Source organism: Talpa occidentalis, unplaced genomic scaffold, assembly GCF_014898055.3.
Source record: "Talpa occidentalis isolate TD23 unplaced genomic scaffold, MPIMG_talOcc4v2.1 talOcc4.8, whole genome shotgun sequence".
Lineage (NCBI taxonomy): Eukaryota > Metazoa > Chordata > Mammalia > Eulipotyphla > Talpidae > Talpa > Talpa occidentalis.
The window spans coordinates 70,492,258-70,556,164 of NW_023605194.1; the positions used below are offsets into that span (position 1 = coordinate 70,492,258).

The window sequence follows — 63,907 nt, forward strand, 5'->3', positions numbered from 1 at the left end:
GGACTGGAGAGCCCTCTTCAGAGACCCCAGCCTAGAGGGGGCAAGAGGACGAGCCAGCTACCCACACAGGCCTGGCAACCAGGTACTCGTTACAGACCCTCAGTCGGGGCCCAGGCTGGGCACTCTGTGCAGTGGGACCCAGGCCGGGTGCTCTGTGCAGTCGGACCCAGGCTGGGCTCTCTGTGCAGTGGGACCCAAGCTGGGTGTGCAGGTGCTGGAAGGCCGGTGCAAGGGCTGTGCTGGCCACAGATCTGCGTCCCCAGACAAGCCAGACCCAGCCGGGCCTGAGCCCGGGTTTGCGGTAGAAGCAGCTCCATCTGTCCCACTCCGACGGCTCCTCCTCTGTGGTAGCCTTGCTGTCCTCCCTGTCCATGCCCTCCCATCTCACACTCCACAGCCCAGGGTCCTACCTCAGGCGACACAGAGTAGAGATCGGAGCTGACAGCACACAGGGGGCCTAAGTGGGAGCCGCAGGTGTATGGGGGGCCTGAGCTCACAGGCTGGCTCTGTCTCCCTCCCTCATGTCCCTTGACATGCCACCGCCCTGAATCCCACTCCCCCAGACCTGCCTATGCGGGCTGCTCGGCCTGCGTGATGCCCCCGGCAGGGGAGAGAGAGGGCAGGGCTCGTGTATAACTCTGCTCTGGCTGGAGACACTAGGAGGGTGGGCAACTTGGCTGGTGAAATATGGGATGAAGATGGGAGCTACTGAGGTGCTGGTTATGGAATCACAGGGCTGTACCCCAGATGGGGAGCCAACAGAGGGGCCATGGGGGCCTCAGAAATTCTAAGGGTGAATGTAATCTTATCAGAAAGGAGAACCAGGTCCTCTGAGAAAAGAACCGGACATGGACCCAGAGGCCAGTGATGTCAGATGGCCCGTGTGGCTGGAGATGGGGGAGTCCGAGGGGGTGGGCACAACGCAGGGTGTCTGGGGGGCCTCTGAAACATCTCCTCAGAAAAACAAATCTAGAAAATAATGGACTTGGCTTCAGTGTCTCCTTTTCTTCTCAGATGTGTTGCTTCACGGTTTGCTGGAAAGTGGCCTGTTTGCTCTAATTATAGGCCTTTACAAATGAAAGTGTCCACTGGCCGGGCCAGGCTCAGGGCTGAGAGGAGGAATTCCACGGCAGCCACACCCGCTGATGTGACCCCTGGCTGCTGGAACCCAGGCCACAGGCCTTTGGCCCAGCCCCTCCAGCACGGCAGGGCTCACTGCACAGGTGATTTGGATCTGAGCTGCAAGGAAGGTCAGGGCTGGTGTGAAGACCGTCTCGGACCGACCCTCAGTTGGAATGCTCAGGCAGACTCTAAGCTAGTGCGTGAGCAGGCGTGAGGCCACCGGCTGGAGAGGCTGTGATGGATGTAGGGTCACCTGACCACCGCAATCCTCTGGAAGACAGTGTCTCCAGGGACATTCACCTTACACCTCCAGTCTTTCCCACTGGCTGGCACCAACTGTAGTCCGTGGGCACTGGGCCAGCACCCAGTTGTGGGGGAGGGGTGTCAAATGGTTCTGGAGCCTGTAAAGGAAGGTGCCTCTGAGTGTGGCCTTCAGGGCTTGGGGTCTCCGAGCCCAAGGTGAGTCCTTAGGGGCTGCCCTCTCTCCTGGCTGTGCCCCTCCCTGGGGCAAGACGCTCACCAGGGCCCCAGGTCCTATGGCAGAGACCATGCCCCTCTAGTTCCCCCCAAAGTCTTGATGCTGAGCATGCTGGGTTGCTGCATCCAGGGGGCCAGGTTGATAGGCACTGCCGCGAGGTAAGGGGTGGACATGAGAGAGGACAGTGCTGGAAACCTGAGGATCCAGCTGCTGTTCTGGCCTCATCCAGGACCTCAGCGGGTCCCCTCCCCCGCCACACAGGAACAGGGCATGCGCGGCCTACCGGGTATCGTCACTGTGAGGCCTGGCTGCTCACGGCAGTGCCCTTTGACCTGCAGGCAAGTGATGCCAGGGGCGATGTCAAGTGACCCCCCTGGACTGCATGACCAGGGAATTCAGGGCTCTCTGGCCCTTGGAGTCAGGAGGCTGGGATTTCTGCTTGCCTCCCCCACCTCCCAGTAGAATGGGGGGCACTCCCAGGAGCTAGAGGTTCTCACCCCAAAGCAGGAGACTGCCTCGGGTGCCAGGAGCCTCCCCAGGCCCTGCGTGAGGGGGAGGCCTGGAGTTGTGCCGGGAGGGAACAACGTGGCTGCTTGGGTGGTTTGAGCCTCTTATCCACTACGGCTCTGACCTTCTCCAGACAAACTTGGGGCAGGGGTGGTAGAGCTGGGCCTGGCAAGCCTCATCATTAGGTTCATGAAACACAATGAAATCAAGAGCCCCACCAGGGGCTTCACCCAGCCACAGCAGACCCCGGCCTCACCCATCTCTGTGGCGAGTCCCTGGAGCCAGCTGCCCAGAGCCTGCCCTCCATCCCGCTGACCTTGGCTCCCTGAATGCCAGTGACCTTGGCTTGAGGGCCACTTTTGGAAGGTGCCCAGGTCCAGGGGGTAGGGGGGCTTAGAGGAAGGCCGACCCCCCCCCCACTCACTCCCAGCTAGCCCAAGGACACACCCTATTGACTGTGAGCAGCAGTGGGGGAGCACTTGGGGGCAAAGGATGCTGGTGGGTGGGGAGATGCCTCCTGGGGAGGTCCAGCTGGGGTGACTCAGCACCAGGCACCCCAGTTGTCCCGTGAACCTGGTGGCTAATTATTAACTTCTTCTCCCAGCACAGAGAGAACACCCTGCAGGAGGCAGAGGGGCAGGAGTGGCAGGCGTCCTCTGCATGCCTCCAGGCTGGCCCCATGTGCCGAGTGGCCGCGAGTGACCGCCTCCTGCGCCAGGGCCCGCAGGCTGCTGTCCCAGAAATGACCTGTTTTCTCTGCCCCGTTTTCCAGATGAATAAACACAGAATCTTGGGGCTCACAGCTTGGGAGAGTTTAGAGTGGAACCCACGCCCAGACACGGGCCAGCACTGTTTCACTGCCCACAGTCCAGTCGCCAACTCAGGAGCCGAAGGTGCCCCCAGAGTCCCCAGGTCACAGATACTTGGGTTGAGGAACTAGGGGTGGTTCTCCCCAAGCCTGCGGGCCCCCTACCTTCACCCGCACCGGCCATTCCCACAGCCGGATCACAGAAAATCCTGCCCAGCGCTGATGCCCAGTCCCCAGGGACAGTGGGGCACCCGCCCCAGGAGTCAGGCCCCTAACTGGGGGAGACTCTGCTCCTGGGGCTGAGGCCCCAGGTCATGGTCCCGGGACAGGGCAGGTGCTCATCACCAGAGCGAGGATGAAAGGATCCTGAAATACAGCTGGAAGTTCTGAGACCGGATCTGCTCCTGCAGGGTAGGGCGAGGCAGGCAGGCCCAGCGGGCTCCGGGCAGGGCAGGGCCTGTGGAGTCCACCTGGTGGCAGGGCAGAGCCTGGCCAGCCGGCACCTCCTGAGCCCTGGGACCTGAGGGCGGTGGTCACCCACGCAAGCACCCCTCCTCACCACCAGGTGTCGCTGCTGCTCACGATTAGAGGCCCCTGGCGCGCGACCCGCAAGGCCTCGAAGCCCGAGCTTCGCTCCAGGGGTTCTGACGCCTGCGCGGTGCCGCTGACCCAGTCCCGCTGACCCGGTCATCCTGTGAGCCCTGCTGCCCCGAGCCGGCGGGCGGAGTAGCCCTGTCTGTCTCCCACCTGGAGAGCTCCCTGCTGACCGACTGACTGGTCAGGGCCCAGGATCTCCAAGCTTCAACTTTCTCTACTGCAGAAGCGGGATAACAGCACCCCCGGCAGGGCCGTTGAGGGAGGCGTCTGCAGACGCACCTGCGGGAGGGGAGCTGGCTGCAGGTGTGCCTGCCTCTGCTTCCTTGGCTCCCGTGGGACCAACTCTGGGCAGGGCAGGGTGGGTTGCAGTGAGGTTCCATCTCCTCCCCCCACCTCGTGCCTCTCCCCACCCCAGCCCTGGTCACGGAGGAGGAGCTGCACCAGCTCCTGCTTCCCTGCACCCACCCCAGAGCAGAGCTTTCTGGGTGTTGTTTTATTTGGTCCTCATATCACCCGCTGCCAGGTGCCACACAGCCTGCTGGTAAGGACGCAAGGGTGCAGACATGCTAAGTGGTTCCCCCAACATGCAGCTGGCAGGCCTGGGCCTGGGGTGGACTCCTCAGCCAAGACAGGACTCATGTCCAGCTCGCAGCCCCGAAGCTCACTGCCCAGGACCCTGTGGGCCAGAAGCTCCAGAGCTACAAGGCCGCTATGAGCTGGCTGTGTGCTGGGGGCGCCCAAGGCAGAGCAGGTGGGGGGCTCCAAGCCCATGGGGTGTCTGGCAGGGAAGGCACGCCCAGCCACCTCTCCCTGGGCCTCTGCCCCCTCTGTGCTGCTGTCACGGGAGCAGCTTCACTGTACAGAGTTAAGTCTCTCACTGGGCCCCTGCGTGTGCAACCCACATGCCAGGCAGGGCTCCCCACTCCCAGCACCCCCAGCCGCCATCCTCTGGTCCAAGTACTTCGGTCTGTTTCGTTTTGTCTGTTCTCTGCCTTCCACAGGTGAGTCCTTCTACTCCATCTGCCTTTCATGGAACGTCAGCCCCTGCGGGTCCACCACGTGGCCCCAGTGGTCAAGCTTTTTCACTGTGAAAATCTGCACTGTGAGCCGTGGTGCACATGCACCACACATTCACCCTGGCCGCCCATGGGTGCTCAGGCTATTCCTGGCACGGCCGCCATGCTGATGCTCCAGGGAGCTCGGGTGGTTGGTGTCTCGTGCCTGCAAGGACTTGGTGCACCCAGCATGCCCAGCGGCCTCCTCGCTGCCCCTTGTCGGCTCGGATGAGACAAAGGGGGTTCTGAGAGCCAGAGATGCAGAACTCAGGCCCCCGTCTGCTGCATGGCCCTGAAGGGCACATCCAGGCTGGAGCGAGGACCAGGCACAGGCTCCCACCCACCTCTGCTGCTGACACCCAGGGCACTCGCCTGCTGCCCAGGGGTCACCAGCATTGGTGCCCGTCTGCCCCCGAGGGTTGCCGGCATTGGTGCCTGCCTGCCACCCAGGGGTCACCAACATTGGTATCCACCTGCTGCCTGCACAGAGGCTCTAAGCTACCCGAAGCCATCCAGGAGATGTGGTGCTGGTGGGGTCTGCCATGCCCGGAAAATGGTTACCACACGCCCCAGAGGATTGGGGTCTATGTGCTTGTGCTTGGGCCCGCCCTAAGGATTCTTTCCCGGTTCCCAGTGCTGTGGAGAGCGAGTCCTGACCCCTGCTGTGGCTTCCATGCCAGGCTGGGCTGGACAGAGTGGGACTCTGCCCCATGCGGGATGTGCCAGGGTGTGAGCTCTTCCTCCAGAAAGCCACCCCAAGTGAGGGGTGCACTGGTTCAGGGCCTGGCTTGGGTGTGGATGGGGCCTTCAGATGCCAGGGCCACCCTGGGGGGGACGGGGCCCCAGGAGGAGCCATGTCAGGCCCCTTAGGAGTCCTTGGTCGCTTTGGGGCATGTCCTACCAGACCTGGAAGCAGCCTTCTCCAAGAAGCCCTTGTTCATTTTAGGGGTAAGTGGCATTTCCAGATCACAGCCTGGCTCTCGGCACCCATTTTGCATGTCATTTGATCTTATGTTGCATTTTTAAAATATTTAAGTGTTTTGTCAGCTTCGCCATTGCATGAGTCACACAGGCATCTTCTGGAAGACAGTGGATTATAAACAAGCATAATTTGATGGCATCAAATTTCAGGACCCCGAGATGTGGGGGAGCCATCCTGGGGCACTCGTGTCCCTGTGGCCAGTGGCAGGATGCTGGGTGTCCCGGCTGAGCCCAGAGTGCCCATCTCAGGACCTGTGCGGGGTGAGGAGGCATCTGGGCAGGTGGCTGGTTGTCATGTTTACAGCTCGGTGGCCCTGGGGACAGCGGGCTCTCTGTGTGCCTCCGTGACATCTGGCTTCCAAACAAACAGGCGGGGGTCCCCAGGGCCTGGGAGTGCTGGGTTGACCCGTGTGCCTGCCCATCACATAGGGCACCAAGGGTGACATGAGGGTGAGGGCACCCACAGAGGCAGGTCTGTGGACGGAGCAGTTTGGTCTCAGGGTTGGGGTGCAGGGTGAGGCGTGCCCAATGTGAGTCCGTTTCTCAGCAGTCTTGGGGACTGCCGACCCTGCAGCCACAGACGGGCCAGGTGACAGCTTGGCCTGGCCTTCGGGGCCTGTCACTTGGTGCCACGACCTTTTCCAACTGCTCCCTTGAACTCGGGTTTCTCCCCAGCAGAGTGGCGACCGTGAGCCCCATTGGGAGCCTGCTGGGAGCCAGACAGGCTGCGGTATCCAGGCTGGGGCCGCTTTGTGGTGAGACCAGCCCCTTTTCCTGTCATGGTGTCAAGAGAGACCCTCTGCCCCGGTCTCTGTGCAGGGTGTGAGCACAGGCACTTCCAGGGGTCCATGTGCGTGTGCATGTGTGTGCCTGTGTGAACATGTATGTGCATGTATATGCATGCATGTGTGCATTGTGTATGTGTGTGTCTGTGTGTGCATGTACATGTGTGTGTGTGCATGTGTGTGTGTGCTGAGATGCCTCCAGCTCTAAGGTGATGAGCAGGGACAATATGGGGTGCCCAAAGTCCCTGCTGTTTTGCCGCAGCATGTGGAACCTGGACTTTCACAAGCAAACCAGAGCCGGGTGACAGTCACCCCCAAATCCAGGGAGGACCATGAGGGTGAGCCCAGCTTCTCCCTGTGCCCCGCACCAGGTGGGTCTCCAAGTTCATGGCTTCTCCAGACCCATGCACCTGTCGTTATGGCTTTGAGGTGTGTCTGGTGTCTGCGGGCCTTTGGGGTGCATGCCCATGTGCCTGTCTCGTGCGGTCGCCCCTGATATAGCAGTAGGCAGGACCACGGTTTGGGAGAAAGCGCATGGGTGGTCTGGCTAATAACTCCTCGCCTTCGGGCACATGGTCCCCCCATCCATAGCAGGCAGGGACAGGCTTCAGGCCTGCCCTGGCGTCTGGGCCCTCAGGTGAGCAGGGTGGGGCGGAGGCAAGGGAGCCCAGCGGGGCTGCTCTGCAGGGTGGCTCTGATCCTGAAGACCCTCATCTCTGCCCACAGCCCGGCCCTCCGCTGGAGCTGGGGTCCTGTGGGCACAGATGGAGACCTCTCCATTTCTGCGCTGGCACCCAGGACACTCTGGGGGAGCCGGAGTGGCGGGCCTTCAGGGAGGGCGGAGGCAGTGAGGGAAAAGTGAGCACTTGGGGTTCCTGGGCGCGTGGGAAGTCTGTCAGAGAACATGGGGTGCGGAGCTCCTGAAGGAACTGCGCTCAGCTCCTCAGCTGCAGCAACCACCCACCCTGGTGGGGAGGATGCAGGGACCAGCCGTCCTGTCCCTGAACTTTTCTCCTCACAAACAGCAGGCAATAGGGACGGGGACCCTCCAACCCCATCTTCTCTTTGCCCCCAGCCCTCAGGCAGACGCTGCCAGCTGCAGGCCCCCAGACCCACAGGCTCCCAGACCCCCAGGCCCCCCACCCATAGGTCGCCAGGCCCCCAGACTCAGACCCCAAGACTCACAGGTCCCCAGACCCCCAGGTCCCCAGACCCCCAGGCTCCCAGGCCCCCAGGCTCCCAGGCCCCCATGCCCCTTGATCCCAATGCCCCTAGACCCCCATGACCCCAGACCCACAGGCCCCCAGGACCCTAGGGCCCCAGGACCCCAGGCCCTCAGATCCCCAGGCCCCCAGGCTCCCAGAAGCCCCAGGCCTCCAGGCCCCTAAGCCCCCAGACCCACAGTCCCCAGGCCCTAGACCCCCAGGTCCTTAAACCCGCAGAGCCCCAGAGCCTCAGGCCCCCAGACTCCCAAGCCTCCAGGCCCCCAGGCCCCCACACCCCCAGGCCGGCCGTGGCCATGCCACCTCCCTATTGCTGGGGACTCTCAGCATCATTGCACTTGACCTCTTGGTGGCATTTGCCACCACAGACCACCCCTTTGTTCTCTGAATCAGAGCGGGGTGCTAACAGTGGAGACATGGATGCCTGGGCTTGGGAGGTGATCCAGCAAGTGGAGAGGAGAAGGGGGGACCAGGCTCAGGTGTAACCAGGGTCACTGCCGATGCCCAGGACACGGCCCCTGGGGAGTCCTGGGACTTGGAGCAGCGTAACTTCAGATGGTCCACAGGATAAACGGAGGTCCTGGGGGCGTGATGGGGTCCTGAGGCCCCGCTTCACCCCACCACCCTTCCTCAGTCTCAGGGAGAGCTGACCCTGCTCAGGGCCCGCTGACCTCCATGTCAGAGCCCTGGGGAGACCATCAGGCCAGGAGACTCCCTTCTCCCCCGATCCCTGAGCTTGGGCCTTGGCAGGAAGCATCGAAGGAGCCCGTGGGCCTTGCCTCTTCCCAGCCTGTGTCGTGCCTGCTCTCCCCTCTTCTGGGCCTGTGGGATCTGGATTTGCCTATCTGGGCTCCAGTTGCCCTCTGTCCAGACCCTGAGCACCCAGATCTGTCTTGAGCCAAACCTGCTCACCCCTTCCAGGAGCTGTGACAGCCCCTCACCCCCACACAGCCAGCGCCACACCATCTACCCTGCCCTGATATCCCAACCCCACCCGCCCGGCATCCCAGTTAGACTCCCAGGCAAGCGCCCCCTCTCCATCCCCTCCCCATCCAGGCCTGTCCCTGCCACTGGGGCTGTGGCCAGTTCTCTGCGTGCCTGCCAGCCCCCGCGGGAACTGCCCTCATGTCCTATTAAGAGCCACACGCCACGTTCGAGTCCACTGGGGAAACTGGTTTCACCCACATGGTCTGACCTGCCCCTGCCTGTTCCCCCAACACCCTGCTCTAGACCAAAGCAGAGGAGACCACCTCCCTCCCTGGGCAGGTGGCCTGGAGTGGGAGTTGGCCCTGCTAATGAAGCAGACAAATGAGCAGTCTCACAAACTCCAGCCTCTTTGAGCTATGGGATCCAGAGAGCAGGTGGGGCAGGAGGGTCCCTCTCCTGACCACAGACATCCTTGGAAAATGCATGGGCAGCCATGTGCAGGAGCAGCTGTGTGCAGGGAACAGCCGTGTGAGCAAGGGGCAGCTGTGTGTGCAGGGGACAGCCATGTGTGGGGGGGACAGCCGTGTGTGGGGGCAGCCGTGTGCAATAGGGCAGCCGTGTGCAGGGGGTGCAGCTGTGTGCATGGGGGCAGCCATGTGCAGGGGGCAACCCTATGCAGGGGGCTGACGTGTGCATCGGGGCAGCCATGTGCGGGGGCAGCCATGTGCAGGGGGCAGCCATGTGTGCAGTAGGACAGCCGTGTGCAGGGGGGACAGCTGTGTGCATGGGGGCAGGCATGTGCAGGTGGCAGCCGTGTGCAGGGACAGGTGTGTACAGGGGCAGCTGTGTGTGCTGGGGGCAGCTGCGTATGCAGGAGACATTCGAGAAGCTGGGTTCTCACCTGAAGGTTGAGGTCTGATGTATAATGTTCTTGCCACTCAGTGCCATTAAGACCTTTGGGTGGGGCCTCCCCGGTGGCGCAGCGGTTGAGCGCTGGGTTGCGAAGCTGCCCGCAGCCTCTGCAGCGCCGGTTCGATTCCCGGCTGCTCCCCGGCCACCGGAGGAGGGTCCCACATGGCGTGCAGACCTCTCCTGCCGCCCGCTGCTCCCCTCAGCAGTGTACTTCGGTCCTTCTGCCTGCTCTGCTCCCCGCTCTGGCTCTGGTGAATTCTCTCACCCTCCCGCGCTTCTGACTGTACCCAGTGCATGTATAAACAAAACAAACGAACAAACAAACAAATAAATAAATAAAACATGCCTCTATAAAAAGAAAAAATAAATAAAAAAAAAAAAAAAAAAAAAAAAAGACCTTTGGGTGACTCAGAACATGGGCCTCAGGACGGCACTGACGTGTGTGTGTGTGTGTGTGTGTGTGTGTGTGTTGAGGGTGACTCAAGCATGGCAGTGGGAACGTGGTGAATTTCTTCCTTTGGACAGTGGTCAGCACAAGGCCAGGCTGCACTGCGGGAAGGTGGACACGCCTCTGAAGCCCACCTGTCCTGTTTCCCACTCTCCTGCAAGGCCCAGCTGCTCCTGCCCCACCCTCAGGGCTCACCAGGAGTCCTGGGAGCCAAGAGAGCCGGGCCCCAGCCCAGCCCTCCTCCCGGCCCGCACAGCTGCTGCCTGGGACACAGTGCTGCGTGACAGGCTGCTGGTTCACTACTTGCGGTGACTTCCTTAGAGGGGGCGACCCCACCCACCGTGGATGCGTTTGGGGTATATGCCCTGGGGGCGTGTCAGGACGGTGATAGAGGTGGGGGCTCTGGCAAGAACCCCCACTTCCTTGATCCGGGCGCTCTTGGCCTTGCCTGGCCCTGGATGGAGCCCACGGGGTGTGGCCGGTCAGAGGTCAGCTCCCCAAATGTGGGGGTCTCCATCCCTTTGGGACCAACCACTGTGACGTTCAAGAGAAGCCTCTGACTGCTCTTGACCTGGCCCCTGCTTGGAGGGGGACCAACAGCCACAGACGAGCAGGGCAGGCCCAGTAACGGAGCCAGCACGGAATGGGCCAGGTGGGGAACAGGGCTTGGGCATCTGGGCTGGAGAGGGCAAGGCCTGGACGGGCACATGGGTTGCTGGGGACGGGAAGGGGGCTCTCCTCCAGCACCTCACGACCAGTGACTCCTTCCTGCTCTGCTCCCCAGCCCAGCTCCCCCAGAGGCATATCACAGGCCAGGAGGACAGGCCCCCCCTCAGCCCTCTGGGCCTCCCTCCCCTGCTGAGTTTGTGAGGGACAGCCCAGAGGGGCATCTGGCCAAGGGCTGGTGAGGGAAACAGGCCCTGCGCCCCGGCCAGCATCGCCCCATAGGGCGGGGAGCGCCATCTGGACCAGATCAGCTCAGGTGGAAGAGGCTTAGGTGAGTCTCCAGGGCAACAGAGCACAGCTCCCTTCCAGCCTCTGGGGGACTCGGGGCCCAGGGGAGCCCTGCCCTGGCCAGCGCTGAGCTGTTTGCTCTAGGCACACTTCTCAGAGACAGACAAACAGACGCCAGGACAGCTGAGGCAGCTGCGCCAGAGGAGGAACAGAAGTGGTCCTCTGGGCGAGATGGTCCCTCAGTCCTGCTGCCGACACGTTACTTGGCCCTGAAAAGATTCAAGCACCTGCTCCCGGCCTGGGGACAGAAGCAGGACCTCATGTGCACCCCTCTTACCTCAGGTGGCCAGGTAAGAGGGTCATCTTCCCAGGAAACAGTGGCTCCCCACCTGCACCCTGAGAGCAGGGTGCCTAGTGTGAGGCCACAGCTAGGGGCGGCAGGCAGGGACAGTGGAGGCAGTGGGTGAGTGATGGCTGGGGAGCCTGAAGTCACCTGCCCCAAGGCTGGGGACTCTGCAGAGCGCCGGGCCACCTGGGCCTGCTTTGTGACTCGGGGCCAGGGCCTTGGTCCCTGAGGAGCATCGAGCCTCTCTGGGCGGCCCAACCCAGTTTGTCTCTCCTTTCATGGGAACACATAGCAGGGGGAGCAGGACCCCAGGTCAGAGAGGAGAAGGCACAGGGCCACCACTGGGACACGAGTGCAGAGCCCAGGACAGGCAGGGGATGCGGGTCTGGGCCCAGGCCTTGGAGGTGTCTGGGTCCCCGCTCGCCCCAGTGCTCTGGTCTGGATGAGCAGCAGGGGTGGGGGAAGGGTGGAGCTGGGGAGGGACATAGGAACCGCCTGGGGGGCCAGGGGGGCTTCTGGGGAACCAGCCCCTCTCATGGTGGTCAGTCCGACCCCTATACCTACCCCTCCTGGTCTCTCTTCTACCTGGGAATGAAGCCTGGCATTCACTCATGCATCCATTTGTTCATTCACTCATTCAGGAAGCACTTCTCTGGCACCTACTTCATGCCAGCAGCTTCTGCCAAAAGCTCTCGCCTCCCTGTGCTCACAGCCAGGTGTGGGGAGAGAAAAAGCCGAAGCAGAAAACCCGTTTGTTGCAAAGGCTGGGACGGAGCGGCCAGGGGGCTGGATGTGGGCAGGCCTGTGGCCACCCCCTCAGTGGGGCACAGGCTGCAGAGGTGACCGTGAGTTCTGGAGAGCTGAGCTGGTGTTGGTCAGGTGGATGGGGATCCCCAGGTGAGGCCAAGTCACACCAGGTTCGATGAATTTTTTTCCATGATGACAAAGACAAAGAAGGCCCATCTAGGGGCTGCGGTGCTGGCTGGGCTGGAGGGGGCACTGCTCTCTGTACCCCTATGAGGCATCTCCCCCATGCCAGGTGCCTCCCTGCCTGCCCTGAAGCTGCAGGTGCTCTGGGACAGGGATGCATAGACCCGCCCTGGGGCATCAGCCTTCCCCGCCCTGCCAGTCACCCCAGCTCTGCTGTTAGAGCCTCAACAGAGAGGGGACTGGGAGGGGGTCCCCAAGACAGCTCCTGGCTGGGACTGAGATGTCCCTTCCTTCCTGGGAGGCTGGGTGCTAGCAGGAACAGATGGACCCTCCCCCTATCTGCAGGATCAGGGCCCTGCCCCCCAGTGCCCCCTGGCTCTCCTGCTGCTGGGACAGCCCCCCCCATCCCTGACCTCCTGCGTGCGGTTGTTCTAGCTTCTCTAACGAGTCACAGTGGGGGGTGGTGTCCACCGGGATCCCCAGCTTGGTGCTGACCCTGGGGATGCTCACAAATAGGCTGCAGGGAGGCCCTGAGAGGCGGGTGAGAGGAGGGCAGAGGGAGCACAGGGGATGGGTGAGGACAGACCAGTGGTGACATGAGGGCACAGGGGGACCCGGCTGGGTGTTTCCATGGAGACTGGCAGTGGGGACCCCTTCCCCTGATCTCCCCACTCCTCCCCCAAGCTTTCTTGCCCGGGGCCCTCAGCTGTCCCAAAAGCCAGGCTGCGGCAAAGTCAGGAGCAGACTTGGGGTCCAGGCAGCATCAAACCAGGGACTGCTTCACTTTGGGGGCCGCAGGCTGCTCAGGGGCCTGTGAGGCCCCTGGGTCTGTTCTCAGCAAAACGTCTCTAAATGCAGTGAGTCCCTCTCGTGGGAGCAGGAGCCTGCGTCTGTGTGGCCACCACTGGGGCTTGTTCACAGGACGGTCTGGCACGAAAATCATAAAGCCGAGTGCAGCCCTCTGGAACCCCGGGTCCACAGTGGACACAAGTGTCCAAGGATGATTTGAGAACAGCACTTGTGTGGGAAGCTGCCTGGAGCTCACCAGAGTTGCAGGGGCGGGATCGAGGGGTTGGGGGCAGGATCGGGGGTTGGTCTGCCTGCACAGCCGATGGAGACAGGACCTTCCAGGTCAAGTTCATGGAAATATAGACTCGCTAGAGCTGGCCCAGCTCTGGGTCGCCCCCTGGGCTCCAGGGAAGAATCCCGGCACGGCAAGCAGCGGCAGGTCCAGACCCAGACAAAGCCACTTTCTCCTTAGCTTGTGGGGTGCACAAGCATCTCACCCCATCTTACAGTTGGGGACACTGAGGCTTGAAGGATACAGCTTCTCTGGTGCCTGAGGCAGGAGGGGAGGACCCATAGCTGCTTCCTCTGTCAGACGGAGCAAGGGGACAGGGGCACAGCCTGGAGTCCCTGCATTGGCAGTACAGGGGTGCCCTCCACGCAGGGCTGGCCCAGGGCTGCCCAGACTGTGTCCCTCCCTTTCCTGCACGTGGTGTGGGGAGGCCTCCAGGGCTCTGGTCCTGGCTCCCAGGCCCCCAGCCTTGGTCCGTCTGGGAGCGCAGGAAGACTAATACAGGTGTGGCGGAGAGGGAGAAAGACGTCCGTGGTGGGTGGGGTGACAGGAAGGCGAGCTTTGACTTGGGGTCCCTGCTTTCAAGTGATGACTGTGACCGAACAGGCAGACAGTGCAGCCGAGCAAGGCGGTAAAGAAAGTGACGGTGAAGGCTTCCCTGGATTTGTGTCTATGGGGGTCTATAGGCCCCCACCTGTCTTGCCCCCCCATACCTGGGGCCTCGGCTGTGTTGGCGCCCAGGTCTGTGGAGGTGTTTATAGTCCAGGTGACTATCACGGGGACACCCGCCATTTGTTGTCATGACTTGCTTTGCTGGTGGTGACCATTTTGCAGGCTTTGCCGTGTGTGTGTGTGTGTGTGTGTGTGTGTGCACGCGCACATGTGTGTGTGACATTTCTGAACAACTCGTGTGATGTGGTGGCAGGAATACTCCGCGCCGCCCCCTCTGGGCCACTTGTCCATGACCCGTGACGGTAACACTGTCTCCACCCTCAGCTCGTGGGCAGGATCCCCAGGTGTCCTACTTTTTCTCAGATGAGAATTCAGTCATGATCACACACTGCAGGTCGAGGCAGGTGTTATTGACTAACTGGGGAGCAGAGACACTCGGTGGTAAGCTTCCAGAGTCCCCCCAGCCACGGGGTCAATCCAAAGCTAAACCTTCCGGCCGTCTTTGTGAGACGGCACCTGTAGGGGCCCCTCCCCAGGCCAGCAGCTCTGGTGCCCTGGGATAAGCCTCTGCGCCGCTCTGTGCCACTCTCCTTCACAGTAAGACCTTAATCAGGCCTGCTGCAGGCCCCAAGAGAAGGGCGGGTCAGAGCCTGAAATAGCTGCTGCAGGAGCCAGTTTCTGTCAGAGCCTGTAGTCTGGGGGGGTGATGGGGAGCGGTGGAGAGGGGTGAGAAAACCCAGAGCTCCCTCTTGCCCCTCAGTCACTGCCACTTAGGCCAGAGAGCTCAGACATCCAAGAACTCAGGTGGAAATCCTTCCCGCCCCCGCCCTAAGCCCTGCCCTCTGACTTGGGGGGAACACCTGTCTCGGATGATGACTCAGGCCCAGACTACATGCATCAGGCCTACTCTGCTTGCTTCTGTCTCGCCCACCTTAGCAAGGAGGCTGGCATCAAGCCTCATCCACCATCCATCCACCCACCAGTCCGTCCATCCGTCCATCCACTCATGAAGCCATCCATTCATCCCCCTAGTCAGTCATCAAACTGTGTAGAGCAGGACCCTTGGTGGAAGTAAGACAATGAGTTGGGGTCCCTGCTCTTGACCCGATGCTCCTTGTACACATCTCTCCATGTACCCTGGCTAAGTCACCCACCCGCGACACCATCCCCATCAGTCCCTGTGCCTGAGCCTGCTCTCGCCATCAGCCACTCTCACCCACACCCCTCTCCTTATCTGGAGGCCTCCCACTCATGCCCCACCAGCGCTGGCTCTGGTGTGGCGCACTGTCCTGTCTCTGCTCAATGCACTCTCCCAGCTGTGCTCCTCCGCAGATGTGAGCAAAGTGCTGGCTTAATGCTTCTGAGCGAATGAATGGATGGGGGGGGGGGTGTCTTTTGCAGGATGGTGTCAATCCTGCTTCCCACAGCAAGTGCCCCGCCATTTAGAAACTTGGTGTGCTTTCCTGTTAAGTCAGCATGGGTTTTAGACACCTGTAGTGTGACTACAGGTATAGTCACACAGAGTATTTCCTACAATGCTGGCGTCAGAGGATCCAGGAGGCAGTTTCTTGGGGCTCAGGCATTTGAATGCATCTCGGCTGCACTGACCAAGAGCACCTCTCATGGGGACCTGGCTCCTGGTGCAACCCAGGTTTGCACACAACTGTTCTCTCTCGTCTTGCAGCACCAGAGATGAGTGCTCAGAGAGGCTGAGTTGCTTCCCGGAGCCACCCAGCAGTGCGGGAGGAACGCCTCTCACCTCCCCTCCTCTCATACGGAGAACCACAGGTCCCCACGCCACCCATGTCCCTCACCCCGTGGTTCCGCTGGAACGAGGCCCTGCCCCGGCTGTCGTCCCGGAGTCCGGCTGAGATGGTGCTGGAGACGCTGATGATGGAGCTGGCGGGGCAGATGCGGGAGGTGGAGCGGCAGCAGCGGGCGCGCACCCACGCGGTCAGGAAGGTCCGCACCGGGGCGGACTATAGCTGGCTGGCCAGCGCGCCCCGGCCCAGCTATGACCTGAGCCCCGGCGAGCGGCTACAACTGGAAGACGTCTGTGCCAAGATCCACCCCTCCTACTGCGGGCCTGCCATCCTCAGGTAACCACCTGCACGAACCATGTCGGCTGTGGGCCCAGGAGGGGTGGGGATGATAGGGGCCCCAGGCCCCAGGACTCGAGCCAGCAGGCCTGGGTGACCCATGAGCACCAGGAGAGCAGGGCAGGGGATCTGAAAGAGGCCAAGAGCAGGCTAGCCAGGGTTATTGGGGATGGTGGCCGCAGGCAGGGGTCACGGCACAGACATCCTCCAGTTGCAGCCGCTTCCTGGGCTCAGGTGCTCCCAGGGGGGGCCGGCGCAGGCCAGGGGCACCTGAGCTCTGACAGGGAGCATCTGGGAGCTTCCTACTGACCTTGTGTGGGTGCTATTACCCCAGATGTTAACACGGCAACTCCTTCTTCAGAAGTGGCGGGTCTGGATTCGAACTGGAGCAGCAGGGAGGGGTGGTTGCTGGCTCCTTGGGGGTGGGGGCTGGGGCTTTCCGGGTGGGGCTGGGAGGCCAGGGCAGCCCCAGGTCTCCCCCCTCCCCTGCGGAGCCCCTGCTGAGCCCAGCCCCTGCGCCCAGGTTCCGGCAGCTGCTGGCTGAGCGGGAGCCTGAGGTGCAGGAGGTGGCGCGGCTCTTCCGCTCCGTGCTGCAGGAGGTGCTGGAGCTCATGCGGCAGGAGGAGGAGGCCCTCAAGCTAACAAGCCAGTGGCCCCGCGCTGGGCCCGCGCTGGCCGCCTTTCGACCCCGCGCCCGCATCGCGCCCTTCGCCAGCGACATCCCCACCATCTCAGAGGATGTGGAGCGGGTGGCGCCGCCGCCCCCGCGCACCTGGAGTATGCCCGAGTTCCGGGCACCCCACCAGGACTGACGGGCAGGGCCATCACGGGAGAGCATGACAGGCGGGCCTCCTGCCCATTCTAGACCCTCCCCCCCGCCGCCCTCTCCGCTGGCCACTGTCCAGAACCAAGGCCGAGGCTGCCCTGGCCCCCAGAGCTGCCACTTGGCTGGAGCAGCCCTGTCCCCGCAGGGACCAGGGTATGAGCACACAAACCAGCCCCAGCTTCCAGTCCCACTCTGTCAGGATGCGGGAGAGCTGACCAGCCTTGCGGCCAAGACCTGCCTTCTCCCCCAACTGCAGGCTGTCCACTCACCCCTCTCTGGATGCAAGAGGGATGGTTGGGGCGTCCACTCTGCTGGGGACTGGCTGGTCTCACCACTGTGAGTAGGTTGCAGCCTCACGAGTGGGCAAATCTGAAGGCGCCTCAGATGAAGGGGCCTCGGAGTCCCTAGTCCTGGAGGAGCAAGTGGGGAAACTGAGGCTCAGGCCACCTCTGTCTTCCTCACAACCAGATCCCGTGGGCTTGCTCCTACACAGTCTCCGACCTGAGTCCTTGAGTCCTGGGCCTTGCAGGGACAAAGGTCACTCTCCTCCTGCCTGCCAGTGATGACCCGTCCCTCCCTGGGCACTGGATGGGGTCTGAGGTGGTCAGCTTGGGGTGTGGGCAGTCCCCAGCAGCTCCTTCCTGAGGTGATGCAAGCCCTGGGCTGCGTGCTCTGGAGAGCCCAGGCCTCCCCACCCCAGGCTCCTCCCGCATCTTTCAAACCTCCAACTGGCCTGGAGACACCTGAGTGAATTCAAACCTCCAGCTGTGAATTCAAACCTCCAACTGGCCTGGATGCACCTGAGTTTGACCTAGAAGCGCCTCCCCGTAGGCCCACTGTCGCTCCACGCCGGGCAGTGGGCATGGAATATCCGATGTGGGGGTCATGGGACAAGTGGGAAGGCCAGACAGCCCCGCACTGGGAGGCAGTGGTGGGGGTGGGGGCAGGAGGGGAGTGTCTGCCCCCGGAGCACACAGAGCTGCAGTGGGTCCACACTCTTTCCTATAAAACCCTGGGGGGACAGGCCAAGAAGGGACAGCCACGTGGCCCCTGACCAAGCTCGCTGGAAAACAGTTCAATGATCCAGTTATTTTCATTAGAATCCGGTCAGGGATGGTGGCACTGCACCAGGCCCCACTGAAGAGGGATTGGCTATAATTAGACTCAAATAACAATGTGCCCTTAAACAGCTTCTTTATTTTATTTGAAGTCATAAAAAGCTCATTCAAGGTTTCCAAGCTTGTAATGTAGGCCCAGCCCATCTTCCCTTTATGGTGACATCTGCGGGGCCCACACTTGCATTTTATTGGCTCACGTGGATTTTTGTCAAAGCCATGAGGACCAGCACCGGTGAGCTTGGAAACAGGCAGAAGAGGCGCTTGGTAAGTGCACGCTTGGCCCGGTAGAGGGCGAGGTGAAAGGGCAAAGGGTCCCCAGATGTGAGCTTTCCGAGCACTCTGGCTGGGGGTCTCCAGGGATGGGGCTGTGGGGCTGACCTGGTGGGGGCCTCAGAGAAGCCTGTTTAAGAGTGTCTGCTGTTTACCACACCCCCCCCCCCCCGTCGCACCTACCTAGTCATCCAAAAGGGAAGGACTCTGAGGACTCAGCCACGTGTTTTTTACTGAGTCTGAGAACCAGCAGCCAGGAAAACCCTCCCTGCCCACCTCCCTCGGGACAGAAAGAGCCCACCCACCTCACACTCCAGAGGTCCTAATATGGGGATCCCAAAGGGGCCAGAAGATGATCTCCTAGAGTCAGATCCTTCCAGGGAGCAATGACATCTGCCTCAATTTCTAGTTTTAAAACAGCAATAACAGTAAATAAAAGAGCAAAACTGTTGGAGAATCTCCTGGCAACAGTGTGATCTCTGTTGAGGGCCTGGCGGGGGTGGGGGACATGAGGGGTGAGCAGATCTAGGCCTTAGGGGAACCATCCTTTCTGCGCAGAGCCCAGCACCCCTGGGGGCTGGATCTCGCCTTGTTCATTCTCTATTTTACTTTGTGGTTGTTTTTGTTTGTCTTTCCTTGCCGTGGACCAGCACAGCAGTGAGCGATGAGGCCGTCTCAGGGTTGAGAGACTGCGCAGGGTGGTCAGGGATTCGGTTAAAGAAATGACAAACAGACACACTTCAAGAGTGAAAATCTGAGTGTAATTTTATTTGAGTTGGTGACCAGTATATATATGTTTTCTAAAAGCATAGGAATGGCGAACATCAGTGAAGAAATCAGCTTGCTTATAGGTTTAGCTTATCATTGACAGGGCAGTGATTTACATCTGGACCCAGGCGCATTCCTAACTAGTTAGGCTATTAATTTTTCTTTTTGTTTTATGTGAATACTTTTTGTTTTAACTACTCACTATTACTATTAATTAACACGGGTGAATTTTATTTTTCACAATGTAATATTTTTATCATTTAGATTAATACAAACAAGGCTAAGTATACAACGGAGAAATTATTAAGCTAGCAGTTCAATTAATACACAGAGTTTAGTAACGTTTCATTTGAATCAGCCTAGTTATTAGATTTCGTATGTTCTTTTTTAATCGGCAAACCAATGACCTTTTAAACAGAGAAAGAGAAAAGATTTTAGAGAGACAGTTGTATTAGAATGAAGTTTGTGGGTCTAGAGAAGGTGAGATAAGTTTCCGTGCGGACAGCGTTCCTGTAGTGGCTCCTGGTGGTCGTTATCTTTCAACAGGCTTCCGTCTTATCTATGTCTTCAGGCGGTTTTTGCTGTTCTCCTCCTGCGCGCTGGTTGCCCAGCCGGACCCAGGGATTCCTAGAGGTCACTGCAGGAGGAGGTGCAGCAAGTATATCTTCAGGGGGTTTTGCTGTTCTCCCCCTGCGCGCTGGTTGCCCAGCCGGACCTAGGGACCGTGGCGCAAGCCATTAGCCCTAAGGGTCACTGCAGGGAGAGGTGCCAGCATTTCCTTATTATTGTGAGCATTTCCAAACATGCAGAAAAGTAGAGAAAGAAGTATGAGCAGGCCCATCGCCAAGGTCTAACAGTCATTAACAGTTAGCCATATCTGCTTTGTCCTACTTTTTGTGTGAAATGTTTGAAGAGAAATCCAGCCACTAGGGATACTTTAGGGTATGGGAGCAATGCCTTTTCCTGTGGATTGCACCACCCACAGCTCTCCCAGCAGTGACCTTGCCTATCCCCTCAGACCTGGCCCCTCTCCAGATTCCTGACTTCTTTCAACGAAGGACTTTTGCAGGTTCTTTCCTTGAGTGAGGATCAACCCAGCCCGGCTCACTGGCAAGGAAGCTGCGCCTTGTTTTATACCTGATCATATTTCCTAAACACACAATGCTTAGGAGCAGTGGTGTCAACATTTAATAAATGACGACATGTAAATGGTAATAATTCTGCCAATCAGCCTGAACACACTCATTCCTCAAATCCTGATCATGTACATCTGATTAGATTCTTCCACAGCAACCAATGGTCTCTAACAACTTGAAAAGCGGTGAGAAAAATTGGACTTTTCACTTGATGAAAATCCTCATTCATGTGGAGAAATTTTAGTTTGGGAAATGCTTGCAAGCAGCAAACTAAAACGATCTACCCTCATCTTGCTGTGTGGAAACACAACATTAAAATTTATCAAAATAACTCAGGGACAATTTTGAGAATCCCATTAGTAGGTAATGAAAAAGTTCATCTATTTTTGATGTCACCAAATACCACACAGTGATATTTCAGCCTGTTTTAACATGCATATGGCTTCCCAACAAAACACCATGTTATTTAAAAATTTATTCACTGACAAATCATTTTTGGACAGTTATTTTAAATTAATTTAACACCTTGCATCATCATGTTAAATGGGGAAATTATCATCTGTTGCTTTTTATGAGTATTATTACATATTGAATGAAATTGGCATTATTATGTTACAGGACAGAGAGGGGGCACCCCAGAACCCCCAAACTTGCCCACTCTAAATGGGTTCTGCCATCCACCACATCAAGACAAAACATACTCTAATGCGTAAGACCTATAATGGAAAGGAACTTTAATACAATTAGTGTGTTATACAGAAAAGAGGAAGAATAAAGTTCCCAAATCAAGCACCCAAAGTCACCCCTCCCCTTGTGGGTAAATGTCCAGCCCAACAGGGGTGGCCCAAAGCAGGCCTCTGAGGCCCAAAAACCTGCTGCATGTGTAAAGCACCTCCTGGTGAGGACCCACAGGAAAGGGGCAGAAACAGCCAGACAAAGAGGGAAAAACAAAACCAAAATCAAGATCAATGCTGCCATTGTCACCTCCCCATGGTCTCACCCATGTCTGTTCCAACCCGTCCAGGGCCAGGAAGCAGGTGCAGCTTCATCTCCTGTCTCTGCCCCCTGCACCTCCTCCAGGTCTCCTCCTGCTCCCCATCCTCTCCCTTCCTTCCCCAGGGTCCTCTCCAGCTTCTCCTCTCCCTGCTCTGCTCCATCCTGCCTTGGGTAGGGCAGGGAGCCTGGCACCTCCCATTTTCCTGGGGACCCCCCTGTTATAATTATATTCAGTGAGGGGCTCATCCAAAAATGAAAACATGGACTGCAAATCATGACTACCGTATTCGAGTCAAAAATGGGGCTTCCCTGGTGGCGGAAGGGGTTAAGCCCCGCAATGTAAAACTATCCACAGCCTCTGCATCAGGAGTTCAAGCCCCAGCCAGGAAACTGACCCACATGGTACAACAGACCTCTCCTGTCTTGCCCACTGCTCCCCTTCGTCAGTCTGCATGTTCTGTTCCCTACTCTGTCTCTGGGGAATCCTCTTACCCCCGCACATCTGGCTTGTACCCTAGTTCTTGTATGCATAAATAAATAAATCTTTTTTAAAAAAAAATAAGAAAATGATTCGTGGAAGTCTGTGAGGCAGGCAAGAGCACCTGCCTACCCGAGACCAGCGTCGAGAGGGTCCTGGCAATTCAGCGGCTGAATGTGCTCTCTCACCTGAGCAGGGTCCCTGCCAGAAACAGCCTCCGGAGAGAAAAGGAGGAGGGGTGTGGAGGGGTGGGGGGGGGAGTTGGGGGTTGTGGGGATGAGTTACCCCAGGCCTGTGTGGCCGGAGGGCTGTGTCGCGGCCTGGCAGCCTGCCCACCACACTGATCATGAGGCCCCGTGATGGACAGAGCTCCAGGTCCTGCCCAACGACCATCTCAAGGTACCGGAGGGAGAAGGCCCAGAGCACGCGCAGGTGACTAGGACGCACTGCGCATGCCCGGGAGCGCCGCCCCAGCTCCAGCTTGGAGGTCGCTCCCTACCCTCGAATATCACTCGGTGCCCCCTGGAGTTGCTGCGCAGGTCTCCTTTTTCCCGCTGCGCCTTCATGCCCAGGTCTGATAAAGCCTTGCTTGGTTCACTGCACCCCTTGTTCTCTGGTAAATTATTCCCCAGAGGGCAGAGGACCTGCTCTGTGCGGTGGGAGTTTATAGGCCACAGGTTGGGGTTCGGCTGGGACTGAAAGTCCCCAAGCTCTAATCAGGATTAGGTCACTGGCAGCAGCTTCTAGAAGTGATTACGTTAAATAACAGAGACCTTTACCTCCCTCCGCAGGCAAGTCCAAGGGTCCTGGGGCACAGCCTTAAAAGTCCCATAATTGTTCTTTGGAAATCGGAAGAGCTGAATATTCAGACACCTTTCCTCTTACTGCTGTAACCTCATCTTAGTCCTTAAGAACCTCCAACATCACAGCGAGGTCAGTCACTCCCTCTGCTCTTGCTTCAGGGCCATGTCGAAGGCTCTAGCGGGAGATCTCTGGTGGAGAATGCCAGGAGGTTCAGGGATCCAAGCTCTGCTGCCCCGTCCGCCTCTGGCACTGACACGGGAGTACAGGGGGGTGCAGGGCAGGTGGGAAGACACAGCCTCGCAGCTGCTCGGGTCTCTGGATGAAGCCACCCCCCACTCCACTCACTGCTCCACGACAGTCATTTCCTTTGCAGCTCCTCGTTTTCTGAAAAGTCTGCCTGTCTTTCCCCAGGGAGGGACGCTGCTGCCTCGGGGAGATTATACTGTGAGGACTTTGCAAGGCTGGAAATTCTGGGTGGTGGGTCTTACACATAGTTCCCCTTCCTGTTCCTCCTGGTCAGACACGCGATTATGTGCCTCCCCCACCTGGGTGTGTGGGGAAGTTAAAATAGGACCAAATGCAGTGCACCCACAGAGGGACACGGCGGCGTCACTGCTGACGGCTAGCTGGGGCGGTCTTCCCTGGGCGCCTAGCATGTGGGTGCACGAGGGGCTCAGCACTCCTCCTCCCAGGGTGCAGCCCAGAGCTTGAATCACTGCACGGTGATTTGGTGAGACAGTGGGTCTCCAGCAGGCTCGTCTGCACATCAGATCATGGGGGAGTTTGCACCCTGAGGTGAGATGGGGCCCAGGGGTGTTGTTTTAAAACCTGCAGTGACTCCCCTGTGTGGTCAAGTGTGGGTCCACCAGACTTAAGCGGCCCGTTCGGCCACCACTTTTTGTAACCTGCGGTTCTGCGCTCCTGTACAAGGTCAGAACTGCCCAGTCATTCAGTCAGAGCCAAACCTCACAACATGCCTTTCTTTTTAAAAAAAAAATTATTTATTTATGTATACAAGAGCTGGGTTGTAGGCCATAGGTGCGGGGGTGAGAGGATTCACCAGAGACAGAGTGGGGAGCAGAACAGGCGGATCTACTGAAATCCACTGCTGAGGGGAGCAGGACCTGCTCTTTGGGGTGGGAGTTTATAGGCCAAGGTTGGGGCTCGGAGAGGTTTGCTGTGACGTGGGGGGTCAGCTCCCTGGCCGGGGATGGAACTTGTGCTGCAGTGGCTGCGGATAGCTTCATAGTGCTGTGTCTTAATCCCTTGCACCACCAGGGAAGCTCCGCAAGTTGCCTTTCAAATCAACCAAGAGCAGGAAGCTGGATCACCCAGGGAAGGGCATGACTAGGAATGCCCAGGGGCTGAGGACTGATGCATAAATGTACTCCTGACTCATACATCAAGAGGTATGACCGGGAACACCTGGGGAGCCACAGGGAGAGAACCCCAGAAGCTGATCAGTGGAATGCCTTGTTGATAAGATTGGATCCATGGCAGGGGTCTGGGGGCTGGTTCCGATGACAATACTTGGTCGTCAAGCAGATAAGGATTATCTGTTCAGCAGACTCATGCCCCCCCGAAGCCCTAGATGACAAAACCACATTCTTTAGTATCACCCATCTTCTTCTCCTTATCCTCCTACTCCACGTGACTGATGCTGGATGATTGTCAGTAAAAAGGCCAGGATCTTACTTGTTCAGCAGTGTCCTGCCCTGTGCAGCCGGCTCCACGCCGTCCATTTAGCTGTGCGGTGTTGCTGACACAGCAGTCAAGGCCTCTGCCTGTGATGCTCGCTCCGGGTGCTCAGCTCGGGATGTTCCTTGGTGTCCTCTGAGTCTGCCTGACCCAGTCTGGCCCACACAACCTCATCTCTAAGCAGAATGAAACTGGGAGCTATGACAATGTTGTGCCAGCTTCTGGGGGGTGACATCATCCCAGGGCATTGGTCACAGAGAAGCCTACTATCTCCGCTGGGGGGTTCCTCATGCAGTAGGAGACGAGGAGGGTCTCCAGTAAAGACCAGAAACACCATTGTCAGTAGCTGGGAAAGCAGTGAGCGTAGTGGTTCTCAGCTATTTCTCATAAACCTGCAAGAACACGACTGCACAGGATGACAACGACCAGCGTCTAGTGTACAAACGCTCATGAGGCACCATGTGTGTGTTGGGGGGGTGCGCGTGCATGTGTGTGGGGTGTGCATGTGAGGGGCTGAGCATATGTGTGGTTATGTGTGTGCATGTCTGTGGGGTGTGCATATGGGTGGGCACATGTTTGTGTGCATGTCTGTGTGGTGTGCATATCTGTGAGCATGCATGTGTGTGGTTATGTGTGCACATGTCTGTGGGTGTGCATGCATGTGGGCATGTGTGTGGTGTATATGTGGGTATGCGTGCATGTGCGTGTGTGCACACACATGTGTGGGCATGCATTCGGGGGCGATGGGCCAAGGACACACAACTTGGAAAGGATGGTCTCTTCAATGAACGGTGCTGAGGAAACTGGACCCCCTACATGCCGAAGAACGGAACTGGACTCATCTTCCACAAAACACAAAAATCAACTCAACATGGATTAAAAACTTTAATGTAAGGCCTGGAACCTTAAAAGTCTTACCAGAAAGCATATGATAAGATCCTTGACATTGTGCTGATGATAACTTTTTGGATTTGACACAAAAAGCTCATGCGCTGTGGGAACATAGATAGGTGTCACCATTATGGAAAAGGGTCCGGGGGGGTCCCCAAGAAATCACAAAACTATCATGTGCTCCCATAATCCCACTGCCAGAGAGAGACCTCAGCCAACACAAGAGCATGCATCCATGCTCGTGGCTGCATTATTCGCAATGGCCAAGAAATGGACAACTACACATGTGCATACACATGCACTCACATACACAGAATATCTGCCTGTCTATTATTTTTTTAAGATTTATTTTATTTATTTATGCATACAAGAGCTGGGGTGCAGGTCTGAGGTATGAGGGGTGAGAGGATTCACCAGAGACAGAGTGGGGAGCAGAACAGATGGATCCACTGAAATCCACTGCTGAGGGGAGCCTCAGGGAGATGGGAGAGGTCTGCTGAGCCATGGGGGTCAGCTCCCTGGCCAGGGATCGAACTCAGGCCACAGCAGTGACAGCCTGAGACTCAACTGCTAGACCCCCAGGGAAGCCCCAAAGGTTTTGTCTCATTGTTCCACATCCAGAACGAATCTGAGGGACATGTGTACAGGCACCTTTCCTCCCCCCAGTACTTAGGTACTCCTGGGTGATGTTACCACCAAGTCCCTTCCTGTGCACCCATCAAAGCTCCCTGCCCAGCCCCGAATTCTCATGGAGGATTAAGACCAGTGTCTCTGCCCTGTGTCCTGTGTGTTAGGGGGAAAGGATGTCCTGAGCAAGCTCCACACAGGTTTTGTGGACTCCACCCCCAACTCCATCAAGACACTGGGAACTACAAATCCCATGATAACCAAAAGGAGGGTTGTGAGGACCTGAGGGTGGAGTTAAGCAGCAATATTTTTGTTTGGATATTTAACCAGCCTTGTGAGCTGGGGTCGCTCTCTTGGCCTCACGGTGCTTGGCTTTTTGCCAGCTCTCAGCGGGTCATTGGGATTCCAAGTCAGCAGAATGGGTAGGATGCATTCATGAATTAATATCCCTCTTTTTCTCCCTGAGTTGTTCATTTCTTCATTTCCCCTTCTCTTGTAAATAAACCTTTTATTAACCTTTTGTGTGTGTCTGCAGTTTAGCATGTGGGTGAGGACCCACAGTCATGCAACCTGTTTCATATTGGGGTTGTCCTGTAACATAACCAGCCAGTTCCTGAGAGAAAAGAGTGGTGGTGTGAAAGGGTCTGGGCCTGCCTGCTCACCTTCCCTGCATGTGCACCTGGCCGCAGCTGGCCCCCGCTTCTCAGAAACCACCAGATTGGAGTTCAGGGGTCAGACTTAAGACCTGTCAATATGCACTAACATGCACTCCGCCTCCCACAGCTCTAATCCTACAAGTACTTGTCTCAGGACTTTAATTCCTCTCCATGCCTAGTACATGGTATTCTTTTCATCGGGGACCAGAATCAGACCAAGATGGAAACAACAATTTAAGTCTTTTTTGACAGAGAATAAAAATAACCATTTATATCATAAAGAGGAAAAATAGTTTACCTGGATGCGCTTCTGTAAAACAAAATTCTCAGCTCTTCCACTGTGAGAAAGGAGTGTCTTTACTCTAGAATATCCTGTTGTGATCAGTTCCCAGGATGAACTCTGAACTCAGAAACAAACCAGGATGTGCTTTATACTTTTTAGGCAGAGAAGCCAGTTAAAATACAAAATCAATATTTTGATAAATGTGTTTCACAATAGCCACTTAAAACTAGTTACAAAAGTATTATCTTTGGGGCCTCCCTGATGGTGCAGGGGTTAGTCTCAGTGATATCAAGCTATTATCTGCCACTGTGGCATGAGTTCGATCCCCAGCTGGCCAGGGAGCTGACTGGCAGGGTGCAGCAGACCTCTCCTATCTCCCCGCTGCTCCCCTTAGCAGTGGATTTCAGTTGATCCACCTGTTTTGCTCCCCACTCCGTTTCTGGGGAGTCCTCTCATGCCCCACCTCTGTCCTACACCCCAGTTCTTGTATGTAGAAATAAATAAATAAATCTTTTTTTTTTTTTTTTTTAAAGTATCATCTCCCAGGAGTGCAAGGGGGACTTTGGACTTGATTGAAGACACTCGCAGAACCGTGTGGCTCCAGCTGCGTGTCGGAGGCACTTCCTGAGCACGTTAGGGTGGGCTGGGGTGCACTGCCCGGAGCCCACCACCACTGGGATGGGGTTCTCAGTGCTTTTCTACTGGAACTGCTTCCTTCGAATGTTCCCCTTGGGGGAATCCCTGCAGTGTGAGACTCTGGCTCCCTGATAATTTCGCAGAAGTGACTAGTGTGAATGGTGCTTTTCCTGTGGGGTTACTGTGTGGGAACTGCAGGACGCAGGGCAGCAACCTGGGGAGCCCACCCAGGCCCTCGTCCCTGTGTGATGAGGGAGCTGTGACCGGGGGCCAGAGTGCGGGCGGTGACTCAGGCCCAGGAGCACGGCTGCCATTCTAAGCTCAGGCTTATCAAGAGGAGGGACTCGTCTCGACTTGTATGAACACCTGCGGCCCAAAGAGACACGTGTGCGAACATGGTCATTTCTGGTTTTCAAGAAGTGCCCAAACTCCAACAAGATGTGTCACGAGTTCACAGAAATGGCCATGTTCGCACCAGGAATGGACCGGCCGTCAGGACAGTGAGGCCAGCGACCAGTTTGGGATGGGGGGGTGCTTCTGATGCTAGTGGGCAGCTGTGGGGTAGGGCTGGGCTTTAACTACCTTTTGTGCATTTATGGCACGTTCTCCATCCCATACCAAACCCCACCTCTCCTCACGGCAATCTGCTCTTACCACTGTTCCATTAACCCGCCGACACTTAGGTGCCTGACGCTGGACCTTATGAAGCCGCTACTTCTGACCTCAGAAGAACCTTTCACGTTGTTGCACCTAAAGCCTTGGCTGTGGCTGGGGCCTCCTCCACATCGTCCCAGCAGCCCTTCCTGCTTCACGCAGGAGGGAGGGTGACCATATCCACCCCGGCCCTATTTCCACGGGCCCTGCCACCCCGAGCTTGCCACTGCTGGTGAACCCTGTCAAAAACAGCTGGAGGTTTAGTCACTTCCATGAATTTAGTATTTAACCAAATAAGTCTGGTCCAAATGCACAGATGGTCTTTGTAACCACTCCCCCCATCTACCCGCTGGCACAGCTGCCCTCCAAGATGGTTTTGCTGGCGTAGACCCAGGTCTGGAATCAACAGGGCAGAGAATAAAATAGCAAAGTACTCTGAATGGGGAATCCAGCAGGGTGGCCTGGGTCACTCACTCACCTGGCACCGTGCCCGAGCCCCAGGCTCAGCGCCCGCCAGGCCCTGCTTCCAAGAATCGTACCATCTTCAAAAGGCTCAAAAATATAAATAAGAAGAAGGGAGTTTAAGTGTTTATGGTGTCACACTGGGACCGAGCAGAGTGTGGAAAGCGGCGAGCACTTCAGAAGGTGTATAGTGACTTTAGACACCTGTGGGCAAAGAACCCAAGGCCAGTGATCTGTGGCCAGTCACCCCATGACAGCTGGGCCTCCTCCGCAGCCTGGGTCCCAGTGCCCTGTTACTGCCCAGAAATAGCCTAGAGGTCCTCCAGGTCATTCAAGTCCACAGCCACCTTCAGGAACAGGGTGTCCTCTCTGATGTAGATGTTCTTGGCGCTCTCCAGAGTGGCATGGGCCACAAAGCGGGGACAGCCGGAGGCAATGTTCATCTCCCCGTCCGGTCTTTTGAAGCTGCTGCTGTTGGGGTCAGCCTTGAACATCTCCGTGATGTGGTTCTTCTTGCCGCTCTGGTCCAGAAGCATGAGTGTCACCCGCTGCCGGAAGGGCCACTGCAGCAGTGAGTCAAACTCGCCGCGCATCACCACAAAGTAGAGCGACAGGTGCGTGCCCTTGCCCGCGCCGTCCCCATTCAGGTAGGCCCGGGCGCACAGCCGGTAGCCGCAGCGGCTGGTGTAGAAGGGCTGGCTGAAGATGGATACCGTGTGCCCGTCCACCGCCTCCCGCTTCTTGGCCGCGTAGTCCGTGACCTTCCAGATGAGCTTGCCACTGTAGCAGGCACCCTCCAGTAGCCGGAACCGCTCCTCATTCTTGTTTAGCTGTGCCTTGTGGATGTTAATGTGGGCATCATGCTTGTGGGTCTCTCCTTCCAAAACCACTGTGGAGGGAAAAAGATGCGTGGCCCCCCACTGCCTGCAGAAGCCACCCGAGAGGACTCTAGCTCTCTGGGGGCACCAACAGTGCTCAGACACCCTAGAGGTGAGCTGAGTCAATGTCCCCAGAGGGCCACTTGCATTAAAACTGACTCAGGGAGTCCAGGCTCACGCCTGGGGCAGAGGAGCAAACTGCAGTGCCTCTGGCTGGAGCTCACGTGCATCTAGCAGATGGGCCAGCTGGCACGCTCATTTAATTTCTTTTCTAAATTTAACTTAAATGGCAGGATCACCGCCTGATGACATTATGTAAGTTTCAGGGGTGTGGCCTGGGGCAGACCTTTTAAACTGCGCCTACTTTTATATATTGTTTCTACTTAGAACTGACCACATCTCTCCCTTTGCTTTCTCATTGTTTTCCACTCTCCTGAGAGCCGTCATCCCTGTTCTTGATCTACTTGCCAATTCCCGCCTCGCAGCCATTTTTGCCCTCGTGGCCAAAATGTCCTTTCTGACGAACACCAGGCTGAAGCACTGTTTGCCTGCACAGCTCTTCCCTCCCCCTGCCAGGGCCACGAGCCTCCCAGGTCAGTGGGGGAGTACCTAGTTTGTGGCCATTGGTTTCCAGCAGGGCCACTTTGTGCTCCAATGCGTCAACCGCTTCCCTCAGAGACCTCAGGTCGTGTTTAGTTGGCTGCTGGTTGACCGTCTGTGACAGCTGGCGCATTTGAGCCTCCAGCCACACTGACCTGTCCATGTGGTTGGCCAGCACCTGTCAATACAAAGTGATCGTAATGTCAGAAACATTAGTGGAGAGTTCAGTAACATTGACTGTTGACATTAGATTTTTTTTCGACTCATACATTTCACATTTAACCAATCAATGAGAGGAAAGTGGGTCTCCCCAGTGGCGCAGCGGTTGAGCGCTGGGTTGCGCTGGGTTGCGAAGCTGCCCGCGGCCTCTGCAGCGCCAGTTCAATCCCCGGCTGCTCCCCGGCCACCAGAGGAGGGTCCCACATGGCGCGCAGACCTCTCCTGCCACCCGCTGCTCCCCTCAGCAGTGTACTTCGGTCCTTCTTCCTGTTCTACTCCCCGCTCTAGCTCTGGTGAATTCTCTCACCCTCCCGCGCTTCTGACTGTACCCAGTGCTTGTATAAACAAACAAACAAATAAATAAATAACTCTTTAAAAAAAAAGAAAAGAAATTTAAAAAAAAAAAATGAGAGGAAAGTGACACTGTCCAGAAGGAGACTCTGTGGGAGGAGGAGCTGCCTGGGTTCTCCCCACCCCTCCAGCTCCTGCTCCAAATCCCTGAGGCCCTTTTCTGGTTCCCACACCCCCTGTTTCTCTGCAGTCAGTTTTCTTTTCTTATTTTTTTAATTTTTTATGCATACAAGAACTGGGGTACAGGCCAGAGGTATGGGGAGGGTGAGAGGATTCACCAGAGACAGAGTGGGGAGCAGAACAGGAAGATCCACTGAGATCCACTGCTGAGGGGAGCAGCGGGGAGACAGGAGAGGTTTGCTGCATCCTGTGCGTAGCTCCCTGGCGGGGATTGAACTCGTGCTGCAGTGGCTGTGGACAGCTTCAGAGGTTGAGTCTTAACCCCTGCGCCACCAGGGAGGCCCCTACAGCAGGTTCCTACCCCTACCTCTACCTCATGTCATCGCTCCCCTTATACAACCTTCTCTTCTCAGGAGCCTTTCTCCACAAGGAAGTGGGGAACATGCTGGAAACTGGCCCACCTGCTCTGGCCTGAGCAGCACAGCTGCTACAGAGGGGCCCAGAGGGGAGGCCTGGACGCAGCTCGTTCTCCTCAGATGGAAGAGATTAGAGAAAATGACAGCTATATTTCTCCCCCTTCTTGCCCTCAAGTGCCTTTACTCTGGTCACTGTATTAGAAAAAGGCAGGAACGAGATGGTAAGATATGATGGGTCTCCTTTGTATACACACAGAGGCCTGTATACTCACATACACATAGGGTTGCACATGAACACACACATGAACAATGTACATGCACATGTGCGCACACATTACACACACAGAAAATGAGGCACGGGAGACAAACGTTGACAATGAGTGTGTCTGGATGGAGAATACACAGACGTTCTTTGCAATTTCTTATTCCTACAGTTTTTCTGTACATTAAAAATTGCATCCATTTAACAGGTGAAAAGAAAACCTCATGTCAGTTGCAAGCTAAACTTGGCCTTAACAGGAAGGCCACTCTCACCTGTGCGCTGGAGAGGTAGCTTCCGTTTCTGCCAAATAACGATGCAAACTGCTTGAATTCCTTTGCAAATTTCTGTACCGTTTCTTCCAGCTGCTGTATTTTGCTTTCTTTCTGCTCCAGGCTCTTATGTAAATCTGAAATCTAATAACAGGAATGTGGATGAGGTTATTCAGGTACTTACACAGAAGTTAAGTGTGTAAGTTCTAGGAAAATACTTGCCTGAAAGAAAGTGTTTCTAGGAAATACATGAATATACATTTCTAGAAAAATATTTACAGGATGACTCCTATATCAATATAGGTAATTGGGGCAAAATGAGATCCACAGATTTCTTATCAACCTTCTTCCTCCCTGACCTCTTGGTTCGCAAAACAACTGTGCTTCGCTGGTCTGGACTTACTGAGGCTCTCTGCACTCAGGGGCTCGGACCAATGGCCAAGCAGGAGAGACTCCATGCAGAGAAGCAGCAGAAATAGCTGACGTGCACCAAATGTCTATCACCCCCTGTATTCATTAGCCCTTTTAATCCTCAGAGAACCCCATGAGTTGCTTCAAATATCAGCTCCATTTCACAGATGAAAAAAAAACAGAGGCCAAGAGTTAGCTGTAACAAGTGAGAGACGATGTGTGCTACCTTTAGAATTGTCATCTGCTTGCGAGAGAAAACAAAGAGCCCAAGAGTGATCTCAGACAACTCTTGTCATTCTCACAGCCATTCAACCAGCAATGCTTGGCATCATAGATGCCAACAAACACCTGTTACAGTCTCTTCTCATCTCATCTCACCTCTTCCAGGCTTCCTTATTTCCTACCCAGGCTGCTACAACAGCGTCCTGTGTGTCCTACATAGTGCTCCCACCTAGCCCCCTACATGCACCAGAAAGGGAGCTCCACAGGGTCTGGGGTCCACTGCAAAGCCAGAATTTGACCTGGTGCCTGGTACCAGGAGGAGCTTGATAAATGTTTGTTGAATGAGTGGATGGGTGGACGGAGGGAGGGAAGAAATGAGAGAGGACTTGCTGGCTGGTTGGATGGATGGAGTGATGGGGTGAGGGATGGATGGATGGATGAATGGGTGGGTGGGTAGATGGATGGATGGATGGATGAGTAAGTGGATGTATGTATGGACGGGTGGATGGATAGGTGGGTGGATGGATGGATGGAGGATGGGTGAATGGATAGGTAAGTAGATGTATGTATGGACGGGTGGGTGGATGGATGGGCAGATGGAATGATGGATGGATGGATGGATGGATGGATGAATGGATGGATGGAGAGAGGGATGAATGGATGGGTGGATGAGGCAACTGATACAGAATACTTTCCAGGCAGCATGATCTGTACCAAAAATCCATTTAGTCATGCTTTCTAAAGTTCACCAAGATCTGACCCTGGACCTCACCCACCTACTGTAGCTAGAAATCAGACATAATCAAATAATCTGCAGCGGTAAAATTCAGCTCTCTCTGCACATGAAGAGGCCTTGGTGCGTCCGGCCTCTGAGATAATTTACCAATATAGTTAACTTTTGGTGATGGTTACTCACAGAGTCAGCATTTATTGAGGTCCGCTGACTACCCCAGGGTGTTCACATCATTTTATGCGACAGTCGCAGCTCAGTGAATCAGAATGTAGGTCTGCACTTACCAGGCTGCAAAGCTCCCCAAAGGCAGAAGTAAAAGCTTATTACAAAATATATAATCCCTCAGGTCTAGAGCAGATAGTCCACTATCTGCTGCTGATTTAATTTAAAATGTATCAGGTGCCAGATAGGAACCCAAAGGCACGGGCAGGCTGCAGAGAGGTTGTAGGGCACACCTCAGAAACATGCTGGACTAGGAATCAGGGGCCATGGTCTTGCGATTGAATTCTGCCACTTATAAGTGAAAATCTGGTGATTTCTTTGAGCCTGGACCCTTCATTTGGTGACTGGACAGGTTGGCCCAAAGACCTCCAGGCACTTTGTAATTTTAATGTTCTATAACCCTGGGTGGGGAGTGGGGGGTGGTCTGGCTGGTTGCTCAGCAGAAAAAAACTACCTCCAGTCGACTTAGAAATAGGAGAATATACAGCACCGAGCATGGCAAAGCCTAGCCGTCCTGCCCCACCCTTTGCAATTGAGCCCTTGAATAGTTACCTGCTCTTCTAACTGGAGGTTCTTGTCCAAAACCAGAATCATGTGGTCCCGGAGGGCTGAGTGCTCGTGTTCCCGTAGGTTCCCCAGCTTGTCCTTCCATGTGGAGAGAACAGTAAAGCAAAGGTGTTGGTGGGGCGGGTGGCGGTGGCGGGGGAGAGGTGTCTGTGAACTGAACCTTGACTGTGCTGCTGACCTTTCACACAAGCACCTGGCTCGGGGCGGGTGGCAGTAAAGGTGACCCCTCTGCTTCCTCATCCCAGCTTTAGGACTCTCCCCCTAGCCAAGGAGACTGCTCCTAAACACAGAGACCAGGAATCGGACCTCGATTCAAAGTCTCAGAGTTGATGACGATTTCCTTCCTTGCCTGAGAGCAGAGAACTGTGGGTCAAGTGCATGATCAGCTTCTCTCAGCTCTTCTCTTCGAGTCCCATCTCCCCCTGGGGCCTCCGCAGGTCAGGCTTCACCCCTGCGAATCCCCCCGCTTCCACACACAATGCTGCCTCCACCACGGTCCTGCTGGCCCCACAGAGCAGGTAACCTCGTTGTCATCTCCACCCACGCAAATGCTCTGCCCTCAAGTGACATATGTGCAAGAACAAAATGGCTACTTCCTCCCTGATTATTAAAGTATTCCATTGCAAACTGCCTCATTCCTGGTAAAAGCAAATGTTGGGTGTTTGGAGTATCTGTGGGCTCTACCTTTGCCATTAGGTCCCCTTGTGTTTAGGGCTGGGCCCTCCTGCAGAAAGCAGCCCCTGCACCCCTGCTCTGGTACTGAGGTAAGTTCCAGAATGCAACCCAATTGCAATTTTGGGCCTAACTGTAAAAAGAATCCCTTTCAGGGCTGAAAGGAGATCTGGATTTGTGCACTAATGAGATAAAGCCAAGAACACTGCTGGTTTGATACGTGGCAAAGGTATGTAGTCCTCCTGGATTTTATTTTAAAGTCTCCTCATAATACACATTTTCCAAATAGTCTTTTAAGTAAGTTGTTTGATTATGCCAAACAACATAGTGAGAAGCAGAAGGATAGTAAAAATTCCTAGTCTGGTTCATTAGTCAGCAAAGCTACGTGCACATTTTTAACACCATGAGACTAGACTATATTTAATTTAAAAATACACCCTTTTCATTCTTCTGATCAGATGCATAGTATTTCAAAATATGAATACATAATTATATAGTTGGAACTTTAGTGATGGACTTATAGGTTGTTTTTAGTTTGGTGGTTTTAGTTTTAGGTTTTTTTTTTTGCTAAATAAACATTTAGCAAAATGTGTGTGTGTGTGTGTGTGTGTGAAAGAGAGCTGCACACTCATGAGAGGATATCTTTGAGATAAATTCCCAGTGGCAGAATTGCAAGGTCAATGTGTGGGTTCACTTTTAATTTTCATAAATATAACAAAACTATCCTCAAAAAAAAAGTTGGGTGTTATAAATTGTTTAAATCTTTGTCAACTTAATGGTAAAAATGATTTCTTGTTATAATTTACACTTATTTCGGGTGAGACTGAGCATCTTTTCTTGCATCTACCAGCCAGCCAAATTTCCCTGATGTGGCCATATGCTCATTTACTTATTTTTCCATTAAGTTTCTATTTTTCTATTAAGTACCTTTTTGTCTGATCACTATATTTACCTCCAGTTTTCAGTTTGCCATTTTGACTTTACGTGCAACACTTTTTTAAAAATCCTATCAATTTTTTAGAAGTTTTAAATATTTGTGGTTAAACTTATCAAAATTATGGCTTCTGGCTCGGTGTTAGTCATCTAAGGAAGGCCTTCTTTCTTTCAAGGATAAAAAGAAAATTCCATTGTCTTCTCTTCTAATATCTTTATTTTTTTTTTAAATCAGGTCTTTTGGAGTGATTTTAGATTTATAGAAAATAAACGGTAACACAAAGTAATAATACCGAATAATGAAAATATATAATGAAATATGTAATGCCTAATAATAGCAATACAGAATAACCAGAGTATGATATATTTTGAAGTCTAAAACTTTGATTCATCTGCAATCTATTTGAAAACAGTGTGGGTCAATCTTTCTAGTTTACTTCATACATTAAATTAATACTTTTAAAGATATATAAAGGGTAAAATACATTTCAAACCATGATGTCATACCACTTCAGTTTCAAATACGTGGTGACAGGTGAGAGCACCCGAATCATCAGAGGAGCCACTGGTTTGGGTGCGGCCCAAACCTGGGAGAGGCAGCGGGGCAGTCTGAGATCATTACCTGATGTTCCCTTTGTGTCACCTCAGCCAGGCTGGGGCCCAGGTGCTTGTCTACACCAGATGTTGCTGTGAAGGTCTCTGTGCATGTGACCAACATCTACAGTCTGTTGGCATGAGTAAGCACCCCCCTCCCATCACTTGATGGTCTTAAGAGCAAAGCCTAAGGTCTCCTGAAGAAGCAGTACTTTTCAAGACTGCAGCCCAGAGGCTCCACCCGCTGTCCAGGGGCCCCTTGCCCTGCACATTGCACATTTGCTGCAGTTGAGTGAGCCAACTCCTTGAAATAAATACTCTCTCCTCTGTCTCTCTCATTGAGATGGATGGATAGATGAACGGACGTACAGATATAGAGAGGTGGAGAGATGGACAGGGATAAGTGGAGACAGATAGATGATGGATGACAGACAGATGGACGACGGATGGATGGCTAGACCCCTAGCTCTCCTATTGGTTCTGCAGCTCTGAGGAACCCGGACTAAGATAACTAAGAACCCGGACTAAGAAAACTAAGACTAAGAACTAAAGTTCTCCAACTTGAGCATCCTTCGAATCCTGAGAGGAATCAAGCACAGCGATGCTCCCAAGTGACGGGCACAGCGGATGTGGGGACAGATCCCGGAGTCCCTACCTTCACAGGGCAGCCGTAGCTCCTGAAAGGGCAGTCCTGCTCTGCCTCGGGACACACAGCCAGGTGCTGCTCCACCTGCAGACAGGAATTCCTCAGCGCCCCTCGGGCTGCGGGCGCCGCTGCGGCAGGACAGGGGGCTTGGGAGGCGGTGGGACCCAAGGGGAGCCGCCAAGGCGGGGCGCGCAGGGGGGCGCTCCCGGAGGCTGGCGAGGGCCGGACACAGGGCGCACAGCATCCAGGGCGCAGCCGGGCAGCATGCCCTGCCTACAATGGGGTTCCATGACACACACACCCCAGGAATACGGAGCTCTACTCACAGAAACTCCACGGAGAGGGCTATTTCCAGTTACCTCGGTTCTCGGAATAACCTGCAGACACTTGTTGGGACAGGACACCGGGTACTCCGGACACAGGTTCTCCTCATGACTCTGCGACAGAGCAGGTGGTGAGCCAGAGCCCCGCCCCGCGCGCTCGCCCCGCCCCGCGCTCGCCCCGCCCCCGCACGCTCCCAGCGCCCCGCGCTCCCCTCCCTGCCTCCCGCGCGGCCTCCAGAGCCCTCCCCCCCCCCCGTCCCGCCCCCTTCCCACCCCACCTCCCCAGAGTTCACACCGAGGCCTGGGGTGCGCGTGTTCTGTGGCTCCCCCTCCGGGAAGCATGGCCTGCTTCCAAAAAGGGTAGTCGAGGGCTGCTTGCGTGGGATAAATGGATTCAGGCCAATCTTCTCATTATCCCAGGAGCAGGTAAGAGGCAGCGGCCCCTGAAGCTGCTGCTCTGGCCGCCCTGGCGCGGGTCAGGGGAGGCCCTTCCAGGGTCACCAGGTCCTTCCCCTGCGCCGTCCGGCACCCAGAGGCTGTGCGGTCCCGCGGACCCCCGCGCACCCGCACGCAGAGGGGCTCAGGCGATAGGCCGGGTCCTAGCCACAAAAAGGTTTTTCATGTTTTACAGGACTTCTCTCCGTGAAGTTATTGCCTGTTTCTGTAGAAGAATCTGTCCAGTGACTGCTGGGGCTTCCCGTGACTCACGTGGCCTCGCAGGCCAAATTGAGCATCCCAGGAAGGTTGAGTTTCTGTTGGCTTTTTACCTGGAGATTGATGACAGTCACATCCTTTTTGCAGTAGAGGCATTTTTCCTCTCGGTACTGGCAGTGTGCACTCAGATGCTCTGTCAGATCCTTCCGAAGCACTGGCTCCCGGCAGCTGTCATTAGGACACGGCACAGCTTGAAATGAGCACTGCTGGAGATGCTCCTGAAACAGACACAGGACTTGACTGGCCCCTGAAAGGGGGAGCACCGCTGAGGGTACTCCTGTAACAGGCACATTCCTTGATGGGTGGCTAGGAGGGGAGAGCACAGCTGAGGGTGCTCCTGTAACAGACACAGGCCTTGACCAGCCCCTGGGAAGGTGGAGTACCGCTAAGGGTGCTCAGAGCACCCTCAGCGGTGCTCTTGTAACAGAGACAGGACTTGGGCCTTCCCGGTGGCGCAGCGGTTGAGCGCTGGGTTGCGAAGCTGCCTGCAGCCTCTGCAGTGCCGGTTCGATCCCCAGCTGCTCCCCGGCCACCGGAGGAGGGTACAACATGGCAAGCAGACCTCTCCTGCCGCCCGCTGCTCCCCTCAGCAGTGTACTTTGGTCCTTCTGCCTGCTCTGTTCTCCGCTCTGGCTCTGGTGAATTCTCTCACCCTCCCGCGCTTCTGACTCTACCCAGTGCTTGTATGTATAAATAAATAAATAAATCTTTAAAAAAACAAAACAAAACAGAGACAGGACTTGACCAGCCGCCGGGAGGGCAGGAGCACCACCGAGGGTGCTCCTGTAACAGATACAGGCCTTGACGGGCCGCCGGGAGGGCAGAGCACCACTGAGAGTGCTCCTGTAACAGATACCGGGAAGGCGAAACAGTGCTGAGGGTGCTCCTGTAACAGACACAGGCAGGCCTTGACCGGCTGCGGGGAGGGCAGAACACCGCTAAGGGTGCTCCTGTAACAGACACAGGCCTTGACAGGCCTCCAGGAGGGTGGAGCACTGCTGAGGGTGTTCCTGCAATAGACACATGGCCAGGAGGGACTGCTGGGAGGGCAGGCGTGCAAGCCAGCTGTGCACAGGAGTCAGCAGGTCAGGGGATGATGGATAAAGGAGGGGTCAGCCCGATTTGCTTTAGATTATCTATTGCCGGCTTACATTCTCATCTTTGTTCTTAACAATTTCCCTTAGGCTTGCCACTTATTCTACCAGTTCTTCAAGGAGATTTTTTATTTCTTTTGGTCACCCTCTAACTCTGCCCCCAGCACTGAAGTATCACCCCTGCACAGCAGGAGGCAGAAGCCTGGTGTCTGAGTTAAGAGAGGAGAGGGCAAATCCTAACTAGAGGAATAAAGGAAGGGAGAGGACCACAGGAAGAAAAGGGACGGAGAGGAATGTTCCAGAAGTAGTAAAGAAAAGGAGTGGCAGGAGACTCAGGATCACAGGCCCAGAGAAGCTGAGAAAGGCCAACCTATAGAGCTAGGGAATGGTCTCACCAGAACACGAGCAGGTGACTGGACAGTGACTGTCTCATCACAGATCTGCTACACAGCCTGACTGAATAAAGCCTGTGGGTCACTGCACAAAGCTGTGCTGCTGACAATCAGCCCTGTTGGCCAAACCTGGACCAGTATTTGCTTTTGTGAATAAAGTTTTACTGGCAAACAGCCACAACAATGTGTTCGCTTCTGGTGGGGCAGCCATAGCAGAGCCTGAAGGGGTTGCTGCCTGGCTCTTGAAGAAGAGTTTGCTGCCCCTTCTCTGAAGGAAAGAGGGGTGTCTCTGTGGGGTGTAGAGCAACACCAGGACGAGTTTCCTCCAGCTCCACTAGAGAAAACACGTGCTACTGCCCCTCACTCACCACAAGAGTCTCGACTCATGAGATCCTCCACCTGTGCAGCCCCCCTCCTGGCCAGGGGACAGAGAATGAGGGTAAATCACAGAAATGGGTGAGCCAAACAGCCTCCATTGTGCAGAAACTGGGGGGTGGTCACTGTGCCGGTTTGGGGGTCTGTGAGCCCCACCCCCCTGTCCAGGCTTAGCGGCCCTTCTAAGGTGGCGAGGGCAGCATGAGGAAGACACAAGCAGCTCCATGAGCCTCAGATGACACCCCTGGGTGAAGGAGGAAATTGTTCCCACTCACAGATGCTCCACGCCTGGGGGAGGGGTTGGAGGCGGATGGAGAAAGACTGAATCACCTGAAATGTTTCCACAAATGTCAGGAGGCACAAAGCTGCTCCAGGCAATTCCCTGGAAGTCGGGGGTGACTGAGCCTTGCCTAGGTGTTCCACTGGCAGAGAGAGCAGGGCAGCTTCCAGAAAAAGGAGCAGGGCTGTCCTAGGCCCTGTTCTTGGCACCTCACACTAGTGTCTCACCTTTAAACTACTGATACATCCCTGAGCTCTGCTGACACCTGTCCACCATCTGCCGGGAGACACATCCCAGCACCTGCAAATGCCTTTGGCAAGAACCCCTCGCAGGTGTCCTTCTGCAGTTCCACCCTGGGGACCCCAGGCCCTCCACGCTGCCCCCAAATAACATGTCCTAGTGGGAGGAGGTCCTCACCACTTAGATCCTTGGTATGCCCCCCCGCATCCCCCTTCCCCCAAGGAACCTTCTAGCTCACACACACATCGCGCAGGGCACAGCACTACCTCGCCTGTCCTGCCAAATGGGAATTTCTAAGGGCAGCTCAGTGAATTCCCCGGTGCTCTCAGCTCAGGAACTGTCACATAAAGCTGATCATGCCACATCGCCAGACTGATGACAAAGGGGACTGTGGTTAGTAAGAAACACCAACCTGGTATCGTCCCAGAATGACCTTGGTGCTGCACCCAGGCACGTTCCTGCAGTACACGTAGAGGTTGAGCACCTCCCTCCTGCAGCAGTTGTCTCTGAACACCTGAAAGACACACGAGAGGGCTTGCCCGTGCCCAACTTCAGAACAAAGCGCAGGAAGCTATTATTAATTTGGTCTTCAGGTTAATCTCAGAAAAGGGGTGGAAACTTCCAGATGGGGGTTGGCATGGAAATATGAGACTCACCACCGCACTAGAGAGACAGACACCGCTCACAGCCACCAAGCACACAACTCCTGCTGACTTCAGGCCAGCGCAGGAGCTGCAGCTATGAAAATCTCATGGTGGACTTGACCTCACCTCCTCAAAGGTCAGGAGGTGGGGCTGTGGAGGAGGGTGATGCCTTTGGCTTCCTGTCCCAGGGTGAACGTTTGTATTAGTTACCCAGTGGTGTCACCAAAGCTGCACTGACAGCTACTCAGCACTAGCCGGGGTTGGCAAACTTTCCCCACAGTCAGATGGCAAATATTTTTGGTTTTTCAGGCCACACTGCCCCCGTTTCCGCCATTCCCAATACCCAAATGTCAGGGAGCACTGTGTTCCAATGAAATGTTGGTTATACACCCTGACATCTGAATTTCATATAATTCTCATATCATTAAACATTCTACTTTGGAGTTTTAATAGATATTTATCTTCAAATAGTTTAAGAGTCACGAGGAGTTGCAAAAGTAGCAGAATTTCTGCTTGCCTTCTTTTGAATTTTTTCAATGATTTAAAAATATAAAAACCAGGCTTAGCTCCCAGGCCATTCAGAAGCAGGAGGCGGGCTGGATTTCTGCCATGATTGAAGTATGCTCACACCTGGCCTTGTGGGTCAGGCAGACACAGTATAGCACTGTCTTCTGCCACATGTTTATAAAACACCCCACAAGAGCAGAGAGCAGGTATGTGTGCATCAGAGGAGGTGCTGGGGACCTTCCTGGAGGAGGTGAGATTGGGCAGCCCACGACAGAAATTTAAAGGGAGAAAAATGGGTTTAAATGGAAGTTATAAGGAAGAAAACCTTCCTGGCCATGGATTAGGTAATGATTTCTTAGATACAACACTAAAGAAACAAATGATTGAGACAAACAAAAAATAAATAAGATTTCATCAAAATGCAACTTTTGTGCTTCAAAGGACACAATCAAGAAAGCAAGAAGACAAACCACAGAATTGCAGAAAAATTGTGCCAATTGTGTATCTGGTAAGAGACTTCACCTAGACTATGTAAAAGATAATTGCAACACATCAAGGAGAGACAAACACTCCGCTTTAAGCATGGACAAAGGGACAGAACAGGCATTTCCACAAATAGCCGTTGTGTACGTGGCAAGGCGCCTAATGTCATTGGCTACTAGAGAAATGCAGATCAAAACCAGGAGACCCACTTCACACCCGTGGGGAAGGCTATGCTCTGAATGATGGGCAAGAACACTCTCAGGCAAGGATCTGGAGCAACGGAACTCCCGTGCTATGTGCTGGGAGAACATAAACTGAGCGGCTGCCAAGGAGCAGTCTGGCAGAGCCCCAGACGGGGAAGCACAGAGCTACCTATGACTCAGCAATTCTGTGCCAAGGTATAGAGCCAAGCGCAGGGAAGACCAAGTCACATCCGCCTGCAGCCCCAAAGTAGAAACCACCCAAAAGCCCATCCGTGAATAAATGGGTAAACATAGCGCGGCTGAGCAAGGAGGTTTGGGGCGGCGTGCTACAACAGGGAGGGGCCTGAGAAGGAGCAGGCACAAGAAGCCACAGGTTGTCTGACTCCAGTTCTACGAAATATCCAGAACAGGCAAATCCACAGAAACAGAAACTAGGTTCGTGGTTGCTAAGGGCTGGAAGAAGGACTGAGGCGTTATGACCCATCAACACCACCCACATCTTGGGTGGTGACAATGTTCTGGGATTTGGTAGTAGTTATGGCCACATGATTCAGTGGCGGCAGCCTCAGAAGGCGGGTGCTGAGGGATGTGCATTCTAGCTCAGTAAAGTGGTTCTTAACCCTAATGCTAATCAAAGGAGCATTAGAGATTAACCAGAGTAGAAAGAATTCCTTGAAACTGGGCATCTCATTCCCAGCAGCTCAGTGGAATTGGCGTGGAGGACGCAGGGGAGGAGGAAGCTGAGGAAACCAGACCAGATCAATAAAGACGTGAAATGGCCTCTCTGACCTGACCCCAAGACAAAGGATTACACTCCAAGGGGACCCCTCCTGCTCCAACCCCAGGTCCAGTCAGGACACTGCTTTCCCACCACCCCCCCAAGGAGCTGAACCAAAGTGGTACTTTTCTTACCTCCTGAGACTTGATAACCTCCTTGTCTACGGGGCAGAGGGCTACAGTGTTTAATTCTCTGCAGAGAGAAGTAAAACAGAGGCAGGGTGAAGTCTTGACCTCAACGCTGCTTCTAAGAGCAACGCAGCACTCGGTCACACTCAACCCCTTGAATTCCCCAACCAGACCATCCTTGCCTTTGCTCGTGCTGTTCCTTCCTCACAGAGGCCCCCCCCCCCACACCCAATTTTCAGCACCTACCCAGCCTGCCTAAAAATCTCCCATTCAGGGCCTCCGTGGTGGCGCAAAGGCTTATGCACCGCACTATGAAGCTGTCCGCAGCCTCTGCAGCACAAGTTCACTTCCGGCCGGCCAGGGAGAAACCCACATGGTGCAGCAAACCTCTCCTGTCTCGCCCGCTGCTTCCCCTCAGCAGTGGATTTCAGTGGATCTGCCTGTTCTGCTCCCCTCTCTGTCTCTGGTGAATCCTCTCACCCCCCGCATCTCTGGCCTGTACCCCAGCTCTTGTATGCATAAATAAATAAATCTTTTTTAAAAAATCTCCCATTCATCCTCCAGGGTGCAAGTCAAAGAGCAGGTCCCCCAGGCAGAGCTGAATGCCCCTGGCAGGACCTTGCTCAAGAGCTGTGCCACACCCTGTCTTCATCACTGGACTGGAAGGTTCTAGAGGGCAGAGAGTGGGCCCTGCTCCATGATGGGACCTCTAGCTCTTCATACAGGAGAGCTTCGTTTAGTAAGGGGTGTGGAACACACAGCAACACGTGGGCAAACCCACAAAGGGATGTGAATGTATTAAAAGAACACTTAGCCCTCTCCCCCAGGCCTGGCAGGTGCGACTTCCTTACTGGCCCTCAGTAAGACCCCACACTCTTCTGGCATCCCCCCTAGAATGCATCACCTCAGATTTACAGCTGCCCATGTGGACACAAGGGACGTCACCCTGGCAGGGAGCCCTGTCTGGATGCTGTCACACCCCCTTCTCCTCTAGGCAAAAATGGGGTGACTGTAGCCAAGACCCCTATGGAAAACAGGTCCTGCCAGCCTGGAATGTGCTTCTGGGTTTGCCCTTGCAAGCAAAACAGGTGTCTTGGTATGGTAAGAAAAGGTGATGATGACGATGAGAATGGCCCAGGCGCTCACAGAAGGACCCGGGAGCGACCCTGCCACCCCGGGTTCTGTGGTCCCAGGCGCCCAGCAGCCCCTCGGCGTGGTGTGGGCGCTGGGAGCTGGCCCCACCTGAGCGCCAGGATGCAGCGCTGGCAGAAGCGGTGGCCGCAGCCTGTCTGGTGCGGGTTGTGCAGGACAGCACGGCAGCGCGCGCACTTGTAGCGCTCCTGCAGCACCTCCACGAAGTGGTACTCCGCCTCGGGCTCGAAGTCCAAGGACAGGGAATTGCCCGAGTTCTGGCGTGTGAAGCCACAGGTGCCGCCTCCGCGAGCCTCGGCGGAAGCCATCCTGGGGGCAGGAAAAGAGAAGGTTCCTAATTTGACAATGTCGGGTGATGACTTTAAACACCCCCAGGACCTGGGGCTCCCAAGTGGGGAGATGTGTTTGGGCCTCCCAGGAGGCTGGGCCAGAAACATCCGGAGACTTCGGCCCTCAGTCCAGCAACCTTCCACAGAAGTCTGGGTCACCCTGTTGGTTTGGCCACACGCTGGGACCAAAAAAAATCACCATGTGTTGGGCCTCCCTGGTGGTGCAGGGGTTAAGTCAGTGCTAGCAAACTATCCCCAGCCAGGGAGGTGACCCATAGGGTGCAGCAGACCTCTCCTGTCTCCCCGCTGTTCCCCTCAGCAGTGTATTTCAGTAGATCCATCTGTTCTGGTCCCCACTCTGTCTCTGGCGAATCCTCTTACCTCTACCCCTCTGGTACCCCTCTAGCCTGCACCCTGGTTCTTCTATGCAAAAATGAATAAATCTTAAAAAAAAAAATCACCAGGTGTTAACTGCATCCTAGGCAAACTCTTGTTGGGGATTTTCCATCTGCTCTTTTGAGAGAACTAAAATGAATGTCTTCAACATTTTTCAGAAGCAAGACCCTTGTCCGCCAGGACGTTTCTACGATATACACCTGTGTCACCACCACCTGTGAGCAGCATCTTGACCTGAACTAAATAAGAGCCCAGAGTCCATTCTCCATGCTAGAGCTAGTTAGGGTGACAGTCTCAAAGCCCAAATATGATTGAAGGTTATCTCCCCTCATGCTTCAGTGGTTCCCCTGGCTCTGAGAGAAAAGTCGAGAAAGCCAGGCAGGCAACAGGCCTGTACCTTCCCAGCCAGGAGAATCTGGACTGCCTTCCCCTTGCTTTCTGCACTTGGCCACATGACCTTCCTCCTGTCCTACTAATACATCACGCTGCCTCCTGTCACAGGGCCTTTGCACAAGCCGTCACCTCTGGAGTGCCCCTGCCAGTGCTTTCCACTTAGTTAACTCACACTCGTGCCTCAGTTTTCATTCCAAGCGCCTTAGGTAAGCTTTCGCTCCTGTTCTCAGAGCACGATGCCTGTTCACCAATCTGTGTAACTTGCAAGGCTTCCAGGGAGCGGCTAAATCATAAGATGGGGGAGACTTTTCACTGTGTAATCCTTTTGAAGCTTTGAACATGGATGCATTGCCTCTTCAAAAATAGATAAGCATACAAAACAAAAACTAAGCCTCCCCTGCTAGATCCATCACAGAACCAGGCTCCTTTCGTTCAGAGCAATACTCGATGAAAATGGACACATGTTTGTGGGATTATCGGGTTTGTATCCATGCCACCCAGTGGTGCACAGACAGCACATGCTCTTGCTCAGCGTGGCCTGCCGGTCCCTAGCCCTGAGGCGGGTGTGGAAAGTAACTCAGCTATTTGTGGAATTGATATCACTGATGGGCTTTTTGAAAAACCCTCAGCTGGGCAGCTGTAACTCATGTTGGCCTCTGCTTCTTGACCCCCAATGTCCTCCTGCCTTTGAAAATTTGATGAAAACTCTTGACCTCCCTATAAAATGGCACATGATGTCTGGGGCTCTAAGGACTCCCATACCCACCTGAGGCGCCGGGCTAGGAGCAGCGCTGCCTCCCAACAGGATGCTGCTACTTTTACAGCATGTCTGGCAGACACTGAAGGACAGAGGCTGTCAGGGGGGTTCCTGGGGGTGGCCTCCTGTCCACAGACAGGGTACATGAAGGTGGCCCGTCAGCCTCGCTTGCTCTGACTCCTGGGAGCACCTCATGAGTTGTTGTACTTGATGGGGTCAACTGGGCCTGAGGCAGCTCCAAGGTCTGACATCGGAGGGGAGATTGGTGTCCCCTTCATGGCTCAGCTCTGCTCCTGTCAGCCACTGGCCTCTCTTCAGCCAGGTGCTCAGAGCCTGATGCTGGAGCCGAGAAAGCAACTAGCCTCTGTCACAAGTGAAGCTTTCTGAGAAGCCCAGTAGCCTAGAGATGTTTTTTATCTTGAGGTTTGAAACCAAAGCCACCCCGCCTTTTCCTCTCTGCATGTGCTTCCTGCACTCTTCAAGGGCAGAAGCTGAGCCATACAAGCTGTGACAGTTCCCCTTTTTTAACGTGGTTCATGCTTGAGATTTAACACAAGTTTTAATTATAAAGGTGAAGAGGCAGAACTCGTGATCTCCACATGCGACCCTAAAATCCAAAACTCTCTTCTGTCTCAGAGAAGCGAAAGAACCAAGTCCAGGCCCTTACCCGCCTATTGTTCTCTAGTCTGCCAGGGATTGACAATCCATGTGCTATACCTCTCGAAAATTCTCTCCCCAGACCAGGCTCCTATCTGTGTCACACAGTATCTAAATTTGGAGTCTCAGAGACATACCACAGAGCAACAAGCTTATTCAACCCCAGAAAGGCAGTGGGAAGCATAAAATTCTCCTCAGATTTCTCTGAGACATTCTATCCTCTTTCCTAACACAAGAATCTATTGCACTCATCTGTGTGTCTGTCCCTCTTTCTTTACAACAGCAATTCTCACACTTTTGGTCTCAGAACTGCCCACACTGTCCATGCTTAACATTTGAGGACTAAAGACCCAAAATAGCCGACACAATATTGAAGAAGTGGGGAAAAATTGGAGGAGTGACACTATTCAAATTCAAGGCTTACTATAAACCTACAGTAATCAAGACAGAGTGTTGGTATACTGAAAGAACAGAAAAATAGACCAATGGAACAGAATAGAGAACCCAGAAATAGATCCACACAAATACAGTCAACATGCTCTTTGACAAACATGCAAAGGGCAATATGGTGGTGCAGAGAGTCTGTTCAAGAAATGGTCCTGGAACAACTGAACACATATATGGGGGGAAAAAGCATGTAGACACAAGACTGGTACTCTTTACAAAAATTAATTCAAAGTGGACCATGGGTTTCAATGTAATATGCAAAACTATTAAACTCTAACAAAGTAATAGGAAAATCTAGATGAGATTGAGTTTGGTGATAATGTCTTAGATATAATACCAAAGGCACAATCCATGAAAGGAACAATTTATTAGACTTTATTGAATTTATTAGACTTGAAAATTTTCTGCTTGATGAAAGACACTGTCCAGAGCCCACATCCCCCCTCCCCATCTCCTGACGTAGATAGAGCCCGAATTCTAAGCCACCTTGAGGAATTACTACCTTTCCCTGGGTTCTTTCATGAAACATGAGGTATATATATCAACAAACTTGTTTGTTTTTCTCTTGTTAACCTTTTTTTACAGAGTCTCAGCTAAGAACTCAAGAGAGGGTAGCAGGGCAATTATTTTTCCTGCCCTAGACAATGTAGGTTCATCAATGATAACAAATGTACCACTGTGGTGGGGGAGGGGGTGTGGATAATGGGAAAGGTTGTGGAGTGGGCAGGGGGTACCTGGGAAATTTTTCTGCCTTCCTCTCAATTTTCCTGTGAACCTAAAATCACTCTAAAAATGGTCTATTTTAAAAAATTGAGGACCCTGGGTTTATGAGGGTTCTGGACATTGATATTTACCATATCTGAGATTAAAATTGAGCAATTAAAAGTGTTCGTTATTAATTCACTTTAATAATAAGGCAATTAGAGGTTAACATAAATAGTGTTTTTAAGAAATATAACCATTCTCCAAAACAAAATCTGTGGGAGAAGGGGCACTGTTGACATTCTTGTAGGTCTCTGCCTCAGGAGAGGACCTGCACTCAGTCTTTGCTACATCAGTCGCATAGCTTCTGGAAAGTAACAGCAAGCACTCATGGAAGGGGAGAGTAAAAATGGTGAATGCAATCTTAGTATCCTCGTGAAGATAATTTTGCCTGTTGATCACTTGAAGGTGCCCAGGGGAACCCCAGGCAGTGGTATAGGGGTAAATGTTTATAATCTGCTCTCCTAGGGAAAAAGCTCTGATATGCAAAATTTCACAGTTTCTGCATCTGAACTTTGCTGAACTCATTAAGAGCCATCAGGAAGGACAGGTTCCAGCACCCCAGGGCCCCTGATGACCACTTGGGGACCCCTGCTCCCTCAGGCCTCTGGGTGGACTGCCCCTTGTCAGTCTTTTCCACAGCAGTGCCACTATGAGGGTGGCCCTCACAGACATCCCCTTTGCTCTGTTGCTCAACAACAACAGAGTCCTGACGGCAGGGTGCCCTCCCCCCACCATGTAGGCCTTGCCTTGTGTTCTGCTGACCTCATTCACTCTCACTGGGCTGTTGTCTTAGCCAGCATTTGTTTTCAAGAAAATGAGTTTTTCGTCTCATTGTGCATTTGAAAATCTAAGCCCTTGTCTGCAGCTAGACGATCTGGACTGGGTATCAGGGAGGTGCTCGTGCACAGAAGCCAGCCGTGAAGCCCCCAGAGCAGGTCTGCCTCCTTCCTCTGAAGCCTCTTCAGATCTCTGCCCTGCTCCAAAAATGGAACCAAGCCACACTGCTCCTGCCATGAGAGTGCCCCAATAATAGAACTAAAAGGGCTGACATTTCTTTGCCTAAGAAACACATGTCTCTAATTAATTCACATTTCCAGCTGTGCGCTCGCACCCCACGCAGTATTAGTAGCAATGAGTAAGGCTTCCTTTTTATTAAAATCATCCCCTTGGGGTATAATAGCTTACACAACAGGAACAGCAAAGACTTTGGTTCTGCAAATCAGGAAAACAAAATCAAAATTACTGAGAGTGGTTGTGTATCTCCTCCCTGAAGTCACCAGCCTTGTCTGCACCATCCACGTGTGTACACACAGGGTGTCAGTGACTCAAGAAAGATCAATCCCACCCGCCCCCTCCCCAGAGCCTCTTCCTGCCTCCTCACTTCCATGCTGGCCCTTCATAAATCCATGCATCTTTCCCTGAGACTTTTCTGGAATGCCCCGGGAAACCTGTGGCTGCCATGATTAAAATCCTCTGCCTCTATATTTCCTTGGATCTATTAGGGGGGACACATTATAAATAGTCAAATATTCTGAAGCAGCATGAATATCACTCTCAGTAACAAGAAAAAGTACAAAAATTAGGCAGGACACAGCCTCGGGTTTAACAACTGGAGGTGGGTGCTTGGGGGCTCCTCTCTGCTTGCCCAGCCCCGGGTCTAGAACACACGGGAGGGCTTTAATACTGCCCTGGGCCTTGCAGCTTGCAGACATGCACCCAGGAGCTGTCTCGAGTGACAAGCGACAAGTGCCCCAAAGAGCCCCAAACAGGGATTTAAACAGAACCGTGGCGCCCAGATGGGGGAAGCCAGCATTTCCTGGGGTATCTGTGCACACTTCACAGGGAAGAAAGCACCTTGGCTGGTCTTGCAGAAGAGGGAGGCATTTTCTAGATGAAAGCGTAGCATTCCCCAGGGGCAGCTGGAGGCTCTGGGCGGTTACAATGACCCAGTGAGGGGGAGTCAGGGACCCAGCAGCACTGACCCTTGGCTCTCACGACCACCCTCATCTGGCTGTGGCCCAAGCCAAGCTGCCGGCCACGAGGGCTGCCCCCCAACTCTGACCCCCTCTCTGGGCTTTCCCTGAGAGCACGGCCCCACAGGAGGCCGGGGTCCCGGGGCCCCCTGTCCAGGGCTTCCCCAGCTCCTGTCACCACCAAATGCCGATCCCTGTGACCTCACTCCCCAGAGCCACTGCACCAGGTTCTGAAAGCACCAGCCCCTCCCCTGTGCCTCAGCCCAGGCCGGACCTACCCTGGGCCCTGAGGCGCTCCTGAGAGGAGATGCATGGACAGACATGACGGTGGCAGGTGGGGGCCGGGGATCTCGGGGCCACACCAGGTTCCACCTGGAACACGTGGTGGCAGACTGCGGGAAGGGAGAGGACGGAGGGGAGCCAAGGCCTCGGGAGGGCACCTCCGCCTTGGGGTGCTCTGGGGAAGAGGGGGTGCTCTGGGGACACCTAAGCCCCCTCCTGGGTGAATTTTGGACCCAGCAAGGCATGCATCCTGTCTTCGGTGGCTATTCTGAGCCTGGGAGGTTTTACCCTGAGGGCCATCTTTGGGAGGCAGCTCCTGCCATGGTGGCTGCACGCTCTGCAGAGACTAGGCCTGGGGTGAGCAGCCCCCAGAGACAGCGGGGACGAGGGAGCCAGAGAGGGTTTGCAGCGGCCTTGCCCTCGCGCCCCGGGGCCAGCAGCACAGAGCTCCCTGCTGGGGTCCTGTCGGGGCCCCTCAGGCTAAGGGCGCCTGAGGGCACACTGCTCACTGTGCCGCAGGACTGCAGCGCACCCCCCACCCCCGCAGGCGAGAGCATGGCAGGACAGGCTCCCCCAACATCCTGAGCCCCGGAAGAGGGGCAGTGAGTTTCCAGCCAGACAGAGGTGGCCCCCTCAGGAGCACCACCTGGTCTGGGGAGCTTCCCAGGGGGCGGCCCAGCCCCCTCGTCCTGGGCCCGCGGGGCAGAGGCCAGCCGGCCAGGGGCTGGTGGGCTGGAAGGCGGATGCCCGCAATTTTATACTTGGGCCTGGTCGGTGTTTGTTTGTTTGTTTGTTTGTTTTTTTGTCTAAGTGATGATTGGACCATTTTAGGACCAATCAGTTCACTTGGCGCCGAATAATTATGAATGAGCCAGTAAACACGATGGGCTCATTATCCCGGCCTCGTTGGCCCACGCTCGCCCACGCCCGGCTGAAAAGAGGCTGCGCCCCGTCCTCCCCTCAGCCCCGAGTAGCCGCTCTGGGGGCGGCGGGCTGGGGCTCCGGCTCGGCTCGGCTTCTCCGAAGGCTCCTTCCCGCGCACAGCCGCGACGGGCAAGGGCGGTCCTGCCGCGCTCGCGTGCCGAGGGCCGGGTGCCAACTGCGTTGGCAGAAGCCATCGCGTTCAGGCGGTCGGCAGAGGCCCCGCCGTGCGGGACGGTGAGGACCTGGGAGCGGCCGCCTCAGGGCTCCTTTGGGGGGTGCTGAGCGCGCCAAGGCCTCGGCGTCCCTGCAGGGAGGGGAGCGTGTGGTCAGCGGGGAGACGGCGGCATGTGCACTTGGCCCGGAAGCCCAGGGTGAGGGGACGCGTGGGGCAAGCTGGAAGGGCCGCTGGTCCGTGGCTGCCTCTGCCCCGTGCGCTGCCCTGACGGGAGGGGCGGCCTGGCCGGCAGCTGCTGCGCCCTCGCTCCCTGCGGCGACGCTCACGGACGTGCAGGAGGACGGAGTCCAGGCCCTTGAGCCCGCGGGAGGAGAGGCTGCAGGGTTGTGGGAGGAGAGCGCGCAGCAGGAGAGGCCACGGGGTGCGCAGGAGGAGAAGCCGTGGAGCCCGTGGAGAGGGCTCCTTCTCAGCTTGGGTCATTGAAGAGGGTTTTTGGGGACCGGACCAGGAGGGAGGAGGGTGTAACTTGACTTCCTATGAGGAGCAGCTTCAGGAAACCTCTGGGTCCTCATTTTCCAGGGAGCCCAGCAAAGCTCCCTGATGAGTAGGGGGCTGCAGGGTGACCACCCCCCCTACCCCGTGGGCCGCTGCCTGGGGCAGAGGGCGGGGCTGGACCTTTGAGCACCCCCACCCTCCAGGGCACCTGCTGCAGGGGTGGCACTGTCTGGGCTGGACCAGAGAAGTAGTAGCAGGTGCTCCTGCCACAAGCGTCCTCAGAAAGCTGCTCTCCTGCAGGCCTCCCTTAGCTTCCCGCTGGCCATTCAGGGCCAGGAGTGGGTAGGGACCCACTCCTCCAGCCCCTCAGAAGATGAGCTCACTGCCCCCCCTACATGAGGCCGGAAGCTGAGGACGGTGGGAGGTGGGTGGGAAGGGCGGCTGGCTCAGGGAAGACTCTGGGGGCCTCTGGCTGGGGGCTGTGGCTCCTCCTGCCAGGGGCTGCACACAGGCACCCCTGACAGCGGCAGTGACCTCGGGGCATCATGATGATAATTATGTTGGCACGACATGACATACGGGCTTTGTGGGGACCCCAGGCCAAGCACAGACCCACTACAAGGGTGACACTGAAGGGAACCAGTGCGGCACTGAGATAGGGAAACTGGGCGGCCGCTGATGAGCAAAGGGCCTCATGGAGGAGGTGACACCTGAGCAGTTGGGTCTGACAGTCCAGGCAGAGGGGACGGGACAGAGGGCAGCTTGGGAAAGTGCCATGTGCCTAAAGAACAGAAAGCCCGTTGTCGGATGAGCGAGCAGAGCAGGTGGCACTTGGCCCGGGGGGAGGGGGGAGGGGCTTTCCTCACAGCAGGCCTCAGGGAGCAGTGAGGACAGTGTCTACTTGGCCCAAATCCTGAATAATAATGGACATAATGATGAGTGGGGGGAGGGGGAGCAGGCAGGGAACAGGCTCACCTGAAGGAGGTGCTGGGCAGCTAAGGCACGGACTGTAGGGGAGCAAAAATCTGCCCCCCCAAATATGTCCTTGGCAAAAGGTTGCTTTTATGGGAGGGACTCTGAGAGCGGGAGGAGGCTGCCTCCCCTAAGAGTTCATTCACAAGCGGGATGGGCAGGGTCCAGGGAGGCACATGAACCCCTCAGAACTGTCAGCAACCCCCACCTTCCCCGACACTCCCTCTGTCCCTCCGCAGGATCTGGTTCTTCCTTCCAGAAACTCCTGCTCCTGGGCCCTTGGGACACCACACTTTTGGGTTTTCCTCCCCAGGGTGGCCATACCTCTGGGAGGCTCCTGCAGGGCTCCCCTGAGCAAGGTCTTGCCTCATCTGAAAGACTCTGATACCCAGCAGGCAGTCCTTGCAAATACGAGTAGGGATCCCCACCTCACCACAGCACGGATGCCATCTCCAACTCTAGTCTCCCCCTTCTTCCTTCCTGGACACCCCGTTTTCTCACACAGACCAGGGGACAGAACACACACTCGGGAAGTGAAGGGGAGTCCAGTGGCCCTGTGAACAGAGGCCCATCTCCATGGCCTAGGAAAGAGGAGACTCCTGGGAGCCCCAGGCAGGTGACAGGGATACGCCACAAAGGACACGAAACTCTCGCTGGACTTGCTGGTGAATTGCGAGCAAAGGCCAAGGCCATCCCAGTCACGCTCCCTCTCCCCGCGAATGCTTGGGCACAGCTGCTGCTGGCGTGGGTTCACGGCCCCACTGCTGACCTAGACATGTGATGTACGGCCACCTGCCAAGGGCCCCCACGCAGGGACAGTGGCCGGGACACCAGGGCATGGTGTCAGGCAGGCAGACAGGGTCTGGACACCAAAAAAGAGAGTGGGGCAGAGCCGCGGGTGTGCGGCTGCTGCGCGTGTGTGACACATGGCTGAGAAAACAACTGCAGACCTTAGAGATCTGCGCTAAGTGTGCTACTGTCCCCTGAGTCTTCCGAAGTCGTGATCTCCTTGGTGGCGGAGGGTCTTGTTGAACAAAGCAGCAGAGCAGGAGGGCCGCCTGCACACACCACCCCACGCTGGTCCACCTTTCCAAAACACAAGTCATGGATGTCCCGTCTCCGCCCATCTCAGGAAGAAGCCAGTGTCCCAAAAGACCAGGCCGCGTGTCCTGTGCTCAGCCCCCGAAAGCCCATGTCCACGCTCACCACACTCTCCCTTGGCAAGGAGACTCTGCCTGCTGCCCCCACCTCGTATGCTCTGGGCTCTGACACCTGAAAGCTGCCCCTACACCCCAGGAGAGGCCTTCGCTGACTAGCCTGTGTGGACACGTCCGCTGCCTTCTCTCCACAATCCTGCTCCCCAACTAGCTGTTTGCATCCTCATTGTCTCCCCAGGGACAGTAGTGTTGTGAGGACAGAGCAGTTTCTTTTGTTTACTGAGGGGCCATGCTCACAAGGTCGTCCTGACCTCTACAAACCAGCAGTGGCTGAGGGCCAGGGGCATGTGCTAGGGGTGCATGAGGACACCAGGCCAGGAGGGAAAGGATGCTGAGTTGTAAAGCAGCGAGGCAGCAGTTGACCCAGTGAATGCGTGTGGGCCTCACCTTGAGCCTCACCAGGTGGTGCAGCCCTGCAGTCCCCTGTCTGGAGACATTGGCTGCACCGGCCAGCACGCACACTGCTGTTTCCAGTGGCTAAACCACAGACCTTGACTGGCCCCACCCTACCCGCTTCACTTCCGACTCAGGAAAAAACAGACTTCAGACCAGAACAGCCTGTATTTCCTGCCAGCAGCCCAAGTCCCCTGCTCAGCTGGCTCTGCCACCCTCCTGGGGTGGCCGCTGACCTTGGGGTCTTTGATGTGGACATCACCCACCTAGCAGCCATACCCAGTTGGTCCTGAGGGCCCAATTGTGCCTCACAGTCACATTCCACCAGCCTGCCCCCTACGATGAACTCTCAACTCAAGCCATCTCCTGGCACAAGCTGATGCCCCTCATAACTGGCCCCAGCCGACCCAGAGGGGAGACGGAATGACTCCACATCAGCTCAGCTGTCACTCTAGAGTGACTGCTAGAAATGCAAGAAATGCAATTCCCCTTTTGCAAATGAGGGAGGAAATGGAGTTTGAGGGGTTTAAAGGGTCCCCCTGCTCACAGTATGTGGCCACTGAGCTGGAACCCTCATGCAGGTGGCGTCCTCAGCAGCATGACTGTGGCCAGGCGCAGGCAGGCCAGGAGCGGAAGCTGTGCAGAGGGGAACGGCTGCTCAGGGAGGCCTGCTGCCAGGGCGCGATCACGGGCAGCTCCCCGACTGCTGAGCTGCCCTGCTGGGCCTGCATGCATTAGCTGCCTGTGGGGCTGAGCCCATCCTTCTGGAAGCCTGGAACATGCTGCATACTGGTGCCCACAAGGCCAGTCCTCAGTACAAACACAGGGCTCCATGTCCCCAGTGGGCACCCCTGATGGCTATTTTACACGTGCCCCAAGTCAGCATGGGCACCATCCAGCTCCTGGGCGGGGCCTCAGGGGCACCTCTGGGAGCTGTATTCCCCCCACTTCCACCAGGTGCATCTTCACCTGGTGGATTTTGCTTTCTCTGTAATAAATCGCAGCGGGGTGACCATCTGCTGTGTCCTCCTGGCAAACCACCAAGCCTGGGCCTGGTCTTGGGGACCCTCCAACACAGAGGCCTTCCCACCAAGAGATGAAGCTTTGGATGGGAGAGAGGCACACATGGAGAAGGAGGTGCTCAGACAGGAGGATGAGGTGGAGAAGGGTCCCGGAGCAGAGCCACGTGAGGACACCTGCCCTGCCGTCGAGGCGCAAGAACCAGGCGGGGAAGTCAGGGTAGAGTGAGGTATGTCGGCAGCTGCCCCACATAGTCATGCACTGGACTCGGTGGATCCAGGAAGCAGCCCGTGTCTGCGTGTCCACAGTGACACACAGCCTGGACACTCCAAGGAGACAGAGCCTCAAATAAACCACCTCAATATCAGGGTGGCTGCTGAGCCCATGATCTTCTTCCCCCGTGAGGCTACTGCTCATGCCTTCCCTCACCCTTCTGCCCAGCCCTCTCCTGCTGCCCGAGCCCCTCCCTCCATTTCTACCCCCCACCAGAGTGCTTGACCCTTCTGCCTCCACGTGGTTGGATCCTAGGGGGTGCACAGGGCATCTCCCAGGCTGAAAGACAGGGATTTCCTCCTCAGAATCCTCGCCTCAACACAAGGCCAGAAGAAGAAATTGTGGTACCCACTGAGCTTCCACACACCTACCTGCCTCCACCCTGCAGCACCCAGGGACCCTCTAAGGCCTGACTCAGCTCGGTCCAGGGGCAGATGAGGGGGCTGACAAAGCAGGCTGACCTCACTCCCCTCAGCTGACCCCTGGTGTCCCCGCTGCCAGCTCTAGGGGCTAGGCCTGTGTATGGCTTCCCAGACCCCCTCTCTCCCTTCTGCTGGGTCATGTGGCCTCACTGCCTGCACCGCCCTTCCTCTGAGGCTGCACCTGCTCTGCCCTCGATCCTTCCAAAGACCAGAATCCTCAGAATTTCAAAACAACAAGAGCAGAGACTTGAGCCAAGAACAGCCTCCTGGAGCAAAGCCAAGTCCCACTGCATCAGTGCCTGCCCACAAGGCCCTGCTGCACACGAGGCCCTGCTGCCCATGAGGCCACACTGCCCAGGAGGCCCTGCTGCCCATGAGGCCCAGCTGCCCACAAGGCTCTGCTGCCCTTGAGGTCCTGCTGCTCAGGAGGCCCTGCTGCCCATAAGGCCACGCTGCCCATGAGGCCACGCTGCCCACGAGGCCACGCTGCATAGCAGCGGAGACCAAGGCTTCAAGGTTTAAACCATGTCGTGACGTATGTCATGTGCTCAGTGTCTCCTAGTCATGAGTGCCTACTTACAAAAAGTCCTTTAGATTAAAAAGAAAAAGGAAGCCTGGCTTCCTACCTCTGAGACCAGCCCCAGCTGCCTGCCGCCTCCCACCGCTGCCTCCCCTGCCCCATCCACTCCCTTGGCTTCCCAGGGCTGCCTGGTCTGGACGGCCAGAGGGGCAGGCACAGGACTAAGTGAGGGTCTTCACTGCACACCACAGGTCAGTCCTTAGTGTGTGTTTAGTTTGCACATGAGCGCCCTCCGCCTACATGCACATTCACGTGTCCCCAGAGACCCCAGACCCCTGCGGCTACGGAACATGTAAGAGGAAAACCAGCTTCCCGGTCCTCCCGAAGCTCAGCTCTGTGAACAGTGTGGCTCATTTGGTCCTTCCAGGCCCCCAAGTGGGTGACACCTTGTTGTTCCTTTATGGGGGGGGAGGGAAGGCGTAGGCACTCCAGTGCCTAAGGCTCCCACCCGTGTATCACAGCCCAGCTTGGCGGCCCCGCCTTCCCAAAGCTGTGCTAGCTCCAGGCACCACGGGGCGCAGAGGTCTCAGCAGCCTGCACAACAGCGCCCTCTGCTTCTTGGGCCAGAGAAAAGGCCTGGCAGACAGCAGCAGGGTGGATGCAGCCCTGGGGCAGACAGTGAGGCCTCTGGGACGGGACAGCCTGAGGGAGCAGAGATCTGGCAGGGTTGGGGAGTACAGAGGGAGGAGTGGCTCTGGGGCTCTGGAAACATCATGGTCAAGACTCTGCCTGTCCCGAGAATCCAGCTGTCCAGGAAGGGAGCAGTGAGGGGCTCCCCTTCAGTTTGGGCTGCCCCCAGGCCCCACAGCAGTGCTGCAGAGTGGGGGGAGGGCCAGAGCCAGAAGCTCGAGGTCAAGGGAGGGTTGGTGAGCAGGAGGGCACGGTGCCCTCCAGGAACCAGCGACAGCTGCATGGCAGACTGGCGACCGAAGATTAGGAGGCTGGGACTGCCAAAGGCATCACAGCCACTTGCCAGGTGCCCGGAGCCGAGCCAGAGTGGCTACTCTTTCCAGAAGACTGTCCCAGAATAGACCTGAGTGTAGAGGGAGGGGAATAGGTGGGATAGAGGTCAGAGGATGGGGGTACACTGGTGGGGACCCATCCCAGGGAGGGAAGTGGAAGGGGTGCAGGTGGACAAGGTTAGCTCCCACATCAGGCGAGCACCTTCTCTTCTGTTCATTTCATGCATGTGAAGGCCGTGGGTGGCATTTAATGTTATACAGTTTCGTGCGTAAGACCTAATGATCCAGCTCTGTTCACACCCCTCCCCACATGCCCCCGCTCACACGCAGAGGACGGGCGGGGCCAGAGGGCAAGGTGCAGCACGCGAGATGGGTGCAGGGCTATAGCGACACGTCTAGAAATACAGCAGGGGCTGCCACCTGCCCCTGGAAGCTACAGTTAACATCACGGTGCTTGAAGGAGTGACATCTGAAGGGAGACAGGCTAAGTGCATCCTGAAAGTCACACCAGGGGCGCTGTTTCCTGGAGAGACAAAAGGCCGTGGGGGAGGTCAGGGTGTTGGTGAGAAGACGGAGCATTGGGTCTGTGAAAGTGCATGAGGGGTGCCCTGCTGTGCACCCCGGAACTTCCCTCTAACATGGGCCACCTGCAGGCACACCTGGCCTGTTCTCCGCTGCGTGTGTCCTCCCTGCTTGGAGGCGCCACACACGTGCTCAGCTCCATCTGGGCTCTGTCTCAGCAGGCTGATGAGCATTTTCATTTTTATTTCCTCCTGGCCCTCCAGAGTCTTCATCAAAAGATGCGGCTGGCGGGACCATGGGGGTCACTGCTACCCACCCCTCTGGTGAGAATTTCCTCTGGGCAATGCAGCAAGCTCCCCAGGGCACAGCGGGGGGGACCAGCCCCCAGAGCCTCCAGTCCTGGGGATGGGTTCCCTAGGCAGCACATTCCCCCAGTCCCCCCGCCCCACACCCATCTCTTGCAGCTCTGCAGGGGCGGGTCCCCAGAGGAGCATCAGCAAAAGGCACAACCTGACAGCAGAGCTCTCTAGGTGTGCCCCTGGCCTGTCAGTGCCCGTAGACCCCAGCAGATGAGGCACCGCAGGCTTTGAAGGCATGTCTGGCCCCAGGACGCCTCCGCCCAGAACCTCAGCTTCCTGTAACTGAAACGCGCTGAGAATGCTCAGGAGTGGGGCCAGCAAACTCCATCACTTCTAAGCCGCAGCTGCACTGGCCCCCAGAAGGGACGCCCCCGCCTGCCCTTCCCTGGGGAGGCCATAGGGAGATGGTGAGGAGCTGGCTCTGCATGGAGCTGTGGGTGGTAAGCGAGGCCTGGGGCAGCCCAGTCTCTCTCCAGCCCCCAGCTGGAAAGTCATGTCCACGCTGGCCACTCATGTCCAGCAGCTGTGTCCAAAGGTGACACTCCTCTCCCAAGGCTCCCCTAGGAGGCCTGACTCTGTGTATCCAGCAGCCCCATGCTTGCGGTGCTTCCTGGGAGTGGGCCCCTGTCCTCTTCCACATCCGTGCCACCACCTGCCACCCATCAAGGGGCACCCCGACATCCTGTTAGATGGAAACAGCCCCTCCCATCCGCACCACACAGACCTCAGCCCCGGAGGACCAGCAAGTCCCACCAGCCCCTGGGCAGGTCTCCAGAGAACAGCTCCGTCTGGGCCAGGGAGCAAGCCCTGCATGAGGCGAGCCCACGCACTCCAGACTCAAGGCAGAACCCAACAGGAGTGAACAGCAGCCGCTGACTTCCCTGCCCATCTCACATGGGCTCCGGCAGTTTGTCATTCCTCCCACCGGAGCCCAGTTGGGGATAGGAGCACTTAGCTAGGAGCATTTGGATGAGGTTTTCATTCAAACCCTCACTCTGCTAACACCCTGTCTGGGGTTGAGGGGGCACAGGGGCCACCTGAATTTCAGAGGTCCCAGCAGAGGCTCTCCTGGCCTAAAGTCCTGCCACAGCCCCCAGAACTGTTCCGTCCCCAGAAGTCCCCCAACCAATTTCTTTGCAAACTTTTTGTCTTTCATTCTTTTTTTTTTTTTAAGATTTATTTATTTATACAAGAGCTGGGGTACAGATAGAGGCGTGGGAGGGTGAGAGGATTCACCAGAGACAGAGCAGGAAGCAGAACAGGCAGATAGACCAAAAGCACTGCTGAGGGGAGCAGCAGGTGAGACAGGAGAGGTCTGCCGCACCATGTGGTTATCTCCCTGGCTGGCCGGGAATCGAACTGGTACTGCAGAGGCTGAGGACAGATTCACAGTGCTGCACTCACCTGCTGTGCCACTGGGGAGGCCTGTTAATATGCAGCCCTGGGGGTGCAGGGGTTAAAGACAGCACTATCAAGCTATCCCAGCCACTGCAGCGAGAGTTCAATCCCTGGCCAGGAAGCTACCCACAGGGCACAGCAGACCTCTCCTGTCTCCCTGCTGCTCCCTCAGCAGTGGATCTGCCCATCCTGCTCCCCACTCTCTCTAGTGAATCCTTTCACCCTCCCACCTCTGGCTAGCAGCAACGGCGCAGCAAATATTTATGGTACTAAACTGGTACTGGACACGGGTCAGCGCCCGGGGCTGCCGGGGCCGGAGTGGGGTGCGGGGCGGGCCCGCCGGGTCTCCCCGACCTCAGGCTGGCGGCCAAGTGCAGCCAGGCAGCCGCAGCCAGACACTGAGTTCCGATGAAAGTAAATGTGAAATCGCCAAATATGGAAACTCTGCAGGAGGAGGACGAACCAGCTCAAAGTCGGGGGAGCAGCCCAGCGGGACAGCGGCGAGCGCGGGCGGGAATTCACGGAAAACTCTCAGAACTGCCAAGACCTCGGGCGCAGGCACGAGGGGCAACAACCGGGCGCCGACGCCCAGATTCCACGGATTGCCTGAGGGGCCCGGCGGCTCCCTTCACCTCTCTGCGCCCTGCTCTTCTTAGGGACCCCTTGGAGCTCCCCGGGTGCGTGTTGCTTTTCTGAAGGAGCCGCGCGCGCGCCTGCGGCTCCTGGGGTGCCCATCCATTGCCAGTCCGAGCGGAGTTCCCGCGCGCTCCAGGAGAAGCCCTGCAGAAGCGGAGGGGGCTCCGGCGCGTGCAGGGTCTGCACCAGGGCTCGCGCCGGAAAGGCCCCCACGGCTTGCACACCCCGACCTGCACCTGCCCTCCAGCCCACCAGCGCCTCTGGCGCAGCCGCCGGCTCCAGGGGGCTCCAGCCTGGGGTCGCGTCCCCGCCGCACACCCCTCGGTCGAGAAGGAGCTGCCGGCACCCCGCACCCACTCCCCGAGCAGAGCCCGCCTGCCGCCACCTCTCAGCCCCGGGCCGTGCCCTGCCTCTTGCTCAGGGTAGCGCAGTCCGCGCCCACCCCACGCCTCCCCCGGACTCGCCCGAGTTGAGGGGTGGCGGACCCTGCGGGGCCCCGCAGTCTGACTCGGGGCGCGGGGAGGCGGCTGCCGGGCTCCTGCGCCGCGCGCGCTTTCGCTTTCAAAAAGTGTGACAAGCGGACAGAGCACCTCGCTCCCCTCAGTCCTGCCAGCAGCCCTGGGGCTCGAACCTGGGGCGCGGATCTGCCCGAACTCACGTGCGGCTCCGCGCTGGGCTCTGCGGGCGGGTCAGCAGGCGCGCTCCTCCCGGAGGCCCGGAGCCCGGAGCCGGAGAAGGGAGCGGGGCGGGGCCGGGGAGCGGGGCGGGCCCCGGGCGCGGGGGCGGGGGCGGGGCCGGGGCGCGCTAGGCTGTACCCCAGCCCTGAGATTACCGCCCGAGAGGAAGGAGCAGCGTGCGGGGCGGGGCGGGTGCGGAGGCGTGAGAATTAAATGAGGTGACAACGGGCTCCCTGAATCCGGCTGGAGTAACCCTTCTCTCATTGCTTTCCTCTTCTCCCTTCTCTTCCCCCGCACCCCGTTCCCACCCCACCCTTCCAGCACACTGGGGGAGGCTCGTTTTGCAAAGGTGTATCTGCTTTCCTTTTCAGTGTCTGCGCAGGTGGGTGCGCAGTGGCTGCGATCGCCGCCTCACCGTCTCCTCCCCGTCAAGCAGTCAGTTTGTCCCAAGAACACTGTCCACACTTTAAATTGGCGGAATCTCGTGCTGGGAGAGTGCGCCTTCAGTGCTGGGAAGTAGAGGCCTGTCACTCCGGAGCTAGAAAGCTAAGGGGAGGGTAGAGGAGATTTAGGTGGGTGTTAGCTGGAGCTCAGAGACACTTTCTGTTCCCCTTGGTGAACACACAATCCCAGGCAGGGCCTCTGGAAGGCCAGAGAAGGCCCAGCGCAGTGCAGACCCGTGGCCCCTTTCTTCACCCCCTTGAAGATGGACAGGAAGGTCAGGGCATAAACATCTGAGCAAACATGAAATGCTCCGGGATGATAGCTGAGGTGATTCAGTCTTATTCTACACCAGGTCCTGCGCTCAGTGCTCTATCCTGAGGAACCCATTTACTCACCAACCCTATTTTATAGATGAGAAAAACCCATCTTCTGGAAAATTCACCAAAATTGCAAAGTTCTTTGGGAGCGGTGGACTTGGCCTGGGAAGTGTGGTTCTGGTACCATTAGCCACTGCACCTCCCTACCCCTCCTGTACACTTCAGGGAGGCAGAGTTTATTAGCTTCAGTGTTCTGAAAATATCGGCAATGTTACAGACACAATCCAGCCGTCCAACTAAATTCATCTAAAAAAATAAAAACAGGATTTGACCATAACGGAGTTTTTACACGGAAGAAACGGGCTACCCGGGCACCTGTTTAGCCCTTAGATGCTTCCCCTCCCCCACCCTCAGACCTCAGCAAGCCAAGGCTTTCGGCATTTCAATTGCTGGGTGACTGGCAAAGGTGTGCGGGGTCGCTGCCTTCCTGGGGTGGCGAGCTGGTGCCGAGGCAGGGGAGGGCGCCACCTGCTGGGGTGGTACACCGTGCCTTGTCTCCTCCGGCTTCGCCGCCGGCTAAGATGAATCAGTGCCCTGGGCGGTTAGGACACGGTAAAGTCAGAACTTCCATCACCTAGAGAGCAGTGAGAGCACACAGGGAGGGAAAATTCTCTCCTCTGGGCTCAGATCTCACTTCTAACTTCCGCTGCAAGTCACACTGGAAAGTTTCTGCCTGTGGTGGAACCACAGCAGGCCGCCGCTGCTCCTGGGCTGGCGTACACCTCCAGGTTCTGAGCCCGCCAGCTCATCACCCAGGGGGCGTCGCTGTGGGGGCAGCGAGGAATAAATGCTTGTGGGTTTCCTGATTTTCATTTCTCAACCGGGGAGATGTGGCCCCTTTGCTTCCATCGATCTCCCTTTCCTATCGCCTTCCTGCCAGCATGCTGAGCTCCACAGCAGGAGGCCGGGAGCCAGTAGGGCTCAGTGTTCTCCCAGGACCGAGATTCTTTGCAAGAGACCGTGTCCAAAGGCGCATCCTGCATCTGGAGGGACCACAGCTCGGCTTGCTGAGGGACGTCCTGGTTACCTCTGAGTTTGGGCTGTTAGGGATGAAGCTGCTCTGAACACTCCCAGCGGCCATGATGTGGACGTCCATGAGCCTGTGTGGCCTCCCTGCACGTGCCCCAGAGAGCCCAGGAGAAATTTGCTCTTTTTGTTCTGCTTGCTTTACTTTATTCTTACCTACCGTGTGCACCTTCAGTACCAATTTGAAAAAACCAGACTCCCGCTGCACTGGTGCGTGTTGCCTGTATTTGGCCTGGGGTCACCCCTTCCCTTCTCTGTTCACGGCTTGATTGTCTAGTAGTCAACCTTTTTGTTGGAAAAAATGAGATTTTTATTTTCTGAAAGTCTGGCCAACTGTAGGCCTGGCTGACTGTTGACAGTTCCTTTAGTAAGAGCCCCTCATCGGCAGCCCCCAGCCCTGCTGGGGGAAACCTGGTGGGGTGGGTGTTGATGCTACCTAGTGACTGTAAGGCACTGACAGGCAGTATTAAGGTTATTATTCAGCCTTAGGAACCCTAAGTAAGATTAAGTGTTTGATGGATACAATTGGGTGAGATTTTGCAACAAGGAAGGCCAGTTCTCTGGTGCCTGCTGGTAGGGAGAGTTGAAACAATGTCCTGGTGATGCTTGTTATGCACAGCCTTCCTTTCACTGAAACCAGGATGGAAACCTGAAGAAGCAGAGGTGTGAGCTCAGGAAGGTCTGGCATCTGGAAGAACTGACACATTTGACTTTGTCTTTGCCACACCCAGAGTTCCTGACCTGGCTCCAAGGGCGTCTGGCTCAGCTGCCCACTCTGTAGCCGTCCCACCATTGCACGTTCTTTCACTCCATACATTCCCTTTTAAAACCCATTTTACTGTTATACTTTCAACATCATAAAATTCACCCAATCCACGAATTGTATAAATGCACAGTCATGCAAACTTAGCCACGGGATCTTAGAGCAAATCCCTGCGCATTTGTAGTTGAAGCGCTCGCTCCTAGCTCTGGCCTCGAGCAAGACCGAGTCTGCTTTCTGTTTCCATAGTATCGTACGTTCTGGAAAATTCACAAAAATAATAATAACATGTGGTCATTTGTGTCAACTAGCGCGATGTTTTTGAGAGTCAACACTTTGTGGTGCATCAGCACGTTGAGGTTCTAGGCCACCTCTGCGCATGGCATTTTGTTGACTCATGTATCAGGACAGACATCTGGATTATTTCCAGTTTGGGGATATGATAGAGAACGCTGCCACGCACATCTGAGTACAAGTTTTTGGGTAGACATAGAGTTTTATTTCTCTTTAAGCACTTGTATAGGAGTAAACTGACTGGATGGTATTGTACATTTAATCTATTAGAAATTGCCAGTTTTCCAAAGTGACTGTATCCCTACATTAACAGTTGATATGGTCAGTCT

At 55.8% G+C, this 63,907-nt stretch overlaps 2 protein-coding genes across 3 annotated transcripts; one reads left to right on the top strand and one right to left on the bottom strand.

Moving 5' to 3' along the window:
- The first annotated feature begins 15,626 nt into the window (after nt 1–15,626).
- RD3 (RD3 regulator of GUCY2D) lies at nt 15,627–16,734 on the top strand. The gene is made up of 2 exons (XM_037496057.1): nt 15,627–15,922; nt 16,446–16,734. Exons 1-2 carry the CDS (start codon nt 15,627–15,629, stop codon nt 16,732–16,734), a joined length of 585 nt encoding a protein of 194 aa, XP_037351954.1.
- Nucleotides 16,735–24,776: 8,042 nt separating this feature from the next.
- On the bottom strand, nt 24,777–60,705 carry TRAF5 (TNF receptor associated factor 5). 2 transcript variants are annotated; one of them, XM_037497338.2, is made up of 11 exons: nt 60,659–60,705; nt 43,744–43,962; nt 42,508–42,565; nt 40,171–40,272; nt 37,431–37,595; nt 36,700–36,777; nt 36,350–36,424; nt 33,481–33,573; nt 31,344–31,484; nt 29,713–29,881; nt 24,777–29,114 (listed from the first exon to the last, which is right to left on the bottom strand). In XM_037497338.2, exons 2-11 carry the CDS (start codon nt 43,959–43,961, stop codon nt 28,537–28,539), a joined length of 1,677 nt encoding a protein of 558 aa, XP_037353235.1. In that variant the 5' UTR covers nt 43,962; nt 60,659–60,705; the 3' UTR covers nt 24,777–28,536. The 2 variants fall into 2 exon arrangements, with proteins under 2 accessions (XP_037353235.1, XP_054546608.1); XM_054690633.1 differs by lacking the exon at nt 60,659–60,705 and adding an exon at nt 60,632–60,652.
- Nucleotides 60,706–63,907: the final 3,202 nt, after the last annotated feature.

Excerpts from the sequence above, each read along its gene's own strand:
- RD3 (XM_037496057.1), top strand. The coding sequence starts at position 15,627 with ATGTCCCTCACCCCGTGGTTCCGCTGGAACGAGGCCCTGCCCCGGCTG. Across the intron at positions 15,923-16,445 it reads TGCGGGCCTGCCATCCTCAG|GTTCCGGCAGCTGCTGGCTG; the intron begins GTAACCACCTGC and ends CCCTGCGCCCAG.
- TRAF5 (XM_037497338.2), bottom strand. The coding sequence starts at position 43,961 with ATGGCTTCCGCCGAGGCTCGCGGAGGCGGCACCTGTGGCTTCACACGC. Across the intron at positions 36,778-37,430 it reads TGACTGTCATCAATCTCCAG|AGTCATGAGGAGAACCTGTG; the intron begins GTAAAAAGCCAA and ends GCTCTGTCGCAG. Across the intron at positions 36,425-36,699 it reads AGGTTATTCCGAGAACCGAG|GTGGAGCAGCACCTGGCTGT; the intron begins GTAACTGGAAAT and ends TCCTGTCTGCAG.